The sequence below is a fragment of the Salvelinus alpinus genome, chromosome 25 (assembly GCF_045679555.1).
Source record: "Salvelinus alpinus chromosome 25, SLU_Salpinus.1, whole genome shotgun sequence".
NCBI lineage: Eukaryota > Metazoa > Chordata > Actinopteri > Salmoniformes > Salmonidae > Salvelinus > Salvelinus alpinus.
The window spans coordinates 33292923-33363713 of NC_092110.1; the positions used below are offsets into that span (position 1 = coordinate 33292923).

The 70791-nt window shown below is 42.4% G+C and overlaps 5 protein-coding genes and 1 long non-coding RNA gene across 11 annotated transcripts in view; 5 read left to right on the forward strand and 1 right to left on the reverse strand.

Moving 5' to 3' along the window:
- Window positions 1-6107: 6107 nt before the first annotated feature.
- On the reverse strand, window positions 6108-14760 carry LOC139553829 (heterogeneous nuclear ribonucleoprotein Q). Of its 6 annotated transcripts, none has more exons than XM_071366559.1 (12): window positions 14141-14760; window positions 12521-12680; window positions 11672-11790; window positions 11133-11240; window positions 10896-11009; window positions 10479-10655; window positions 10235-10370; window positions 9219-9424; window positions 8858-9007; window positions 8635-8756; window positions 8103-8440; window positions 6108-7407 (listed from the first exon to the last, which is right to left on the reverse strand). In XM_071366559.1, exons 2-12 carry the CDS (start codon window positions 12666-12668, stop codon window positions 7382-7384), a joined length of 1644 nt encoding a protein of 547 aa, XP_071222660.1. In that variant the 5' UTR covers window positions 12669-12680; window positions 14141-14760; the 3' UTR covers window positions 6108-7381. The 6 variants fall into 6 exon arrangements, with proteins under 6 accessions (XP_071222660.1, XP_071222656.1, XP_071222659.1 ...); XM_071366555.1 differs by having other exon boundaries at window positions 8076-8440; XM_071366558.1 differs by lacking the exon at window positions 14141-14760 and adding an exon at window positions 13923-14069.
- On the forward strand, window positions 11473-12890 carry LOC139553830 (uncharacterized). The gene is made up of 2 exons (XR_011670732.1): window positions 11473-11883; window positions 12022-12890. It is a non-coding gene; the product is annotated as an uncharacterized lncRNA (long non-coding RNA).
- Window positions 14761-37344: 22584 nt separating the features above from the next.
- LOC139553103 (5-hydroxytryptamine receptor 1E-like) lies at window positions 37345-38586 on the forward strand. The gene has a single exon (XM_071365057.1). It carries the CDS (start codon window positions 37492-37494, stop codon window positions 38584-38586), a length of 1095 nt encoding a protein of 364 aa, XP_071221158.1. The 5' UTR covers window positions 37345-37491.
- A 3392-nt stretch (window positions 38587-41978) lies between these two features.
- Window positions 41979-44256, forward strand: LOC139553831 (glycoprotein hormones alpha chain 1). Its single transcript, XM_071366561.1, has 4 exons — window positions 41979-42079; window positions 42207-42319; window positions 43322-43509; window positions 43722-44256. Exons 2-4 carry the CDS (start codon window positions 42226-42228, stop codon window positions 43794-43796), a joined length of 357 nt encoding a protein of 118 aa, XP_071222662.1. The 5' UTR covers window positions 41979-42079; window positions 42207-42225; the 3' UTR covers window positions 43797-44256.
- Window positions 44257-50768: 6512 nt separating this feature from the next.
- On the forward strand, window positions 50769-63050 carry LOC139553832 (zinc finger protein 292-like). The gene is made up of 8 exons (XM_071366562.1): window positions 50769-51057; window positions 54114-54268; window positions 54585-54663; window positions 54906-55041; window positions 55173-55375; window positions 55749-55885; window positions 56231-56372; window positions 56473-63050. The coding sequence occupies exons 1-8, from the start codon at window positions 50908-50910 to the stop codon at window positions 62596-62598; spliced, it is 7128 nt and encodes a 2375-aa protein (XP_071222663.1). The 5' UTR covers window positions 50769-50907; the 3' UTR covers window positions 62599-63050.
- A 697-nt stretch (window positions 63051-63747) lies between these two features.
- The window catches only part of orc3 (origin recognition complex, subunit 3), a 9111-nt gene continuing 2067 nt past the window's right edge, over window positions 63748-70791 (forward strand). Inside the window, exons 1-18 of the mRNA XM_071366563.1 lie at window positions 63748-63897; window positions 64109-64163; window positions 64304-64401; window positions 64669-64813; window positions 65071-65175; window positions 65292-65449; window positions 65604-65743; window positions 66083-66242; window positions 66498-66611; window positions 66805-66935; window positions 67048-67111; window positions 67215-67331; window positions 67449-67528; window positions 67697-67830; window positions 67923-68014; window positions 68162-68259; window positions 68413-68554; window positions 68801-68917. Coding sequence (XP_071222664.1) covers window positions 63877-63897; window positions 64109-64163; window positions 64304-64401; window positions 64669-64813; window positions 65071-65175; window positions 65292-65449; window positions 65604-65743; window positions 66083-66242; window positions 66498-66611; window positions 66805-66935; window positions 67048-67111; window positions 67215-67331; window positions 67449-67528; window positions 67697-67830; window positions 67923-68014; window positions 68162-68259; window positions 68413-68554; window positions 68801-68917 — 1971 coding nt within the window. The 5' untranslated portion in view covers window positions 63748-63876. The remainder of the gene's footprint in view (window positions 63898-64108; window positions 64164-64303; window positions 64402-64668; window positions 64814-65070; window positions 65176-65291; window positions 65450-65603; window positions 65744-66082; window positions 66243-66497; window positions 66612-66804; window positions 66936-67047; window positions 67112-67214; window positions 67332-67448; window positions 67529-67696; window positions 67831-67922; window positions 68015-68161; window positions 68260-68412; window positions 68555-68800; window positions 68918-70791) is intronic.

The following is a 70791-nucleotide window of genomic DNA, read 5'->3' on the forward strand; positions in this document are numbered from 1 at the left end:
TACACTCAATTAGTATTTGGTAGCATTGCCTTTAAATTGTTTAACTTGGGTCAAACATTTCGGGTAGACTTCCACAAGCTTCCCACAATAAGTTGGGTGAATTTTGACGCATTCCTCCTGACAGAGCTGGTGTAACTGGGTCAGGTTTGTAGACATCCTTGCTCGCACATGCTTTTTCAGTTCTGCGCACACATTTTCTATGGGATTGAGGTCAGGGCTTTGTGATGGCCACTCCAATACCTTGACTTTGTTGTCCTTAAGCCATTTTGCCACAACTTTGGAAGTATGCTTGGGGTCATTGTCCATTTGGAAGACCCATTTGCGACCAAGCTTTAACTTCCTGACTGATGTCTTGAGATGTTGCTTCAATATATCCACATAATTTTTCTTCCTCATGATGCCATCTATTTTATGAAATGCATCAGCCCCTCCTGCACCAATGCACCCCCACAACATGATGCTGCCACCCCTTGGCTTCACGGTGGGGATGGTGTTCTTCGGCTTGCAAGCCTCCCCCTTTTTCCTCCAAACATAACGATGGTCATTATGGCCAAACAGTTCTATTTTTGTTTTATCAGACCAGAGGATATTTCTCCAAAAAGTACAATATTTGTCCCCATGTGCAGTTGCAAACCGTAGTCTGGATTTTTTATGGCGGTTTTGGAGCAGTGGCTTCTTCCTTGCTGAGTGGCCTTTCAGGTTATGTTGATATAGGACTCGTTTTACTGTGGATATAGATACCTTTGTACCTGTTTCCTCCAGCATCTTCACAAGGTCCTTTGCTGTTGTTCTGGGATTGATTTGCACATTTCGTACCAAAGTACGTTCATCTCTAGGAGACATAACACGTCTCCATCCTGAGCAGTATGACGGCTGTGTGGTCCCATGGTATACTTGCGTACTATTTTTTGTACAGATGAACGTGGTACCTTCAGGCTTTGGTTTAGGTACTACCTTCAGGCGTTGGAAATAGACCTTGTGGAGGTCTACAATATTTTTCTGAGGTCTTGCTTGATTTCTTTTGATTTTCCCTTGATGTCAATCAAAGAGACACTGAGTTTGAAGGTAGGCCTTGAAATACATCCACAGGTACACCTCCAATTGACATCAAATCATATCAATTAGCCTATCAGAATCTTCCAAAGCCATGACATAATTTTCTGGAATTTTCCAAGCTGTTTGAAGGTGCAGTCAACTTAGTGTATGTAAACTTCTGACTCACTGGAATTGTGATATAGTGAATTATAATTGAAATAATCTGTCTGTAAACAACTGTTGGAAAAATTACTTGTGTCATGCACAAAGTGGATGTCCTAACCAACTTACCAGAACTATAGTTTGTTTACAAGAAATGTGTGGAGCGGTTGAAAAACAAGTTTTAATGCCTCCAACCTAAGTGTATGTAAACTTACGACTTCAACTGTAATACGAATTGTAATTTATAACATATGATACAAAATGGTTGATGGACATCGACAAATTATTACGTACCACACGAAACATAACATATCATACTAAATGGAGTGTCTCCGATTTACATACAGAATACGAATAAATGCTCTGAGACCAGGTTGCAGCCCAAGGCTAAGCAGGAAAAGGTGCAAATGGATCATTTGTTTTCTATACTCACCACAATCAAAGCTGCAGAATGAGTCAAGCTAGTTGATGGAGGAATACCTACTTATCATGATAGCCAAACGTCAACATCCCCTCATGGAAACACTATTTTCAAGCCATTCTTCGTAGCAGGTTAGGAAAACTTATGCAGCAGGTTCGGAGAATTAACGTAGCACGTTAGGATACTAAGGTTAAGGTTAGGGAAAGAGTTCGCAAAAATACTCTCCTAACCTGCGACAAAAGCGCAGCCATGGGTGGGCCTGAGAGGTCATAGGCGCACCCACTGGGTAGCCAGGCCCAGTCAATCAGAATGAGTTTTTCCCCACAAAAGGGCTTTATTACCGACATAAATAGTCCTGTTTCATCATCTGTCTGGGTGGTTGGTCTCAGACGATCCCACAGGTGAAGAAGCTGGATTTGGAGGTCCTGGGCTGGCATGGTCTGCGGTTGTGAGGCCTGTTGGACGTATCACTAAATTCTCTAAAACCACATTGGAGGCAGCTTATGGGAGAGAAATTAACAAATTCTCTGGCAACAGCTCTAGTGGACATTCTTGCAGTCAGCATGCCAATTACATGCTCCCTCAAAACTTTAGACATCTGTGGCATTGTGTTGTGTGACAAAACTGCACATTTTAGAATGGCATTTTACTGTCCCCAGCACAAGGTGCACCTGTGTAATGATTATGCTGTTTAATCAGCTTCTTGATATGCCACACCTGTCAGGTGGATGGTTTATCTTAGCAAAGAAGACTTGCTTACTAGCAGGGATGTAAACAAATGTGTGCACAACATTTTAGAGAAATAAGCTTTTTGTGCATATGGAACATTTCTGAGATCGTTTATTTCAGCACATGAAACATGGGACCAACACTTTACATGTTGCGTTTATGTTTTTGTTCAGTATACAATAACATAGATATTACAAAGAGGAAAAAAAGCTCAACCTCCAGATGAGTACGAGGTGGGAGTTTAAGTACTATTGTTACAAGCTGTTTGGCTGTTAGCTTATTCTTTAGATGTTTGGGGCTGCTGGTGAACCATGATGTGCAGGCATAATCAAAGTGACACTTGACTAGTGCACTTGCCAGAGTCTTTAGGGTGTCTTAAGTTCCCATCCAATTGACGACAGATTTTCATGTGAATATTCTGAAACGATATGCCATTTCAGTTCCTTTTAGAAAAATTTGGCACCGAACATGACAGGGAAGATTTTAATTTACCAGACATTTAAGAAATTTTACAGACATCCATATGCATTCAGAGTCAACCTGGCACAGCCAGCACCATCAATAAACGCAGGATGTTGGCCAAACGAGCCACATTTACATGTTCTTAAAAACAGCCTATAACAACTTACAAAAATACTCACTGTTTCTTGTGTTTCAGTGTAGCATATGTAAAACTTTATAGCCTATTTAGGAGGGGGGGGGCCTTTAGGCTACTTTTCTAATGACCTATAGGCTTAGGTGTCCACTGTATGATTGTCACAAACTGTCTCGTAGTCCGTAACAAAAAGGGAGACAACGCAGAGATCAAGGAATAACAAAAATATATTTATTAACTAAAGTAAACAATATACAATTAACAATGGTGTGTGTAGTCAGTAATCAGTAGGGTAGATGAGTGGTTGTGTGCATAGATGTGATAATGAGGGGTGTTGAGAGGGGCCAAAACAAACAAGCCACAACCAAAAATGCAGTGTGTCTGCGTGGAGAGTCTCCTCAATGAATGGGGGAAAGGTGTATTTATCCCCGGGACACACCCGAGCCCATGTATCCCATTTCGCTGACGACCCTCTTGGCTCCGCCCACCGACATCCTATTAAGGAAAAGAGCGAAGAGAAAGAATTCGGCAGTGTGGGAGGGTCGTCACCCCCCCCCCCCCCCAGAAAACTGGGGACCACCAAGGACACTACACTAACCTAACATAAACAAAATACTACCCTGGTTAATACTATCCCATGGCCCAGCCAACTTCGTCCTCCCCAGACCTCAGTAACCTTTGCGCACAGGAAGCAAACTTTTAAGAGGAAAGAAGAAAACGAGGACAGCGGCGAATAGAAAGCTATAGGACAAAACAAAATAAACAGTGGCCAGTCACGTGACTCTTTTAAGGCGGTGTCACAGTTGTGTATTGATTAGATCGGAGCGGGGCACAGATAACGGGATCACAGGAAAATACTGACAGATTTCTTTGTAACATCGTTAGCCGGTGCAGCGACAAGGTCGCCACAGCTCATGGAACGCCTCACCGCGCACGCAGAGAACACCTCTGGGAAAGTGCGCGCACTCATCCGTTCAAACGACGGCTAAGCGGAAACCACTAGAGGTGGAGACAATAGGCCAAACACGCTCACCGGCCAAGTTATTCCCCGAATCAGTCTCAGCAGAGAAGGGCAACACAGACTAACACAAACGACTCAGAGGCACCGGTGTCCCTCAGGATCGTCACTTCTTAACAGAGGCAGAACACCCTCTGTAACGAAAGGTATACGATCTGGGTCAGTTGGGAACTTCACTGCTGGTGAAATGGAGTGATAGGAGTGAACGGATGTGGGACCGGCGCTGCTAATGCTGTAGGCTTAGGTTTAACTTTAGCGCAAGTACTGAATTTACCCGTAGCCCTGAGAACAGGACATTCGTTTTTCCAATGACCTGAACAATGACAGTAGTGACACTTGACTTAAGTAAGCTTTACCATAGGAGCCAGGCTCAACCCTAGATGAATGAAGCGCTGCTCGTAAACCAGAGGGTCTCATTGGGCCAGGCTCAAATCTCTGAACGTCCACACTCACTCCGAATACTGTCAAAACATATTCATCCGCCAAAACCGCAACTTCGGAGACAGTCTACATTTTTCGATCTTTAATGTACGTGGCTATACGATCAGGGATTGTGTCCTTAAATTGCTCTCGCATAATCAGATCACACAGCCCCTGGAAAGTCGTAACCGCAGAGGCGGAACACAAGCATTTAAACTGAAGATAACTCTCGCGCAAACTCAACATGTCTGTTTATCAGCCTTTTTTATAGTTCTAAATCGTTGACGTAAACCTCAGGAACCAATTCATAAATCTGTAACAGCCATTTTAATCTTATCATAGCTGACACTGTCAGAGATCACGGAATAACAAAAATATATTTATTAACTAAAGTAAACTATATACAATTAACAATGGTGAGTGGTTGCATGCATATACGGTGCCAAAACAAACAAACCGCAAAATTCCACAAACAAAATACAATGTCTGCATGGAATCTCCTCAAAGAATGAGGGAAAGGTGTATTTATCCCCGGGACACGCCCGGGCCCAGGTGTGTCCCATTTCGCTGACGACCCTCCCGGCTCCGCCCACCGACATCCTATTATGAAAAACAAGAGCAAAGAGAAATAATTAGGCAGACAGAGTGGGAGGGTCGTCACAATGATATTATTTTAATTTATATAAGTAAGATAAACTTAATTAAGACTAACCCCAGACAGAAAGATGCCGGTGGCATGCTATGACACAGACATGCATTTCTTGTCAGATGGTTACTGGGTCTGCTATACAGATATAGGACTTACAGGAGGGTAATTTGTTAACTTTTAATCAAAATATTTGTATAGAGGTAACTCTGTCAAGTCTTAAAGAGTCTTCCTCACCTCAAGTTCAACTGTCAGAGTCAGTTGGAGAGCCAGGGCGCACTGCCTTCCTATCATAGGCCTGCAGTAACTAAAGCTTAATAATAGCCACGCCATACCAAACCTTCACAAATGTTTCTAAAATGTATTATGGTAATATCAAAAGTCAAGCTATTGTTTATAGGGAAAGTATGAGCAGAAGAGTGAATTTAAACCAGTGGGGAAAAAAACACTACCCTCCCCTGTGCCGCATCCAAAAAAGACCTTCCCCAAAGAAAAGAAATAAAGAAAACTCACCCCTATTTTGGAACACCCATCTCCCTTCATTAAATTTCGAGCTGTCCCTTAGCGGAAGACTTGCTTGTGTCAACAATGGCTTCCCCATGCATTCACTGTCTTTATATTTATGAATATCAATCATACACCCAACATGTGTTTTCGTCATCAAAATAACGGGAGTCGGTCTTCGCCATGCTTGTCACCTCCGGTTCATTATGGGATCACGCAACATTGTTGGCCGTTATTTTTATAGCCTATATGTAGATATCACCTGCCATCACAACGATGAAGATACACACTATTCTAAAAGCAAAGCATATATTAATCTCTACAACGCTCATTTCATGTTGCAGCAGGCTGACGACAAAACCGATGTGAGTCACTGCCAAGTACTGATCAACGTAATGGTTCAATTGAAATCACAGGACAGTACACATGTGCCTCTGGTTGAAGAATTCCTGGGATTGAGAAAATAGTGCTTACTGTGTGGTGTGAATCAGAAAGGATATGTTACAATTCTATGCTATAATCAGTGCATAACTTTGAGATGGTTCAACAGGAAGTCATACAGAGAGTAAGACACAGATAGAAATCAAAAACTTTATTACAAAAATAAGTTACTCACCTCCATTTTACAGTATAAAACAATTTATTTGCAGGAATGCAAAAAACGTTGTTGGCCACCAACAATGGTTTAAAACTGCTAACATCTTTTCAAAAGGTGGTTGTAATGATTTTATTGAGAGGGAGTTAACTGTGTACAAAACCGGATGAATAGTTCGGTATCCTTTTTGCTATACATGGAATACAAATCATAGCTGCAGTATCCCTTTGACCACTATGACAACGATCCCCCACCCCCCTGAAACAGCTACAGGCACACATGCTCACTTTCAGGGCATTATGGCAATTCATTTCAATCAAGTGGCTTGACTAAATAGTAGCTGGCTTAGAGTTAGAGGGGGACCGTTCAAGATTTCACATGATTGGGACATTTCTTTTAAACTAAATGGGGGGGGGGTACTGAACATAATTATGTTCCATTCTTTTTTTTATCCATTGGAGTGGCAAAGGGACACTGCAGGGCTTTTTCAAAGGCAGTTGATGCCTTCGTTGATGTTCAAGCCTTTACAAAAGTAACATTTTCCAAACTATACAACCAGTAACTACAATAATCTGAATAAGCAAGGCAGCTAATTCAGTTGAAAATAGGATAAAAGCAGGGCTTGTTCAGGCTCATCATATGCAATTATTTTGCATGGCCAGTTTGACTGTTTGCAGTGTCAGAACTGCAACAAAATTACTATATTACATTAAGTACTTTCGGTTGTTCTGCTGCTCTTGTGCATATTTTGTAGGAAACAAGCCCTGCTTTCATCAATATAGTTTCCCTATTTACAGTACAGGCAGGGTGGTTTAATCCTCTGTACTGAGGTAGTTAACCAACCCTTTAAAAGACAAGTTCTGAAAAGAACCACTTCCCTGGAATGCCTGACTTATCCATGCCTGGTGGTTACACCCAAAACCTGCAGATGTTCTCTTCAAACATCCAAATCAAACGATTAAGATTAACATGGATATTCCGACAATAAAAATTCCAATTAGCACAAAAATATACAATAGCATCAAGCTCCTTTGAGCCACTTCAAACTAAAACTTAAAAAGTGCAAATTCTTCAATAATTATCTAAAATGGCATTGGGGGGTGTATCTAAATAATCTGGTGATTGTTTAGGTGGCAGTTTGGGGGAGATGCTTCTGTAAGGCTGGAATATTGGACCATTTCGATGACTTATCCATCCGTATCCGTTGCCGCTTCTGGTGTAACCCAACACAGTAGATCAGTCTTCATAGTGACAGGTCAGGATCGGCCTCGAGTCCTTTTTCCTGTTGGCCAAGCAACAGAGACAGAATATAAACATCACTAATGACATTCAATCATTTAACATGATATAAAACTAGTTTTAGGGTAATCCTAATATATATATGCGGATCTAAATATATGCTAATCTAAATATGCAGAGGAACAGACCTTTCAGAGTTGGTGCTCTGAAAGGTGACATCAGTCAAGGCAGTTGTCTTCAAATGTTGAGAATAAGCATACTTGCCCATCAATGGACACAAATCTGAGGAAGTCTTCTAGTCATGTATATAATAACCTAAAATGTCCAATCAGATCTTAGCGGTAAACTATCAGCGTAACCAGAGTTACTCCAGGATAGAATATAAGTATTTCATCATTTGGACATAAAGCTAAACACATTTGCATACATAACATTTTTCCAATTCAATGTGAGGGACATCTAGCCCAGCTTTCAAAAGTAAAAATAAAAAACAGGCCCACCTGTATGACTGATTCCTTACTTTCTAGGCATAGGACTTGGGTCAATTTATGCCAAATAAGGAAGACAAATGCAGGTAAAAAATAATATTTGTTTAAAAAGGTAATTCAAGTTAAGGGGGAAAAATTCCTGTCCAAATAGTATGTTTGCATTTAACGTATAGCTGATGGCAAAGATTTGCTTTGACTATTAACACAGCTAGTCCACATTTACCCAGTGCCCCATTGGTCCCCTGCACACCTCTGCTTGATCCAGGGCCACTTCCTCCTCTCTGGGAGAAACCCCCTAGTCTGCCCCTGGGCGTGACAGCTCCACGGCCCCGGGAGGATAGGGCACCACCACCACGGGCTCCGCCTCGGGATCGTCCTCGGCTGGGAGATTGGAAGTCCTCATAGCCGTAGTAGGGGTCTTCATAGCCGCCCCGGTAGTTGTGGTAGTCGTAGCCATAGTAATCGTAGTAATCCTCATAGCCGTAGTAGTCAGGGGGGTAGGAATAGCCACCACGACCGCCGCCTCGTCCTCTGCCTCTTGTGGGAGGTGGCATCTGGGGTGGGCCATAGTAATAGTAATCGTCATACCTGTGAAGAATGGGTAGGGCGAGAGGATATGCACATGTTTAGTAACCATAAAGGACACAAGAGAATTTTATCTAGTTAGATCATGTTTTATACTTCTCTGTTCAATCACTCAAGAGAACTCAATGATGAAAGGCCGCCCAACAATGTAACTATAATGAAGGTCTCGAATAACTGCAAATCAATGGTTTGCTTACATTTGTGTTTTAGCCGCTTGCCTCTGGGCTTTGCGTTCTTTCCTCTTCTGATCAGGTGGCTTGGCGAAGACTATTTCAATGTGCTCTCCCTCCAGGTCTTTCCCATTCAGGTCGGCCAAGGCCTGTCAAGATACAAGTTTAATAACTATTCAAAAAAATGTGCAATTTTTACCACAATTTCGTGATACTCTCGTTAGAGAAATATAAAGACTCCAGCCTGTACCTTGACTGCTCCGTCTCTCTCCTCAAAGTGGATAAAGGCATAGTCTTTCAGCTTCTTCACCCGCTCCAACTTGCCAAACTGACTGAACGCCTTTTCAAGTATTTCCTCCGTTACAGTACTCGCAAGGTTCCGGACAAACAGCACTTTCACCTGGAAGGGGAAAAGTAGTGGTGGGTTATCAATCCCGTAAATCTGTTTCTGGCTCTCTCAGACATGGCTGGTTACCTCTATTCTTACTCCTTGGTCAACAGCCTCCAACACAAATCAGTGTTCTTCTACAAGTTTATGGATAGACAGAACAAAGATCAAATCACAATTTATTCACAGGCAAAATGAGCCATGTTATCTCTGCTCCCCATACCTTGGCCATGACTTCAGGATCAGGGTCTTCTATGGGGTCGGCCCACTCCACAGTCACCACATTCCCCCACACCTTGACCTTGCCACTCATCAGCCTGCGGCGGGCCTGAGCGGCAGTTTTGTGGTCTTCGTATTCCAAGAAGCAAAAGCCTCTGTTCTTTTTCTTGTCATCTGGCTGATGGTACAGTATGACATCATTAAGACCCTCTGTTGAAAGAGGGGTAGAAGGGGAAAGGCATAAAGGGTATCCTAGCTGAACAGTGACCAGTGCACCAGACAGCTCGCTCTAGCTCCATATGCAATGCCAAGTTAAAAATTGAACTCTGAGTACCTTACTGAAATGCATACAACAGTTGGCACCAGAAGAGAATATTTCACATTCAAGACTTTATGCAATCAAAGAATGTTCCCTTCAGTTTACTCAAAACATTTAGTGTCTCCTTTATTTGACACAGCTGTTCTCTTTGGACATCAGTCTCAAGAGACCGTTGATTTGTGCCCAGTTAAGTGTCCAGTCAGATCTTAGCGGTAAACTATCAGCGTAACCAGAGTTACTCCATGGTAGAATATATGCATTTCATCATTTGGACACAGAACCATCACATTGGGAATTAACTATTAAATGACAAAATATAGCCCAGCTTTACATAGCATACCTCACATAACCCTTAACTCAGACTAAAAACGCAATCTAACACACTAGTGCAGGCCTGCCAATCCTTGTCCTGGAGGGCCAAAGCACTGTTTTTCATCCTCCTCAAATCAGGGACAGATTCAGACCTGGGACACCAGGTGAGTGCAATTAACTGCCAGGTAGAAACAAAAATCAGAGTTGTTTTGGCCCCCCAGGACCAGGATTGGGCAGCCCTGCTCTAGTGCTTGATCATGATTGGTGCATTCAGTAAGGCAACGTCTACAGACGGTTGTCAAAGTTACTGCCAAGCCAAGGAAACGATCACTTTTGCCAAGACAACATGACTGGCCCTTCAAAATGTCCAGAGGATCATTCAACCTCACCTGTGACTTTAGCAAACTCTTCCACAATCTGATCTTTTGTTTTACTCTTGGGGATGGAACCAACGAACAGTCTATTATTGGCCACGGAGATGCACACGCCAATATGTTTGCCGGGCCGAATTTCATTGTTGTTACACTGTGGGGAGAGGATAAGAGAGTTCATGACATGTCATGGTTGGGCGGGCTTAAATTCTCCATTCCTACAGTTCTGTCAGGAGAGAAGTTTACCACAAGTGTTTCATACCAGCTTGACAGCCTCCTGTGCCGCCTCTTTAGTGCAGAAAGTGACAAAGGCGTAACCTCTGTTGAGGCCACTGAGTGGATCCATCATCAGACGCAGGTCCCAAATGGGCCCAGCTTTCTCAAACAGAGGTACCAGCTCATCCTCAAATAGATCTCTGGGGATCTTGCCAACAAAAATCTGAGATGATAGCAAAATGGAGGTTATCTTGGTGTGAAAGGAACATTGTTAAAATAAATCTCCAAAATACAGAATTAATGTGTCCAGTCAGATCTTAGCGGTAAACCATCAGTGCAACTCAAGTCACTCCAGGAAAAAGTACATGATTTCATCATTTGGACACAGAATGCAGAAACACCATCCACACGGAGGAAAACTTTTACACACTAATCAAACTATTTAATTATTGTAGAGACATACCTCTGTACCGATCGTGGGCTGTGTCCCTGAGTGATCCGACTCCGGAGGGGGGCCTCCATACTTCCGCTGACCTGTTGTCACGTCAAGTGTGTAGCCAGTTCTCTCCAGCAGGGCCTGTTCATTTAAATAACATAATTCAGGTCAAACACCTTCCAGAGAACTGCACATCATAAAATAACGATACCTTTATAAAATCTCTACGATCGCTTATATCAAGAATGTTTGTTAAAACCGTACTTTGATTTTGGCCTCATCTGGTCCTTTGCTGGAGTCTGAGACTTTGGTCCCCTGTTTCTCCCTCTGTCTGTATGTCTTCATAACTCCACAAAGAAAGGCACTTTTGTTCTGTTGAGTAAAAAAAATACAAAAATGTAACAAAATAAAAAAGAACAACCAATACATATACTTTATAGCAGTGTTTCCCAACCCTGGTCCTCAAGTACCCACAACAGTACACATTTTCATTGAACAAACACACCTCATTTAGCTCATTCAGGGCATGATGATTAGTTGAGAAGTTGAATCAGGTGTGCTACTTCAGGGTTACAATAAAAATGTGTACTGTTGGAAGTACTCAAGGACCAGGGTTGGGAAACACTGCTTTAGAGGGTGAAATGGTAGCATTTCATTTAAAGACGCACAGTGCAGTCTAATCATTTACATTTGAGTCATTTAGCAGACGCTCTTAAACAGAGTGACACAGTAGTGAGCATACATTGTCATACTAATCATGCAGCTGACCCAACTTCTACTACGCCGTCCCCCTCCAAACATACCTGGACATGTGAGAGGTCGCTGTCCTTGAACTGCAACAGAACTTGCAGAGCACCTTCTTCGTTGAACTCTTTCAGAGCCTCGATCGCTCTATCATCTAAGTCACTGTGAGATACTAAACCTGAGGAGAGACACCAGAAAACATCCGTTACTAGCAGGACTAGAACTACGGGATATCTTCTCAAACGGATCTAGCCACAACGCATGTTTGGAGGTATCAAAGTTCTTATTTTTGTGGCTATAACTTCGTTGGGGATCTCTGAAATTTGAATAATGCAGTCATGCTTCAGATAACAATGTCAGATTTTTTTTGACAAAGTGCATTGAGTAACAGCACCTTCAACCTTTGCAGAACTAATCACAACAGATGTGATGTAACAGTCCTCTGCACTCCTAATAAGCTTGTCCACATTCTGCTCTTGGAAGACCCATCACCTGTCCCAGCCACCGACAGCTGCTGCCATTGTTCCTGCATGCGCCCATCTGGCTGAATTCTCTGCCTGAGACTGTACAGAGAGACCTCCGCCGAACTGTGGCCTAACTCGCCGCTCATCTGTGCTGATATACTTGAATTCTTAAACACAACACTGGCCGTGTCGCCAGTGGTCTCTGCCCAGATGTACCTCTAAGACAATGGAAATGTAGACATGACATTTATTTTACCGATATTGGTGGTGTCCAAATTCTCTTTTTTCATAACACTGCAGTACCCATTTTGGTAGGAAACCACAAAAAGTTGCTTGAGGATCCCAATTCCCACATTCAAAATGTAATGCAATACATGACAGCACATGCAATAGCAAAAATTTAAATTATGTATACAAATATGCTGGGTATTCAGTGTGCCTTACCTGCTATGTAAATTTCATCTAGTTTTTCAGCAACTTTCTGTGGTAAACCAGCTTCTAATAAAGTCTGGAAGTGTTCAGAATGGGTAACTGCAGCAGTGGTATCCATTGGTTCTTCTGGACCATTTCCATTAATATGTTCTGTGGCCATGTCTCCAGAAATCTGTGCAAATGCAATGAGCCAAATTAATGCTGGGTCAAGTGCAAGGCTGTTGAGAGCTTTTGGGGGATGTCATGTGCAACAGGCACACGTGGGTCCATGTGGTCCCTTACAGTGGAATCAGGTCACATTGTAATTACAATATTTGATTTTGCATGTCTATCAAATTTGATAATGCTGACACTTATAAATACCAATGATTTTTAAAATGTTTAACTGCATACGTTAATTTCATTTCCATTTGTGAGGACAGTTAGCTAGGCTACATGGTAAAATGTGTGTACACGCTATTACATATTTCCCGCCTTTGACTGGGTTTGAAGAACACGCTAGCTAACATTTACAAGGGCTTGGCCTGATTGCTAACTGATAAATTAGTCTACTGATGGCGGACTTCAGCACTAGTTAACTAACATTAGAGTTGATACACGTGTTCCTTCGGCAGAGGTTAACAACCACCAGTTTCCGGTAGCTAGCAAGCCGGTCAACAAGCATGTGTACAGGAGTATACTACATGGTCGACTAACTATTAACAATGGTTATAACACATTTTTGATACGTTGTCTCAAGCCACTGACACTGTATTAACTAGTAAGCAAACTTAGCGAGCGTAAATGTAAGTCAAATTGAACTCCCGTTATTTCAGTTCATGCCAAGTCTTCATTGCAGCCAATATCTAACTAACGTTAATCCATTTAGCTGGGTTGCTAAGTAGTTACCTATATCAACCAAAAACCCATAGCTAGCATTGTGGCCTAACGTTAGCCAACGTCAACTAGCTAGCTGCGTTATCCAAATAATGTATATAGCCCAACAACTTAACGTTAGCTAGCTAACCAACGTTAGCTAAATAATAGCATGTGGTACTAGCTAGTTAATGATAGTACTCACGCTGTCAAGTCGCAATAACAAACCTTACTATCTATGCATGCCAGTTTGCTACGTTGGCGGGATGATATTAAATGTTTTATTATCCAACATTGGTTAACTAAAGAACTAGCTCACGAGTTGCATGACAAATGGCAGAAGGCAATCCTCGAAGTATGCACGCTCACGCGTTACTAATAGCTCCTTGGCTGGCTGGGTTAGCTAGCTAGCCCGTGACAATGAACATGTGTCATTCCTGATCTGTCAGAATTAGCTCACTTGGCTAAATTCGCTATCTAGCAACATTAAAACCATGATAGCTCATATGTAACTTGCTGGTTGACATAATTTGGCTCGAATTTCATAGGTTGATGTTACCAGCATCTTTGGTTTAACAGAGGCCTTCTTGTAGTATGCTAGCTAGCTTCGTGGTTTGTCAACGTGCCGCCACATAGGGAGAGTCCATTTTCAAAAAGCCGGTCTGTAGAACCCGTCCCAACCACCAGTTTCCACATTGTTTGAAACACCACAAGCTCACAGACTTTAGCTATACATTGTACTATGATCACGTGACCAGTTAGTAGTATTCATCATACCTGCCGATGGATCACCAACTTGTATGGTGTTGATTGTTTCGGAAGGAAAATGTGAGAATTAAAAGAGGAAAAAGTGTAAAACTCCCGGCACTGGTCCGGCTCCACTCATTCACTCTTGAGGATGTAAAATGGCTGCCACGTTCACGCGGTTTCCACTAGTTACCACAGCCACAAAGTCAAAAAAATGGCTTTCGTAAACATGAATTAAAACAAAAAAAAGATTTTGGGGCTTAATTTAAGTTTAGGGTTAGACATCCGGTTAGCACTGGGGTTAGGTTTAGGTTAAAAATAACAGTTAAGATAAATTATAGAACAAGGCGGGGTTTATGACTTTGTGGCAGTGGTAACTAGTGACGACCCGTTCACGCCGCGAGTTGTGTTTCATCGATGGGGTTTCTTAGACACCCATGCACGGGCTTGCCTAGTAGAGTGGCAGATGATCAAGGTTTTGTATGGAAGGACATTCCCGCCACGATTTTTAAAAACGTCGATAGCTACTGTCTAAACATTGACATACTAACTAAAAATGTCGAGATAGCTTCTTCATTTGTAGCATTATGTGGCGATTTCCATCTATCCAAGCTGCAGAGATCAACACAGCAGGGCTGCCAGCAAACGAGCTGGCATATGCCCCAACACTTTGGATTCAGTTTAATACAAAATATTGACAAGCGTTGATTAAAGGGACAAACGACCGTTGAGACTGATTTGCCACATGATTTGTCAACTCGTGCACAATTAATATGTGCTTCAGTCAATTAGCCTACTGAGAACAATCAAAGCTGCGGGTAGGCAAGAAAAGCCTTTTTGCTCCGATTGCCTCTGCCCAGGGTAAGCAAAGCAGTAACATGTATTTATAGCCCAAACATGTATTTACAGTCTAAAATCGGCCCATTTATTTGTGTTAAGAGAAAATGTGAATGTGAACAAATTTGGTTTTGTATTCAAATGTATCAATCCGGGGCCTAGTGTTTAGAGCGTTGGGCCAGTAACCGAAAGGTTGCTGGATCGAATTCCCCGAGCTGACGAGGTAAAAATCTGTCGTTCTGCCCCTGAACAAGGCAGTTAACCCACTGTTCCCCGATATGCAGTCATTGTAAATAATAATTTTTCTTAACTGACTTGCCTAGTTGAATAAAAGGTTCAATAAAAAATAAAATGATTGGGATTAAATAAACAATAGTGATGATATACTGTGTGAGCAATTTACAGCAACAAAGGCCTACAGGACTCTAACCTGCATAAAGCAAACTCGGCCATGTTAGGTCTATTTTCCAATCAGTTGTTGACAAAAATGTTTTAAACAATATGACCTGGTCAGAAATAATCTGGTCCCATCATAGCCCATATAAAGCTGTTCTACAGCTGATTTATTACTATGTCCAACTAGGGTCCAGAGTTTTACTTGGTTAGGTTAGCCCAGTGCTTTTCAAATCTCTTCTCGGGGACCCCCAGAAGTTTCACAATTTTGTGTTAGATGTTCACCTGATTCACCTTATCAAGGGTTAGCTGACAAGTTGAATCAGGTGTGCTAGTTCTGGAATAGATCAAATACATGAACTGGCTGAGGATGCCCGAGGAGAGGTTTGAGAACCACTGGGTTAGCCTACCAGATCAGGAAAAACTCTGGGCCCCAGGACCCTCGTGTCTGCACAACACATATGGCAGGAACTATAAAATGTGAGATGATGTATCCTGACTGTTTATTGAAATACCCTCCTCCCCCGCCATATCTTGGACCTGTGGTGCCACCTCTGAAATCACACAATGTTACAAATGAAGAAACATTCTATAAGTATGCTCTACCACCCTCAAATTCAACTCTGGACCTTGAAACCAGTTGTACCCCACTAATTAGGGACTGATTTAGACCTGGGACAACAGGTGGGTGCAATTCATTATCAGGTAAAACAGAAAACCAGCAGGCTTCGGCCCTGGTAGGGTAAGAGTTGAATACCCCTGCTTTATTCTCTCGAAATTTCAACTTAGTATCTCAACATTTTGAGATAGTATCCCGAAATGTTGACTCACTTATCTTAAAATTTCTACTTAGTATCTTGAAATGTTGAGATTGTATCGACCTAAAAAAACGACATTAAAAAAAAAAGTGCTGGGAATGGGCTTCCATAGTTCTGTCTAAAAGGGATGCAGCTTTTGTCAAAATTGACTTTTCATTGCAGGTTTAAGAGAACTTACACAGCAGGTTAGGAAAATTAACGTAGCAGATTTGGTTAGGAAAAGGGTTAGGGTTAGCTAAAAGCCCCCATAAATCTATTTAACGATGTCAATTTGACAAAATCTGTACCCCAAATCAAATACAAATCAAATTTTATTTGTCACATGGTGTAGACAAAAAGTGAAATGCTTACTTACAATTCCTTTTCCAACAATGCAGAGTTAAAGATAAATATAGAAAAACATTGAAATAGTGAGACTAAGAATAAATACACAGTGAATAACAAATAACAATAATGAGTAAAAATAACATGGCTACCGAGTCGATGTGCAGGGGTACGAGGTAATTGAGGTAACTATGTACGTATAGATATGGGTAAAGTGACTAGGCAACAGGATAGATAATACCCAGTAGCAGCAGCATATATAGTGAGTGTGAAAGTCTGTGTGTGTGTGTCATCTAGACATGACCGATTATCAACAGTAAATTGACCAATCCCATTACTGAAATGCATGAATTTAATAATCCCAATAGTTTGATACTATTGGGATGTGCTATTTTCAACTTAAATACACTTTTTTAGACATCATAGTAACTAGTGTGTGTCAGTCAGGTTTTTAAGTTACACAATTCAGATCCTATTGAATTTCACTCAATATTCTTTTGAAGAATAATCAGACACACTGATTTCTGCAAACCTCTGAGGTGTCGAGGCCGATATTGTTGTCTCAGTCTAACTGTCCTGGTAATGCAGGGTTATATTCACTAGTGCAAAACTTCAACAAAAAAAAGTTAAATAAAAACAATTGATTCTTATTGGACAAGTTCAGGTAAATACCTCCTGGTTTCAGTCTGTTTTCATCTATTTGGTGCCTAATGAATTACAATCTTGCTTCTAGGGAGGAGTTGAAATCCTCCTTGGTTGACAGGAGAGAGAACCGTAGTAAAACATCCTTGACAATTCCCTTTTCCACCAAAGCATGTCACCCTCTTCATTGGCTTGTTCTCACAAACATCCGATGTAAACAAAGAAGTTCAACCAAACAAGCGATCAGGCAAACAGTGTTCATTCTAGAGACCGCCACTCTTATCACGAAATCCTGTATAGTTTGACTGTTTAATTCGATTTGTTGATAAATAGCTGTGATAGTCGTTGGCCCTAAAAAAGTTGGAAACAAAAGTTGCTATTCTTCTGACAACAGTCAATCAAGACAACTTGTGGTTTGGTTTTTTAAAGATTGTGCTGCTAAACCGGCAATTGTGAGCACACTTATGCTTTTAAATCCTCTTACTGAGACCTTTTCTCAGTAGGCTAATGGCTGGCTGTATCACATTTGTATCATAGCCCCTATATACTGTCATGATCACATGACATCCTCCACCACAAGCTGATCACAAACCATGAGAAGTTGACTTGAATGCCCAGAGTTCCATATTTTGCCAGAGCCATTTGAGCATGCCCTTTGCTTATTCATAAGGTGTGGAGCCTGAGCAAAGGGCATGACCAATGTCATTGTGCAGGGCCCTTGTCATTTATGAGCTCTAGGCTCACCATAAGACAGGACCCTAAGAATGATGGGTTTGTAACTAATTCATTCACTTGGCAGACGGAAGCCGGACATGCTGCATTAATTAAGCAAGCCATCTTTGTAAAATATGCTATTCTTTCTGCATATATCACCCATGGATGACTCATAATCAATTTGCGTAGCTTGAAGGGGTGGTTGGAAGAAGTTTCTGAACTTCCTAAATATGCACATAGGGCCACTGTATGTCTCCACATCTCAGTGGTAAATTTATAGGCAGGTAAAGCTGACCTTGACAGTGACCTGACTCTACAACACACGTATCTACTCAATCTCCCATTCAAGGGTCTGATTTCCACTGTCCCTCGGGAATAGGGATCCTTGCACGAATGGAGCTAAACATATGTTTGTACTACTTTAGTTATGTTTAATACTCTAGTTATTATAAAGCATTGGTACCTATGACCTAGTCATCTGTGTAGAGAAAGTGAGAGATTAACTATTTTAAAGTATTGTAGGATAAGTAGATTTGATTAATATGTTTCCCTCCAAAAATCATGACATTCTGTGTTATTAACTAGCTAGTTCATTACTCTCCTTAACTTACAGTTTAGGCTGTGTTATTAACTAGCTAGTTCATTACTCTCCTTAACTTACAGTTTAGGCTGTGTTATTAACTAGCTAGTTCATTACTCTCCTTAACTTACAGTTTAGGCTGTGCATTTGTCATTTAAATGAAGATTTGGAAGAAGGGCTCTCGCTAGTTCTTTTGGTTTCTTTTCAAGTGCCCTTCGATCTTTTACATTACATTCAAAAACATAGTAGCCTGAAAGTCAAAGAGCTCAGCTCTATTACATTGAATGAATGTGTTAGCTCTGATCAGTGGTGGAAAAAGTTCCCAAACGTCATACTTGAGTAAAGGTAAATATACCTTAATAGAAAATGACTCAAGTAAAACACAGTAAAATATTTTACCCAGTAAAATACTAATTGAGTAAAAGTCTAAAAGTATTTGGTTTTAAATATACTTAAGTATCAAAGGTAAATGTAATTGCAAAAATATACTTAAGCATCAAAATTTAAAGTATAAATAATTTGAAATTGCTTATATTTAGCCAACCAGACAGCACACTTTTTAATGTATTTTTATTTACAGATAGCCAGGGCCACACTCCAACACTCAGACATAATTAACAAACTAAACATTTGTGTTTAGTGAGCCCGCCAGATAAGAGGCAGTAGGGAAGACCAGGGATATTCTCTTGATAAGTGTGTTAATTGGACCATTTTCCTGTTGTAATGTCAAGGTAATCCACAGAAATTGTATCCATGTGCATATTACTCAAAAAAGCTGTCTCCTGCAGAGAGGAACTATGATGTTGGCGATCGGGAGCTCCTGGCGGTGAAGTTGGCATTAGAGGGGAGACACTGGCTGGAGGGCGCCCAGGACCCATTTCCTGGGATGTAGATATGGACATTCACCAGGCCCTGGAGAGGGAATCCACCCCTGCCACTTGTCCTCCTGAGCGCACCTATGTTCCCACAGGGATAAGTGATCGGCCATTGACCTGGGCACACACAGCTATCATCGCTGGACATCTAGGTATTACCCGCACCATTCAGGCCATCTCTGGAAAGTACCGGTGGCCCACCTTGGTACAGGACATCACTTGATATGTCAACTCCTGTTCTGTTCTCCCAATCCCCCCGGAACGCTCCAGCAGGGAAACTCCTTCCCCTTCCTGTGCCTCAGCATCCCTGGTCTCATCTGTCCATTGACTTTGTCACTGATCTCCCCTCTTCTGATGGTTTTACCACCATTTTGGTGATAGTGGACAGATTCTCTAAATCATTTTGTTTCATCCTTCTCTCTGGTCTCCCTACCGCTCTCCAGATCGCTGAGGCACTGTTCCAGCAGGTCTTCCGGCACTATGGCCTTCCCGAGGATATCGTCTCTGATCGTGGCCCCCAATTCACATCACGTGTATGGAAGGCTTTCATGGAGAAGCTGAGGGTCATGGTCAGCCTCACTTCCGGGCACCGGCCCCAGTTTAACGGGCAAGTGGAGAGGATAAACCAGGAGATGGGGAGGTTCCTGAGGGCCCGATTCCTTCCTTGGGCTGAATACACCCAGAATTCATTGCAACACTCCTCTACCGGGCTGACTCCCGTGCAGTGTGTTCTGGGTTATCAGCCAGCTCTGGCTCCGTGGACTCCGAGCCAAACCGAAGCTCCTGCGGTGGATGATTGGTTCAGGCGCACAGAAGAGGTATGGAACGATACCCACGTGAGACTCCAGCGCGCCGTCCGCCATCAGAAAGAGCAGGCGGATTGCCACTGCAGTGAGGCTCCCATGTTTCATCCTGGTGATTGCGTCTGGCTCTCCACCAGGAACCTTCCTCTCTTCTCCTGCCCTGTAAGAAGCTGAGTCCCCGGGTTTGTGGGGCCGTTCAAAGTCCTCTGGAGGGTCAGCGAGGTAATTTACAGATTACAACTCCCCACTAACTACCGGATCTTTCATGTTTCCCTCCTCAGGCCGGTGGTTCCTCATCCCCGACGACACCCCCGCACCTCCCTTGGACATCAAGGGGAGTCCCACCTATGCCATCAGATCACTCCTGGACTCCCGACCTCGTGGGGATCGGCTCCAGTACCTGGTGGAATGGGAGGGGTACAGTCCAGAGGAGCGGTGTTGGGTTCTGGTGGACGATATTCTAGATCCCAACATCAGCCGAGATTTCCACCTTTGTCGTCCGGACCGGCCCGCTCCTCGCTCTCTGGCCCGTCCTCCTGGCCGGTGTCGTCCTGCGCCTGGAGCCGCGTGTCGGGGGGGTACTGTCACGTCCACTCCTCCGCTCCGGCGCTCGCTGTCACCGGTCTACTAACCACCGGTCCTGGCAAGCCATCTTTACACACACCTGGCAACCGTCATTATGCACACCTGCGTCACATCATCAGTCACACATCTTCATTACTCCCATGTTTACCTACCCTTTATATTGCACTCTTTTGGTATCAATCATCACCTAGTATTGTTTGTTTCCATGTCAGATGCAATCGGCCAATATTGAGAAGTTAAAAGCCTGGCTGATAAAACATAATTGAGTCATGACTTAATTTGGCTAGGGAAGGGGAACCCATTTTGGGAGTGTAAGATTATAATATGGAACATATTTGGAATAGAAATTGACCAACCAGTCCGAAAAAAAATAATGTCTGGAGCAAAATAATAATCACATGCAATTATGGGGAGAGTGCAGCTAGGATTTTGCATAATGACAACATAGCCAGGGGGAAGCTGTAATCTGTAACACACCTCGTTCACCCTCCTCGGGAATTTGAATGGTCCCACAAACCGCGGACCCAGCTTCCGGCAGGGCAGGTTTCGGGTCGAGAGCCAGACCCGGTCCACCGGGGTCTCACTACGGTGACGGTCTGACTATGGGCGGCCTCCCATGTCTCCTCCGCGCGTCTGCGCGTCTGACCCTGATGAAAGAGGTAGATCGGTTAAAAAAATCTAGACAGGTGTGACCAAGGTTGTTGTGGAACGGGTATGGGGTGTAGCTTAACTACAGCCTTACACTGGGCACACACCGAGCAGGAGGAAACATAAACCCTCACGTCCTGAGCCAAGGTGGGCCACCTGTACTTCCCAGTCAGACAGCGCACCGTTCGACCGATCCCCGGATGACCAGAGGAGGGTGACGTGTGGGCCCAATAGATCAACTGGTCACGGACAGCAAACGGAACGTACATACGCCCGACAGGACACTGGAGGGGAGCAGGCTCTGTACGCAACGCCTGCTCAATGTCTGCGTCCAGCTCCCACACGACCGGCGCTACCAGGCAAGAGGCCGGGAGTATGGGAGTCTGATGGCGTACCCGAGCGCTGTGAGAGCACGGCTCCTATCCCAGCCTCGGACGCGTCCACCTCCACTATGAACTTCAAAGAGGGATCCGGATGGGCCAGCACGGGAGCCGAAGTAAACAGAGCTCTTAGCTGCCCAAAAGCTCTGTCCGCCTCAGCTGACCACTGTAACCGTACGGGACCCCCCTTCAGCAGTGAGGTAATGGGAGCAGCCACCTGGCCAAAACCCCAGATAAATCTCCGGTAGTAATTGGCAAACCCTAAAAATCGCTGCACCTCCTTTACCGTGGTGGGAGTCAGCCAATTTCGCACGGCTGCAATGCGGTCACTCTCCATCTCCACCCCTGATGTGGGAATGCGATACCCTAGGAAGGAGACGACCTGCTGAAAGAACAGGCATTTCTCAGCCTTGACGTACAGGTCATGCTCCAACAGTCGTCCAAGTACCTTGCGTACCAAGGACACATGCTCGGCGCGTGTAGCGGAGTATATCAGAATGTCATCGATATAAACCACCACACCCTGCCCGTGCAGGTAACTGAAAATCTCATCTACAAAGGATTGGAAAACTGATGGAGCATTCATCAACCCGTACGGCATGACTAAGTACTCATAATGCCCTGAGGTGGTACTAAACGCTGTCTTCCACTCGTCCCCCTCCCGGATACGCACCAGGTTATACGCACTCCTGATATCCAGTTTCGTGAAGAAGCGTGCCCCATGCATTGACTCAATCGCCGTGGCGATAAGAGGTAGCGGGTAACTGTACCTCACTGTGATTTGATTGAGACCTCTATAATCAATGCACAGGCGTAGACCTCCATCCTTCTTCTATACAAAAATAAACTTGGAGGCGGGTGAAGTGGAGGACCGAATGTACCACTGATGCAGGGTTTCAGAAACATATGTCTCCATAGCCACCGCCTCCGCTTGCGACAGGGAATACACGTGACTCCTGGGAAGCGCAGCGTCTGCCAGGAGATTTATCGCACAATCCCCCTGTTGATGAGGTGGTAAATGAGTCACCTTCTTTTTACAGAAGGCGAGAGCCAAATCTGCATATTCTGGGGGGATGCGCACGGTGGAGATCTGGTCTGGACTTTCCACCATGGTAGCACCAACGGAAACCCCTACACACCTCCCGGAGCACTCTCGCGACCACCCCGTGAGAGCCCTCTGTTGCCAGGAGATAGTGCAGTTATGCTGAGCTAACCAGGGAAGGCCTAGGACCACGGGAAACGCAGGAGAGTCAATGAGGAAGAGACTGATTCTCTCCTTGTGACCCCCCTGCGTTACCATGCCCAAGGAGATGGTGGCTTCCCTGATTAGCCCGGACCCTAATGGTCGACTATCCAGAGCGTGAACCGGGAATGGTCTAACTACAGGAATAATGGGGATCCCTAAACTAAGGGCTAACGCTCTGTCGATAAAATTCCCAGCTGCGCCTGAATCGACGAGCGCCTTATGCTGGGAATGCGGGGGGAAATCAGGGAAACAAACAGGTACAAACAGGTGGTTAACAGAGGACTCTGGATGAGTGTGGTGCAGACTCACCTGGGGTGACGCCAGAGTGCCCTGCCTGTTGCCTCTACTCCCAGAGGAACCGACACGGCCCCGACCAGCAGTGTGCCCTCTGCGGCCACAGATGCTGCACGTGATGGCTCCTCCTCCAGTCTCCCTACTTGCAGCCCCTACCAACTCCATGGGCACCGGAGCAGGGTTGCTAGAAGATGGCACAGACAGAGCCCCCTCTGGACTTCCGCGGTTGACCTGATGGACAAATCCACCAGTTGGTCAAAGGAGATGGTCGTCCTCGCGCAGGCTGTACCGATAGTGGTCGATGAGGGCCCTGTCGTTCCAGCCTGCTCCGGCGGCCAAGGAATTCCATGGCGCTCCACGTCCCCTGCCTCAAATGAAAAAGCGGTTCCCCCACCGCTCTACCTTCAGGCGGATGGTCAAAGCCCGGAAGCGATGGGTGAACTCCCCGAGAGGCATGAGACGAGGGCAGACACTCTCTCCCTCTCCGAGGGAGCTGGGTGCACAGTGGCCAGGTAGAGGTTCAGTTGTAACAGGAATCCCTGGCACTGTGCTGCCGTCCCATCATACTCCCTGGAAAGAGAGGGACGCATCCCACTGGGACTGGTTCCGGACGAGACGGGTAGAGGTAACCCCGGTTGCGCTGGTCGAGGCACTGGGGAGACTTCCTGTCTCTCCCAGCGGTCCATAGTCTGGTCAACACGATCCATCATGGCACCAAGATGATGTAACATAGCCGAATGTTCCTGGACGCGCTCCTGGACTCCTCTAACCGGGGTCCCTGCTCCTGCTGACTCCATGGTTCGGTGTGTAATTCTGTGTAATAAACAAGCGCACTTTAATTCCGGTCCAAAAATGACAGCACATAACAATAACGTGCCAAAAACACGGAACATAGCAAAAGTATAGCGCCTGACAAAATCCACATAACAATAAACAATTACACACAAAGACATGGTGGGGAACATAGGACTAAATACATGCAGTAATTATGGAATGAAAACCAGGTGTGTAATGGAACAAGACAAAACAAATGGATATATGAGAAATGGAGTGGCGATGGCTAGAAAGCCGGTGACATTGATCGCCGAACGCCCCCCGAACAAGAAGAGAAGCCGACTTCGGTGGAAGTCGTGACACCCTGGTCCATGATGCAAAGAACACCTCTTAAAAGAAGAGCTCTAACAGCGATCGAAGACATCAGGGTTTAGTTCCAGCAATTCCAAAAGCTCTGTCTACTGCTGGGCATATTAAGTTGAGGGATGACAGAGCCTGTCCTGCTTCATACTGGCAGTACCTCACTGATCAAAGAAAGTCTTTGGAAGTCTGGGAGCCAGAGGCAGTGCTGTTGTCTCCATGTCAGGACCAGACGTTTACCCTTGCTAATGGCCAGTCCCAGGGGGGGGCACTTGTGTAATCACAGGTGACCTTAGAATTTCATCCCAGGTGACCTTCGAATGAAATCTCCTGGTACTTTGATGTCGATGTAAAGGCCAACTGCCATCCACTATTAAATGGCACCTGGCTTTACAGGTATGAACACAACTCAAACTAGATTTCATCAGGAACAGGCTGTTCCTGGCAAGGGAAGCATATTCTCTTCTTTATCTAAAGAGGCTCTCCATGTGCTGGCAGAAAGATAGGCCACTTCATAACTCTATACTGTGTCTCCTCCACCAGTACTCAGACTCACTGGATAACATTTGGGATGTAGGGAACCATGTGTTCAACAGAACGAAGCCAAACCAGATCCATTCATCTAGCATTACTTTCACACCTCTGATGATGTCCCTGTGTGTTGGGCTGTCTTTGTATCCTTCTCCAAGCACAACATTAGCAAGCAACAAAGTTGAAGCATACCTTGTTTAGGCGATTAAAGCCTTTTTAAGATACAAGATGCGTGGTCGTGCTAATGTCCACTTCACAGTTATAGGATAAAGAGAATTTGTTCTCCATGACTTTGGCAAATATACCAATAATCCATACATGTAATTACTAATTTCATTCAGACCCAATGAGGTGAAACATGAGTAGACACTATCATTGAGCTTAGTGAAAGCTGTGATGTAGGGGACAAAAGCCTCCCTTAATTGAATTAATCACAACTCTACTTATCATCTGAAAGGACGTATGGAATTTGAGGCAAAGGCTGTTAAAACAGTTTGATGTATGAGATTTTGCATTTGAGTCCTCTACTCTCTGGCTGGAGGTGATGTAAAATTAGAGAGGTTAGCTATTTTCCCCTAACACTGACAGCCTCAATCAAGCATGGTCAAGTACATGGACACGCTATGCAGCCAAAGCCTTGGAGACCTACAGATATAGGATCTTAATTTGATTACTATTTTGTTTCTGAGAAATTTCCTGTACAGCAGGAAATGGAGACTTGTAGTGTATTTGAGCTTTAAAACATTTTCTAAAGTTTGTCATTTCCACTTTGAAATTTCAAACATGATTTGCCCTAATGAAAAATGGATCAACCCCTACAAAAATGTCCGTTAATTATAATCCACATAATCATTCAAATTTCCTGTTGCTGCAGGATTATTTTCCTACTGTCACAAAATATCTCAAATTAAGATCCTACATATGAAGCCAATGAATGAGACCTTGGGAGAAAATCTTCGGGAGGGGCAGGAGTAATCACAACATGATGATGCAGAGAGACAGGGTTTTGTAATGTTCATCATCACAATTAGCCTCATAGTAGGTGTTTATGACATGAAAGCAGACCGCGTTGAAAGTTCTCCATTTAGTCTGTTTGTTGATACTATTTATTTTCATTGAGAGGTTTATAGAACTGGGTCATTCTACAAATAGAGTGCCTTTTTGGTAGCAAAGTGTAAAAAAAAATCTATATCATAATACCGTAAGCCTCTCACCTGCGGCAGTTTGAACGTCTAATTTTAAAAATGTACCTCTCCAGAAATAAGTCTCACTGTTGCCGCCTGCTATCGACCCCCCTCCGCTCCCAGCTGTGCCCTGGACACCAATTGTGAATGGATCGCCCCCCATCTAGCTTCATAGTTCGTTCTGTTAGGTGACCTAAACTGGGATATGCTTAACACCCCGGCAGTCCTACAATCTAAGCTAGATGCCCTCAATCTCACACAAATCATCAAGGAACCCACCAGGTACAACCCTAAATCCAACATGGGCACCCTCATAGACATTATCCTGACCAACTCGTCCTCCAAATACACCTCCGCTGTTTTCAATCAGGATCTCAGCGATCACTGCCTCATTGCCTGTATCCGCTATGGGTCCGCGGTCAAACGACCAACCCTCATCACTGTCAAACGCTCCCTAAAACACTTCTGCGAGAAGGCCTTTCTAATCGACCTGGCCCGGGTATCCTGGAAGGATATTGACCTCATCCCGTCAGTCAAGGATGCCTGGTCATTCTTTAAAAGTAATTTCCTCACCATCTTAGATAAGCATGCCCTGTTCAAAAAATGCCGAACTAAGAACAGATATAGCCCTTGGTTCACTCCAGACCTGACTGCCCTTGACCAGCACAAAAACATCCTGTGGCAGACTGCAATAGCATCGAATAGTCCCCGCGATATGCAACTGTTCAGGGAAGTCAGGAACCAATACACGCAGTCAGTCAGGAAAGCAAAGGCTAGCTTTTTCAAGCAGAAATTCGCATCCTGTAGCTCTAACTCCAAATAGTTTTGGGACACTGTAAAGTCCATAGAGAACAAGAGCACCTCCTCCCAGCTGCCCATTGCACTGAGGCTAGGTAACACGGTCACCACTGATAAATCCAGAATAATCGACAATTTCAATAAGCATTTCTCAACGGCTGGCCATGCCTTCCTCCTGGCTACTCCAACCCCGGCCAACAGATTCGCCCTCCCCGCAGCTACTCGCCCAAGCCTCCCCAGCTTCTCCTTCACCAAAATCCAGACAGCAGATGTTCTGAAAGAGCTGCAAAACCTGGACCCGTACAAATCAGCTGGGCTAGACAATCTGGACCCTCTCTTTCTAAAGCTATCCGCCGCCATTGTTGCAACCCCTATTACCAGCCTGTTCAACCTCTCTTTCGTATCGTCCGAGATCCCTAAAGATTGGAAAGCTGCCGCGGTCATCCCCCTCTTCAAAAGGGGTGACACCCTAGACCCAAACTGTTACAGACCTATATCCATCCTGCCCTGCCTATCTAAAGTCTTCGAAAGCCAAGTTAATAAACAGATCACTGACCATTTCGAATCCCACCGTACCTTCTCCCCTGTGCAATCCGGTTTCCGAGCCAGTCACGGGTGCACCTCAGCCGCGCTCAAGGTACTAAACGATATCATAACCGCCATCGATAAAAGACAGTACTGTGCAGCTGTCTTCATCGACCTGGCCAAGGCTTTCGACCCTGTCAATCACCGTATTCTTATCGGCAGACTCAATAGCCTTGGCTTTTCTAATGACTGCCTCGGCTGGTTCACTAACTACTTTGCAGACAGAGTTCAGTGTGTCAAATCGGAGGGCATGTTGTCTGGACCTCTGGCACTCTATGGGGTTACCACAGGGTTCAATTCTCGGGCCGACTCTTTTCTCTGTATATATCAATGATGTCGCTCTTGCTGCGGGCGATTCCCTGATCCACCTCTACGCAGATGACACCATTCTGTATACTTCTGGCCCTTCCTTGGACACTGTGCTAACTAACCTCCAAACGAGCTTCAATGCCATACAACACTCCTTCCGTGGCCTCCAACTGCTCTTAAACGCTAGTAAAACCAAATGCATGCTTTTCAACCGTTCGCTGCCCGCACCCGCCCGCCCGACTAGCATCACCACCCTGGACGGTTCCGACCTAGAATATGTGGACAACTATAAATACCTAGGTGTCTGGCTAGACTGTAAACTCTCCTTCCAGACTCATATTAAACATCTCCAATCCAAAATCAAATCTAGAATCGTCTTTCTATTTCGCAACAAAGCCTCTTTCACTGGCAGCGTGAGTGAATAATTATTTATCACTCACGCTGCCAGCTAATTATTAGCTCCTATGGCCTATTTCTTGCCTACCTCCTCATGCCTTTTTGCACACACTGTATATAGACTTTCTTTTTTCTAATGTGTCATTGACTTGTTAATTGTGTTATTGGCTTGTTTATTGTTTACTCCATATGTAACTCTGTGTTGTTGTCTGTGTCACACTGCTTTGCTTTATCTTGGCCAGGTCGCAGTTGCAAATGAGAACTTGTTCTCAACTAGCCTACCTGGTTAAATAAAGGTGAAATATATATATTTTTTTTAAAGGATCGATTTTCTTCATTTTAGGTTCAAAAGAAGCGAGTCGTCCTCTCACATGGTACTGGCAACTTTACATTCCACTGTGTTTTGTATAATTCTTGTTGTTGTTGTTTTTGTGTTTTGGAATGTCCGGTATCCCTGGTATACCATGCTGTCACAAAGTAAGTGATGTAAAACACATCTGTAGAATGACTTCATTACACCCATAATGCTCATTGACTGGACCTTCCAAGTAACCTTAGGAATTATGCATCACAATCAGTGGAGGCTGCTGAGGGGAGGACGGCTCACAATAATGGCTACCGCACGGCAAGCGTTACCAGAGCGCCAAGTCTAGGACCAAAAGGCTCCTCAACAGCTTCTACCCCCAAGCCATGAGACTGCTGAACAACAACATAAAATCGCCACCGGACAATTTACATTGACCCCCCCCCTTTTGTACACTGCTGCTACTCGCTGTTTGTTTGTTACCTATGCATAGTCACTTCGCCCCCACCTACATGTACAGATTACCTCAACTAGCCTGTACCCCCGCACACTGACTCTGTACCAGTGCCCCCTGTATATAGCCTCGTTATTCTTATTGTGTTACTTTTTATTTTAGTAAATATTTTCTTCTTCTTGAATTGCACTGTTGGTTAAGGGCTTGTAAGTAAGCATTTCATGGTAATGTCTACACTTGTTGTATTCGGCGCATGTGACAAATAAAGTTTGATTTGATTTGATGTAGAAGCACGGTGGCTAAGAAAAACCTCTTCTGGCTGTGCAGGATGGAGATTATAACAGTACATGGCCAAGATGTTCAAATGTTCATAGATGACCAGCAGGGTCAAATAATAATAATCCCTCCAGCCATTACCACAAACCCATCCTCCCCAATTAAGGTGTCACCAACCTCCTGTGATCAGAATATATAAAATTGCAACATGCAGCAATCCACGGTATCCAAGGCACAGTCATAGAAATATAATGATTATATTTCTATGGGCAGAGTAATATCCTCTCATCTGCCTTATAGCAGCCTATAGGCAGATCTCACGATCCGCTGCCGTGTTAACCCCAACTCTTAAACTAACCCTTACATCCTTTCAAATAATGCTCTCTGCATCACAATAGTAATTATATTTCTATTGTAGGCTATTTTTTTTTTTGAGATATGGAAAAGATGGGTTCATGGTAGGTCTATCAAAACATGCACCACCAATACAGGCTGCAGCAAGCGGGCATATCGCACATATCGATTAAGTTCTGGGTCCATATATGTTAAGAGAAGAGATCAGAACCGGAACGAAGAGCTCCACTCTCTCTCTTTGCAAGTTACGGGCAAGTCTATGGGTCAAATGTCTCCTCCCCTTTCGAAATATGCTAACACCTGAGAAATTGTGATTTGTCCAATGCACCGGAACTAATGCTGCTTGTTATTTCACGCATCCTGATGTATCATGACAGATCTACGGTACCATTTATGTTTATGTAGTCTGTCCATGAGATATTACACATCTCGCTAACCTTAGTAGCGGTCCAGAAAGTCCCATGATCCCACGGGAAATATGGAATTTAAAAAAAAATGCTGCAGAGTTTAAGTTAAGAATGTTGGTAGCCTATCCAGAGACCAAAAAGCTGAACAGATAAACACATATTTGATTCGCAGGAGGGTTACATTTAAGAATTACATTTAATCAAATAATACATTTCCAACGATTTACACACGTAAGGGTGAGGTGCAGCTAGTAATGATTTATTTCACTTAATTAACATTCTGTCATAAAGAGCACATGTTCAACATAACAACAAACATATTTTCCAATCTCAAGAGGTTAAATTACGAAAAATGACTATAAAAGTGACAATAAAGTGACAGGGTTGACCGTAACAGGGTTGACTGTAACAGGGTTGATGATTCATCTTATATCAGCCGTTACTCCCCTTGTGACAAGGGGACTGGAATCTTGTTGTGTGCAACAGGTAGGGGAAGTTGAATGCAAGCTTAACAACAATATTTGAACCATATTAAAATGAGAGTTCAGTTCCGGTAACAGGGTTGACCTTAAACCTGAGGGGACAAATGTAAATAAATCACTGATCACATTAAACCAATATGAATCTTCAGAAATAACTTTTTCAAAGCAACAACATTTCTAGGGCTTTACAATGATGGTGAAAACTTAAACTAGGTTAAGTGTGGGTTAAAATCATCCAATAAGTTTACATGTCAAAATGGGGATCTTCTGAGAAAACAACTAATTTATTTGAATGAAAACACATTACTTTTGGAATTGTATCATGGTTTAGTTAGATCGTAGATGTATGTGATCTAACTGTTAAATGTAACGTTTTATCAAAATGTACATAATGTCAGAGGGACATGAAAGTCACTCTATTTCTGGAACAACCCAACTGTAAGCTTACAACAGGATTTTCACTGACAATCAAATCAAATCTTATTTGTTACATGCGACGAATACAACAAGTGTAGACCTTACAGTGTAATGCTAACTTACAAGCCCTTAAACAACAATGCAGTTAAGAAAAACAAGTTAAGTAAAAAATAGATATCTAAAAAATAGAAAAGAAAAGTAACAAATAATTAAACAGCAGCAGTAAAATAAGATAATTGTGGTAATATGTACATGTAGGTAGAGTTAAAGTGACTATGCAAAGATAAACAGAGTAGCAGCAGTGTAAAAGAGGGGTCTGGGTAGCCCTTTGATTACCTGATCAGGAGTCTTATGGGTTGGGGGTAGAAGATGTTAAGCCTTTTGGACCTAGACTTGGCGCTCCGGTACTGCTTGCCATGCGGTAGCAGAGAAAACAGTCTATGACACCGCCTGGTATAGAGGTCCAGGATGGTAGGACGCTTGGCCCCAGTGGTGTACTGGGCCGTACGCACTACCCTCTGTAGTGCCTTGCGGTCGCAGGCCGAGCAGTTGCCATACCAGGCGGTGATGCAACCAGTCAGGATGCTCTCGATGGTGAAGCTGAAGAACCTTTTGAGGATCCGAGGACCGATGCCAAATCTTTTCCGTCTCCTGAGGGGGAATAGGCTTTGTCGTGCCCTCTTCACGACTGTCTTAGTGTGTTTGGACCATGATAGTTTGTTGGTGATGTGAACACCAAGGAACTTGAAGCTCTCAACCTGCTCCACTACAGCCCCGTCGATGAGACCATATGTACCAAAGTGTGAAAGACCGGGAGCTGTAGACTGGCACAGTAAACAAGTACATTTTAGTACAATAGTTGTGTTGTTCCACCAATTAGGTCCCTTTTGAGTAGGGGGAAAACAACATTTGAACATTCTGTCATAAAGAGCACATGTTCAATTTAATAAAACATTTATAAAATAAAACCTTTTTCCACATCTCAAGAGGTTAAATAAAAAAAGGACTCTAGTAAGTGCCTATTAAGTGCCAAATAAAGTAACAGAGTTGACCCTAACACTTTATCTTAAATCAGCCATAAATCCCCTCATGACAGAGGGAATGGAAGCTGGTCGTGTGCAAGAGGGAGGGACAATTGAATGCTAGCTTCATAAACAAGTTTTTTATTGTTAAAACAATTCTAGCCTGTTGATCTATAGGTAATAGGGTTGACGTGTTATGCTCGACCTGCTCAATTTTCCACAACAAAACCTGCTCACCTGCTTTTACACTATGATTTGACTATTAGATGTTCAATGTCTCTTTTGAAAAAATATTTAAAAGGAATAGTTTCACCATATTAAAATAAGAGTTCAGTTGACATTTTTTTTAACCTTAAAATGAATCACTAACAACATGAAATAAATAAGAATCTTCAGAAATTACTTTGTCAAAGCAACAAAATAACTAGGACTTTACAATGATGGTGAAAACATGGAGAAATGTTAGGGTTAAGTGGGTTAAAATCTGAATGTCAAAATGAATGTTAAATGTCAAAATGCTGAATTGTGGCACTTTATAAGTCTTTATTCATATTAAAATCTGATTTATTGAATTTTCCATGATTATATTAAAGGGAACTTAATTTAATATAACATGCTTTTATAATTCAATATTTGTGCACAATTTCTACAAACAATATCAAAGGGACGCTAAAGGCACTCATTTTGTGGAATGATCCATAAATAAGATTGATTAATGCGACAGACACTTAAAGCGTCCAATCAAAATGGACAATGTTCAAAAAGGCCCCACATTTAACTACTGTATCCTCCTGACCACCAATGAGACAAGAGACAAAGATGTAAATAGATTGTATCATGTAAGGGGATGGATGTAATTATTTATCATCCTAGAGCATCTGATCGAAAACCAAGTAAAGGCTTTCAGACCCAGTGCTTATTTATGAAACACAAAAATTGATTTATTTTCGACCATATCAACATGTTTACTATTGCATTCTCTGTGACCTGACCACACACAAATCTCCCAGTGTTCATAAAAACCACAACTCTGGTCCTGTCCGTGGAAGTAAACTGGCATTCATCTGGCAAGGGAAAGTAACTACATGTAGAGGAATGATTGGGCATGCAAGACAAAAATGGCACCCTATCATGTTAGAGTGATGAATCACTAATCTCACTTGCCCTCTGGCTGTTCATGCTAATCAAGTTTTGAGTTTCAATGTCACATGCACAAGCTCTAACCCCAACAATGACAGAATGTTAAAACATTGTTTTCAATAACAATGTAACACTAAAAATAACAAGGTAGAACAAAAACACACAAGATATAAAAATAAGAAATAAGAAGAACACGATAAAGTAAGTAAGCATACTATATACAGGGTCAGTCAGTTTCAGTACCATATTTACAATGTTCAGGAATACCGGAGTGATAAAGATAGATACACTATATATACAAAAGTATGTGGACACCCCTTCAAATGAGTGGATTTGCCTATTTCAGCCACACCCGTTGCTGACAGGTGTATAAAATTGAGCAATGACATTCTAGACGATTCTGTGCTTCCAACTTTGTGGCAACAGTTTGGTGAAGGCCCTTTCCTGTTTTAACATGGCAATGCCACCGTGCACAAAGCGAGGTCCATACAGAAATGGTTTGTCGACATCGGTGTGGAAGAACTTGACTGGCCTGCACAGAGCCCTGACCTCAACCCCATCAAATACATTTGGCATGAATTGGAACGCAGACTGCAAGCCAGGCCTAATCGCCCAACATCAGTGCCAGACCTCACTAATGCTCGTGGCTGATTGGAAGCAAGTCCGCCCACCAATGTTCCAACATTAGGTGGAGGCTGTTATAGCAGCAAAGGGGGGACCAACTCCATATTAATACCCAATACCCACATACATTTGGTCATGAAGTGTATGTCACTTTATATTTTATGATGACTTTTTTGGGTGGCGGTACCCCCTAAACCCACTGGGCTCTGTACAGGGCACAAAACAACCACTCAGAGTTTAACAGGTTAAGAAGAGATGCTGGACTGTTCTGGAGTGGCCATCGAAGAGTCTAGGTCTGAATCACATCCATAACCTATGGCGAGATCTGAAAACAGCATTTGGGGTAGGGAACCCCTCAAATATTGAAGAGCAGTTTGTGGCTGAAAAGTGGGTCAAATTGTCAGTAGAAAGACGCAGCAAGCTCATTGGTGGCTGTTTGTCTGCAGTTCTCTTGGCTAAAGGCTGTGCAACCAAGTACTAGCTCTGGGGTGCCAATCATTTCGTCCATGCAATTTGTCTTAAAAATGTAAACTCAGTTTAGACATTTATTGGTTCTGAAATTTTGAAAAATCCAGTAACAAGGTGTGGTGCCCAAAATATATATTTTTTAAATTTCAACTTATTTTAGAAGAAATGGGGAAACTCTATTCATCAAATATCCTCAGAAAACCCACATTGCAAAGAATCCCACACAAATAGGCTACTCATCCAGGGACAATTTATATCTCATTAGTGGTCGCCATATTCATTTATACAGTAGGATGCTTACTCAGGCAATTCAGACTAAGTACCTTAGCTCAAGGAACACTCCGATGTTCTGCTGACTAAGGTGGAAATGTTTTGGAAACGGACTTTCCAGGGATAGGAAAATGTATCCAATCATGTCTCCTAGCTATTAGGGAACATTAAGCATCCAGAAAGAGCCTGAATGATGGCAAGCATGAGTTCAGTGATGGCATTTATGTCATACAGAGGCAGAGGTCAAAAAAGCTAAATGTTTTGTTGCTTACTGGACTCAGATATAGCGACCTCACACAGCAACATTATTTGGGGCATTGCAAAAGTACGATAATGTAGGCACTCACTATGGTAAGTGGCTCTGGATAAGATCATCTGGTAAATTACTAAAATGTAAAAATGTAAATGACGGTGACCTGAAGGGAGAAGTGTGCAATTGTGGCCTGCAATTTGGGGTGTTCCCGCATGTGGGCATTACTGCATATGCAGGAACCCCTTTTTAATACTTCGTGCCTGCCTGTCCAGCACTGTTAAGGACGGTAAGGGCAGGTGTTCATGGAAGAACCAATGGGATGCTCGAGGGGGGGGGGGGTTCTGCAGATGTAGGAATGCCCACATGCAGGAACACCCCAAATTTCAGGCTGCAGTTGACTGAAGAGGTTGAATCTCTTTTCTACTGCTGGGCAATAGCCAATGTGTGTTTTCATCTGAATTAGCCTGTGGGGAGTCTTTGTATGGTCATTTATAGTAATTCCATGCATGTGCGTGCACTGCGCAAAGGAACACATAGGTTACTGTATTATGCATATACTTGTATGGCAAGGCGGGAAAGTTCCGTCTGTCCCCAATGCGCAAACGTGCCCATGTTGCTAACCTCCCACGCTATGGAGGAATGTCACCTTTAATTCTCCAGGAGAGAGAGAGAGAGAAAGCCTACTGTCACTCCAATCAATAAATTGCCTCCCTTATTGGCGTGCGGGCAGCAATTGGACTGTGCCAAACTCCCGCGCCGTGCGCACTCGTGCATTCCTCTGAAGCGATGGAGGTCCATCTGACCTGTCCTTAGACGATATTGCCGACTTCAGACACATTTGAGAGTTCCATCACAAAAAAAACAAACATTTATTTGGATACTTTCAAAGGATGAGACGAAATGTGTTGTGATGGATAAATGATGATTGAACCATTCAGAAGGTATGTGCCCACATTTATAGCCTGATATATGTTGGTTGCCCTTTCATTATTTTTGGTAGCATACCATAGGCTATAACCTATTTTATATGTGTTTTTTTAAAGGATAGTTTCATTTTATCATACCGAGGCTATGATAGGCTATCATATTACCAAATAACATGTTGGTCATTAATAGGGACCAGCTTCCATTTTAATGCCTTTGTTTTGCTTCTTCATCTTCTTCATCTAATCTTTGAATGCATTATGGCATTGCAAGAGGAAAATTGTAACAAATAACCTCTACAAAATTAGTTTCTTGAGAGATATCAGGACACCAGGTACAGGTGCTGCAGGTGTTGCAAAGTCTATAATTGAAAAACAAGGGATGCATGCCCCAAACGTAAACTTTAAGACTATAACAAGTCAAAACAACTGTATGTTCAATATGTGCAAATGACAAATAGTTGAGGAAAGGTCAAATAACACCCAGCACAAATATTTCCTATTTATCAATGGGAGTGGGTGAGCAGTGGAATAATGGACAACAGGATGAAGGGTGATGGCCTTGTATGACTGATCCCTTTAGCACAGGAATGGCTGAGTCACATGCCAGTCACTTATGGACACAATGCTCCACAGAGTATGTGGCACAGTATTACCATTATTGTTATCCCACAGACAGGTTTTGATTGATTTCCAAACTGAAACTATTTTGGTGTATAACTCAGCTCAGCCGCTACCTTGACAAAGTGAAAGTTTAAGCCACAGTATGTGATGACAGCACAGGTAGGCTATTTCTAGTCAGCTGGCTGGTTAAACTTGAAGAGCCACTAGTTGAAATGACAAAGTTATAGAAAGACACCATTAAATGATTTGAAGAACCACTGGTTGCATGTGACAGATATAAATACTTAATTTGAAAAGGAAATTGCTGAACATGAAACTATTTGAATATTGTTCATATTAGGCTTCCTTCTCTCAATGGATGCACACACATCACACTAGACATTTACATTAGAGATATTTACATTTAGAAATGCTTATAATTGCCTTTCCAATGAAAAACTGTGACAGACCCGTCCCTGTGTTGTGGTTTGAGCAGGGATGGCCATGGAAGTAATGAAAATAATGCTTTTTGTATTTCATCCCACATACATTGTATGTCCGTTGTTCAAGCATGACAAAGCCATAATACCATTTGCATAAGTAATGTAATCTGCAGCCATTTAAATAAGCCAGATTCTAGATATGTTTGTCAATTGAATTTTCTTTTCATCATTTTTTTTGTATCAACAGCTGTTTGAAAGTGTCACTGACTGAAATGGGTCCTTTTTAACATGGCCTTCATGAAAAACCAATTTTCCCCTGTATGCAAAACATCCAGCTACTCCCTAGTAGGCAATAATAAAGTATTGAGTGTTCCCTGTGCTCCTAAATTGAATTTAGGGGCAAAAGGATTACATTCAGGATTACATTTAGAGCTTCATGCTGAGTATTGACTTGATATTGATGTCATGGGGCTGCAATGACACAGTTAGAATACTATGCTGAGCATAACAGCCTCCAATATGACCGTGAATCACTGATTCCCTGATCGCTTCTGCCACCGTGTGGAGAAGTTATCTACTCATCGAGAAAATTTGTCATTTTGAATACAAATAACGAAAACCTGTATCATGTTATAATATTCTCTAATCAATGTTTTGTCACACAAAAATAATAAACCAGAAATTATGTTTTTTTCCCCCTTCGCAGTGTCTCCAAATATAAGGGAAAGCACAGTAGGGGTAGCATGGTAGGGAAAGTATGGTAGTAAGAGAGAGAAAAGGATCTGGATTAGGGACACAGACAACTGTAATGGAGAACGAGGAGTATGGTAGATAGTTCTGGAGCCTAAGAGTTTAAATAAACTGCATGTCAGAACCAGAAGGCTCCTTCAAAATGGAACCAGAGACTGATATGGTGTTGGTAGTGATCTTTCTCAGCATTGTGACCCTGATCACTGCCTTAATGAACAGTGCAGTCATATTGACGATCATTAACACAAAAAAACTCCACCTGCCCGCCAACTACCTGATCTGCTCTCTGGCTGTCACTGACTTCCTGGTGGCCATCTTGGTGATGCCCCTTAGCGTCCTCTACATCGCCACAAAGAAGTGGCTGCTGGGATGTGTCGTCTGTGAGGCATGGCTGAGCGTGGACATGACCTGCTGCACCTGCTCCATCCTGCATCTGTGTGCCATCGCACTGGACCGCCACTGGGCCATCACCAACGCCCTGGAGTACGCCTGCAAGAGAACCCCGTGCCACGTCGCCATCATGGTTACCATCGCGTGGACCATCTCTGTCCTCATTTCAGTGCCGCCTCTGTTACGGAGGCACAGCGGGGATGACAACTTCGGCAATTACACCAAGTGTCTCATCGAGCATGACCACATCGGCTACACCATCTACTCCACCTTTGGGGCCTTCTACATCCCAATGGCCATCATCCTCATCCTCTACTACCGGATCTTCATCGCAGCCCGGACCTTGTACCACAAACGGAGCTCCTCGGGAGCCCAGTGTAAGAGGAGAGCCAGCAGCCACAACTGCCTCAGTAGCTGCCGTGTCACACCAACGCCTCTCTGTGCGTCTGAGCAGTCTGCCTCGGACCCCGCGCTAAACACAGAGCTAAATATACTCAATGGCCCCAACCTGCATAAGTCAGACAGTGGGGGACCGGGGGGGACCTGTGATGAGAGGACCCAGATCTGTGCCTCCAGAGAGAGGAAGGCTGCCCGCACACTGGGCCTCATCCTGGGGGCTTTTATCCTATGCTGGCTGCCTTTCTTTGTTAAGGAGTTACTGGTGGGCCTCCGGGTGTTTCATGCATCAGCACAGGTGTCAGACTTTCTCACGTGGCTGGGATACGTTAACTCACTCATCAACCCCCTGCTCTACACTAGCTTCAATGAGGACTTCAAGCAGGCCTTTAAGAAACTGCTCCGATGTAAAGAGTGCAAATAGGACTGCTTTCTTGGATATGTCTGGGCTGATTGTTGATTGGCTGTAAACAATATATTAAAGAAGCCATATGTTTTTATACATGAAGAATAAATTTTCTTTTGGAATAAAAGCTGGTTTCATTCTAACTGAGATAATTGTATTGTTCCTTTATCCAGAAGAGTTCTAAACAGATAATTTACAACAAGTACATACAGTGCATTTAGTTGACAATATGTTAATAAAAACATAAGTAATAAAATACTAAAAGCAATTAGTCTTAATGCTTTACAGTAGCTTATAGAATTAACATTTTGAACCCAATAATACAATTACTGATTGGAGTACAGTTATGACTCATGACATTGTTGCTGAGCTAAAAAGAGCCTTTAATGCTCAGAGATTTCATGTGCCATCCTCCATGCTTATTGAGTTACATCTGCCAGGGCCTAGTGTCCAACGCAACCAAGGCTGGGAGACTTAAAAACACAGGTAAACGGAAAGATGAAGAGATACTACTGCAACTTAAAGGGGCAATCTGCAATTTAAACAATAACAAAGCCTCACCCCACCACTGTTTCAGTAAACAGCTAAAGCTAAAGGATGGTGCTGGAGAAATGTAACCACTCAAATTCATAAACAGCAATAGATGCAAGGACTGACCATACATGATAAACATTATAGTTTTATCTATGTTTTTAGGCCATAAAGTGTTTGTTTACAATTACATTGTTAACAAACAATGGAGTATAACAAGCTTATATTTTGGGTTCTGAGGGGGTACGAAAAGTTGAGCTAAGCTCATGAGGCATGTATAAGTTATAGTCTTCAAGAATCAATGGGTATATATAATTCATTTAAAAGTCCACAATTATTTTAGCAATCATAGATTGCTCCTTTGATAATCATCCTTGACATTTCCAACGTTCAGAGGTGGATAGATTGATATATTCCTGATTGTTCTTCAAGCATTCATGCATTGTCATTACCTATTGTAGTTACAGTTGAAGTCGGAAGTTTACATACACTTAGTTTTTCAACCACTCCACAAATTTCTTGTTAACAAACTATAGTTTTGGCAAGTCGGTTAGGACATCTACTTTGTGCATGACACAAGTAATTTTTCCAACGATTGTTCACAGACAGATTATTTCACTGTATCACAATTCCAGTGGGTCAGAAGTTTACATACACTAAGTTGACTGTGCCTTTCAACAGCTTGGAAAATTCCAGAAAATGATGTCATGGCTTTAGAAGCTTCTGATAGGCTAATTGACATCATTTGAGTCAAGTGCAGGTGTACCTGTGAATGTATTTCAAGGCCTACCTTCAAACTCAGTGCCTCTTTGCTTGGCATCATGGGAAAATCAAAAGAAATCAGCCAAGAACTCAGAAAAAAATTGTAGACCTCCACAAGTCTGGTTCATCCTTGGGAGCAATTTCCAAACGCCTGAAGGTACCACGTTCATCTGTACAAACAATACTACGCAAGTATAAACACCATGGGACCACGCAGCCGTCATACCGCTCAGGAAGGAGACACGTTCTGTCTCCTAGAGATGAACGTACTTTTGTGCGAAAAGTGCAAATCAATCCCAGAACAACAGCAAAGGACCGTGTGAAGATGCTGGAGGAAACGGGTACAAAAGTATCTATATCCACAGTAAAACAAGTCCTATATCGACATAACCTGAAAGGCCGCTCAGCAAGGAAGATGCCACTGCTCCAAAACCGCCATAAAATATCCAGACTACGATTTGCAACTGCACATGGGGACAAAGATCGTACTTTTTGGAGAACTGTCCTATGGTCTGATTAAACAAAAATAGAACTGTTTGGCCATAATGACCATTGTTATGTTTGGAGGAAAAAGGGGGAGGCTTGCAAGCCGAAGAACACCTTCCCAACCGTGAAGCACAGGAGTGGCAGCATCATGTTGTGGGGGTGCTATGCTGCAGGAGGGGCTGGTGCACTTCACAACATAGATGGCATCATGAGGATGGAAAATTATGTGGATATATTGAAGCAACATCTCAAGACATCAGTCAGGAAGTTAAAGCTTGGTCGCAAATGGGTCTTCCAAATGGACAATGACCCCAAGCATACTTCCAAAGTTGTGGCAAAATGGCTTAAGGACAACAAAGTCAAGGTATTGGAGTGGCCATCACAAAGACCTGACCTCAATCCCATAGAAAATTTGTGGACAGAACTGAAAAAGCGTGTGCGAGCAAGGAGGCCTTACAAACCTAACTCAGTTACATCAGCTCTGTCAGGAGGAATGGGCCAAATTTCACCCAACTTATTGTGGGAAGGTTGTGGAAGGCTACCCGAAACGTTTGACCCAAGTTAAACAATTTAAAGGCAATGCTACCAAATACTAATTGAGGGTATGTAAACTTCTGACTCACTGGGAATGTGATGAAAGAAATAAAAGCTGAAATAAATCATTCTCTCTAATATTATTCTGACATTTCACATTCTTAAAATAAAATGGTGATCCTAACTGACCTAAAACAGGGAATTTTTACTAGGATTAAATGTCAGGAATTGTGAAAAATTTTGTTTAAATTTATTTGGCTAAGGTGTATGTAAACTTCCGACTTCAACTGTACCTATTTGGAAGGAAATGAAAGGTTTGTTGTTGACAAGTCAACCTGGGACAATTTGGAAGAATTACATGCATTTAGCTTTGCTTTACGTTGCCTTGAATTGAGTTCATAGAAAGTTCTAAGCAGTAACCACAATATAACCTTAATGTAGAGCACAGATGCATTAGCATACATCTAATTTAATTGAGGATACACTGAACTATATGATTCTTCACTGAATAATTAATGTAATTACATGAATATAAGCATGTAACAATAAACTGAGTTTCTGATGTAAATATCTATTTGGCTCTCTGGGAGGGTAAAATTATTTCACATACAGTATTCATTGCTTGCACACATGTTAGCACTGCCGCAGAGGATTATAGATCAGGGCCAGGGTCTAGCCCTCATGGTTTATTTTAGAAACCCTGTTTATTTCATGAGAAATCTTTCACTTTTGTGTGTACATATTTACACATTTTGGGGGTTATAATCCAGCATCGAAAGATTAATCAGATATTCAAAGTATTAAAAATGACCTTAGATGTAATGATTTACAAAGCAAAAGACCATGAACATAAGGTAAACTAATGAACCAATGATCCCGCCTCGCCCCCAATTGCATAACAACAGTTACCTAGTAACATCCCATCTGTTTAAGGGATTAGAAGCTCCCATCCATAGTCAGGATGGAAGTTTGTTTTGTCTTGTCTTTCGACGGCAGTGCAGTTTCTTTTTTCATTTCAAGGATTATGAGGCATGTAGCTAAGTGGACAATGACTCGCACAAAGAGATCACTGATAAGGTTGGAGGGGTTTACTTAATCCCAGTTGAGCACATGGACAGCAGTATAAAAGTTCATGCTGGGAGCAGTAGGCTCTTCACTGAGCACTGAACAGGCTTCCACCAAGAGACACATACAACAGGTAATGCTTTTTCCATTCAGTATGTTGTGTTTCCAATGTATATTTCACAGTTTTTTTGTGTTTATCAGTTATTAACTTCTGATATTAATATGTTGGTTTTGAATGATTTGTTAATTTTTCTTGTCAGATAATTGCCACCCGCCACTATGATGTACTTGTTGAAATCAATTGGAGTATCCCTCATCCTGTCCATACTTCTGTACATGGCAGATTCTTATCCAAACAGTGACATGACAAACGGTAAACTTTACGTTACATTACTATGAAAGTACTGTTTTTGTCCAAATGACCAGTGAGTTGTTCTTGGAGATGGCCTACTGTTGTCATTAGAGAATACACATCGGTACATAACCTCCTTTTTGCCAAAGTGTGTGTTTACAAGGATGAGAGACACACATTGGCGGTACAAGGTGCATAAATGCTGTCGTTCTCAACTAACATCAAGGCGGTGACCCGTTCCTGTAGGTTCATGCTCTACAACATTCGCAGAGTACGACCCTGCCTCACGCAGGAAGCGGCGCAGGTCCTAATCCAGGCACTTGTCATCTCCCGTCTGGATTACTGCAACTCGCTGTTGGCTGGGCTCCCTGCCTGTGCCATTAAACCCCTACAACTCATCCAGAACGCCGCAGCCCGTCTGGTGTTCAACTTTCCCAAGTTCTCTCACGTCACCCCGCTCCTCCGCTCTCTCCACTGGCTTCCAGTTGAAGCTCGCATCCGCTACAAGACCATGGTGCTTGCCTACGGAGCTGTGAGGGGAACGGCACCTCCGTACCTTCAGGCTCTGATCAGGCCCTACACCCAAACAAGGGCACTGCGTTCATCCACCTCTGGCCTGCTCGCCTCCCTACCTCTGAGGAAGTACAGTTCCCGCTCAGCCCAGTCAAAACTGTTCGCTGCTCTGGCACCCCAATGGTGGAACAAACTCCCTCACGACGCCAGGTCAGCGGAGTCAATCACCACCTTCCGGAGACACCTGAAACCCCACCTCTTTAAGGAATACCTAGGATAGGATAAAGTAATCCTTCTAACCCCCCCCCCCCTTAAAAGAGTTAGATGCACTATTGTAAAGTGGTTGTTCCACTGGATATCATAAGGTGAATGCACCAATTTGTAAGTCGCTCTGGATAAGAGCGTCTGCTAAATGACTTAAATGTAAATGTAATGTAAATGTAAATAAAGTTTACAGATCAGATTGTTCATTCGATTTTCAATTAATTTATGTCTTCACTATCTTCACAGTGGGCTGTGAGGAATGCAAACTGAAGGAGAACAAAGTATTCTCAAACCCGGGCGCCCCTGTCTACCAGTGTACAGGCTGCTGCTTTTCCAGAGCTTATCCAACCCCACTGCAGTCTAAGAAAACCATGTTGGTCCCAAAGAACATCACCTCTGAAGCCACATGCTGCGTTGCAAAAGAAGGGAAAAGGGTAAGACAATATATTTAGCTAATTAAGTGTAGGAGTTGGAATTGATATCCTCAGCTCCAGAAAGTTTGATCATCTGACATGACGACATTCCTAGTGTCATGCACATAACGTGTAAATGTAACATTTATAAAGAACTAGAATGAACCCGAATGTGGTTTTTCAAACCATCTCTCTTTCTCTTGATTCTTCTTCTCCTTCTCCTCCTCTCTCAGGTGGTGGTGGACAACATCAAGCTGACGAACCACACAGAGTGTTGGTGCAACACCTGTTATCACCATAAGTCATAAACTGTCTGTGAGGCCAGAAATATCCTTATCGCAGAAGTTAAAGCTTAGCAACAGATACTAGGCATTTTGCACAACTTATTCCTTAAGTGTTTTAAGAGAAATCACATATTAAGAGATCATTGGCTGCGTTTAAACAAGCAGCCCAATTCTGATATTTTTTCCATTAATTGGTCTTTTGACCAAACACGTCAACTCTTTTCACATCAGATATTTTTCCAGAGTTGATCTGATTAATCAAAAGACCAATTAGTGAAAAAAATATCAGAATTGGGCTGCCTGCGTAAACCCAGCCAATGTCATCCACAAAAGGTGATAGTCTGCTGAGAATATTTATAGTGCTCTTAATATATTACTGTCACAATTATGAAGTTGTATTCCTGTAGCTTACTGTGTTGATCAAATGTAGACTTTACTATATGAATTGAATACTGATTAAAATGTTTTTCAGTATTTTACCACATGTTGTGCCCTCTGCTTCTTTTTTTGAGCAACTGATGCCCTGAAGTAAAACCAATGTTTATGGGTTACGATAAATAAAAATTGTTTCTCTCCCAAGCCACTCAGGATTTTATCTTCACACAGCTGCCTCAGGTAGGCTTAGAAGGCTGTGTTTCACAGGCAGCCCAATTCTGATATTATTTTTTATTATTAATTTGTCTTTTGACCAATCAGATCAGCCCTGAAAAAGATATGATGTGAAAAGATCTGATGTGATTGGTCAAAAGATAAATTAGTGGGGGGAAAAAATAACAGAATTCGACTTTAACTGCTGTCTGTTCTTCTTCCGTGGCTTAACCCAACAAGAGAAGGTCACAAGTGTTTCCTTAAAAGCTGTCTGGGTTTAAACACCTTCTATTGTACAGAAAGTGAATAGCTTAATCAATTGATAGAGACAGAATTAGATTACTTCGCAAGCAAAGTACATTTTTTGTCTCCTCAGCTATGAAAGGTTGTAGCTCAGCTTCTGAATGTCAAAGAAACTAAACAATGATATATATCCTTGTTTCTAGCATAAAGCATAGTGGATCAAAGCGCTGTTATAGGTCCCTTTATATAATCAGATCCGTTTAATTTACTTCAAAATCTTAAGCTAACAAGGGGTGAGTCTGTGTTTTCTGCCATTTTCTTTAATAAAATGTAGGCCAATGGCATACCATCTCATACCCCCTCAATTCGAGTCTTGGTTTTAATTTAACAGCCCTGACACAGAGGTAGGTTATTTAAAGAGTGCATGGTGGGTGGAGGAATTGACCGCCAAATTTATGGATATAACAGCCTATAGCCTAATTTTGTCTGTCAAACAGGTAGGCCTACCTCTTATTTCTTAAATAGGAAGAGAATGGCTCCAACACAAAGACCTCTTTTTGTTAGTAAAAACTAATTAAAATGGAGATGGTTGAAATGAATAATGCCTACTGGAATTTGACAAGTTTCAGCAGCATGAACTGGCCATTTCTGATTGATTTTACGGCGGCTCCTGCTTCAAGATTGACCACCACCAGTGGCAGACCGTCATTCAGGGACGGTGGGGCGGAGCCCCACCTGTTGTGAGCCCCACATTTTTAGCAATTGTTTTTACAAAAAAAATTATAATATTTTTTTTTAAATGGGGGGGGGGGCTCTGGCCCACCTTCCCTGAATGACAGTCTGCCATTGGTGGTGGTCAATCTTGAAGCAGGAGCCGCAGCAAAATCAATCAGAAATGGGCAGTTCATGGTGCTGAAACTTGCCTGTTTTGCATGTTATTTTGACACAAATAAGTGCCATATATCAGTTGATTGGCCACAGATAAAATGACGTCAAATCACATTATATCTTCAGTAGCTTTCAAAATCTTAGCTAGCGGTCATCATCATGAATCAAGTCGACAATCTACTGGCAAATCCCTTTTAATCCTTGTCATATGAAGAGAAATAATTAAGAGAAATTATAGATAAAAAAATATGCTCATCAGCCATTGGACATAAACATTGCACAAGTTGGAAATCTCAAATTCAACAATGAGTGGTTTGGAAGGGATCAGTGGCCAACTGCAAGCATTGCAAAGCAATCACTAGCCTGCTATTCAGTGGAGTGGCTGTGTGGTCCCAAATCTTAGATTAAGGATCTGTTTTCCTAGTTTAAAATGATAAACATTCAACATTGGCCATGCTGTCACTGAAGAATGATTTGTGCTGTGCTCAAAACAACTGTTAACTCGGAACTGCAAAATCTGACTTTAGTGAGTTCAAGACATCTGGGAACTTAGGAAAAACGAGCTACGACTGGGAAAATAGGTTTTGAACTTTCATCCAACTCGGATTGTAAATCAGGAACTCGGGCCTCTTTCTCAAGCTACGACCTGAAGATCCCTGACGTCATCATGATCCAACCTTTTTTTCCCTGAGTTCCCAGTTGTCTTGAAAGCACCATAAATCCAGAGAATGACAGACTTTGATGACAAAATTTTCCCACGAAGGACCGCCACGCCACCTGCTGCTGCATTAATGACCTAATATGCATACTGTTGCTAAGAAAGTAATATTAAGTGTAGTAAGCTGTTAGCAGCCCATGTGCCTCACCCTAATAATTGGGTCTATTTTCACCTCTTAATTTCACCTACTGTTCTGACTTTTTTATTTAACTAGGCAAGTCAGTTAAGAACAAATTATTATTTATAATGACAGCCTACCAGGGAACAGTAGGTTAACTTGTTCAGGGGCAGAACAACATATTTTTTTACCTTGACAGCTCAGGGATTCGATCCAGCAACCTTTCATTTACTGGTCCAACACTCTAACCACTAGGCTACCTGCTGCCCCAAACTTGGTGGTGCACATGTAGCCTATAACCTGCTTTTGAGAAACGTAATCATTGAATATTGTAAGAGCTTTCATTGTCTGCTTATATGCCGCCCTTTATTTATCCTACGTCCGTCCTAGCTCGCTCATTAATGTCTTAATTGAAATTACAGATAGCCTCTTATCCGCTTGTCGTCCCCTTATGCCAGGACTGGGCAATTATTTTCTATGGAGAGCCACATTAGAATATATATTTGCCTTCGCGGGCCAGAATCATATTACAGGATTATACATCATGTGTATGACTGTGTTGACAGATATATATACTGTAAATCACATCCAGATATGCTACTTAATTTTACTTTTTTAACATGGCAAGAAATGAACCACATCCATGTTCTCCTTTTGGTAGGTATTTTCATTAAACATTCAATGAACTACACGGAGGGAAAATTACACTGTGCATTCAGCACCACGGACAGAACTCTTGTTTTAACGGGTATGCACAAAAACCCAAGAAAGAGAGAGAGCTCAACATCACATTTAATCTATGCCATCAGTGTGAGGAGTGAATTCTCTGATGGGCATTGACTAGAGCAGTGAAGTCAGGTAAAGTTTCTGAGGACACTATGCGCAGGAAATCTGAGAGGTGAGTCAGTAAGAGATGATCTGTGCCTTGACTTGTTATATTTCATCACTGAAAATGTCTGTTCACATACATAGGTTGACCCAAACAGTACAGACATCTTCTGAGCATGACTCCTAATCTTTGGAAAGTTTTGTTCATCGAGAGATGCATAGAACCTCGTCAGTGACATTGTTTTGAATAGTTCTCCAATCACTGCATCAGACTGAAGATCAATAAGCTCAATTTGCAGGTCAGTGGGAGTGTTATCCACATTGAAGGTGAAAGGAGAGGAAACCAACAGTGTGTAATTTTCCAACACTTTGAAATCCTCAAAACGACAATAAAACTCACCGTTCAAAGCACACAGCAGCGATGTATACTTCTCCCGCTGGTCATCTGATAGGGAACAGACTAGTAGTGTGGGAAGGAAGTTGGGTGAGATTGTTGGCTTGTACTTGGCGGGTCAGGAGGAGTAATTTTGCCTTGAAGGCTTTGACAAGGCTGTACATCTGATGTGCAAAAAGGCCCTTCCCTTGTAGTTTGGAATTCAGTTCATTCATGAAGGCCATGATGTCCACGGTGAAGGCAAAATCAGCCAACCATTCTTTATCTTGCAGTTGAGGGAAATCCACATATTTTCCTTTCATTTGCAAAAACTCAGCAATCTCCAACTTCAGGTCCCACACCCTTTGAAGTACCTTCCCCAAACTCAGCCATCTCACCACGTTTGTGTGGTAGGGGAGATCTGCATGACCCGACTCTGTCTCTTCCAACAGTGAGACAAACTGCCTGTGGTGTAAAGATTTTGCTCTTCTGAAGTTTACCACTTTAGTGACTGTATTCACAATATGGTTCATTTTCAGAACACATTAACAGAGCACCTCCTGATGAATAATGCAATCCAGGAAAATAATTTTCTGATCTGGGTTCAGCTCAGCTACTTGATCTTGTATCCTTTTCAAAAGGCCAACGTTTTTTACTGTTAAGTTTGGGCACCCATCAGTGGTCACACTGGATAACTTTTCAAAACTCAGTACCAGCTTTACCACACACTTATTAACCTCCTCCAATAAATATTTCCCTGTGGTTGTGCTCTTCATTGACTGCACTGAAGCTCCTCTCTAATTTCAAAGTCTGGGGTTATGTCTCGTCAGAATATCAACAACTGTGCCGTTTCACGGGCATCACTGCTCTCATCCAGGGCCAAGGAGAAATGGGTGAAATCCTTTACCTTGTCTCTCAATTGCTGTTCCATATTCTCTGCGATGTCCCCAACATGCCGTGTCACTGTTCGTCTTGACGGAACATTTTTCAAACAGCTCTTTCTTGTCGGGGCAAAGTATTGCTGCAGAGTCAATTAAACATGATTTAATGAATTCGCCCTCTCAGCGAATGGCTTGCTATGTTTAGCAATTTTGTGGGACAGTACATAGCTAGCTCTCACAATTCCGTTGTTTGCTGAATGCAGTTTTGTGAAAAGTCCTTGCTGCTTTTGCAACTGAGAAAGCAACTCTTTCGATGCACTTGCCCTCTGCTCAGAAGACATATTCCTATATTTCTCTGCATGCTTCGTCTGTAAATGTCTTCGTCTGGAAATGTCTGGACAATTTGTAGTCTTTCAAGACAGCGATGCTCTCTTTGCACACTAAGCACACAGCTTTCCCTGATACCTTAATAAATAAATATTTCGATGTCCACTCTTGCTGTCACTTTCCTTTTCTTTAAAATCTTCGAAAAACATTTTTTTGCGCAATTTCGAGCTAGCTACTATTTATAACTGTGACTGTGTCAGCCTGTCAGTCACTATCTGTCCTCGTGCAGTTGTTATTTATACGTGCCTTCAAAATAAATGTCCCCCAGGCGGTGGGAGTTAAATCATTGCATAAAGGCGAGTATTCATTGTGATTTTAATTTAAATTACAAATACATTTTTCAAAAATGTTATATCTCAAATTCCTTATGTGATCTGAGCATAATTCCACAGGCCGCATTGAATCAAGTCGCGGGCCGCGTATCGCCCCCGGACCGGCCTTTGCCCAGGCCTGCCTTATGCCATAGTTTGTACATCTCAATTGTCAGTAGAAACCACATTTGTTTAAGCAAGTCAGCCATCTCAGCTATGTTTTTTTGAAAGGTAGTAAATGAGACTGAATGAACTGTTTCGCTGCCAGACAAGGCTCGGCTGATAGCCAGGTGTAGCAGTGGTAAGGTGTTGGGACTGCTGTTGGGACAGCTTTATGTAGGCCCTAACAGTTTGTGGGCACCGTTTGTCACCGTTATAGTGTAATTAATGTAGTGTTTAGTGTTGTGTTGTGTGTAGTGGCTTTGCTGGCATGCATCTAACATATATATATTTTTTGCCTCACCAAGATTTACATGCTAAAATTGCAACTGACCACCACAATTACAGTTACTTGAATCTGGCTTATTGTGAGGTCAATAACTGATAAATACATCATAGGCAATACACATATTGTTTTTAATAAAATAAATTATAGTAGTAGCAAGCTATCAAAGTTGACATCCAGTCTTCAGCAGCATACCACCCTGCATCCCACTGCTAGCTTGCTTCTAAAGCTAAGCAGAGTTGGTCCTGGTCAGTCCCTGGATGGGAGACCAGATGCTGCTGGATGTGGTGTTGAAGGGATGGTAAAGAAGCACTCTTTCATAGACTAAAAAAATATCCCAACACCCTAGGGCAGTGATTGGGGATATTGCCCTGTGTAGGCAGCTGTCTTTTGGATGGGATGATAAACGGGTGTCCTGACTCTCTGTGGTCACTAAAGATCCCATGGCATTTATTGTAAGAGTTAACCCCAGTGTCCTGGCTAAATTCCCAGTCTGGCCTTCATGGCCAGCTAACCATCCCCAGTTTACAAGTAGCTCATTCATCCTCCTGTAACTATTCCCCAGGTTGTTGCTGTTAATGAGAATGTGTTCTCAGTCAATTTACCTGGTAAAATAAGTGTTATATAAAAAATTGCTTCATGCTCTCCTCAAATTTAACAGAATATAGGCTATTTTGGGTATTAGGCCGAATCAACAACAAACAATTCTGAAGAAGCATTTGAACTGCCACCGTAGACTACACAGCCAATGGTTAGGCAGAATACAACGTTTTTGATCAGCAAGAGCAGAGCAGGCAGGGGCTCAGGGTTGGAACATCCATTGCAGTGTGTAATACAGCACAGTTGTATTTACCAGCCTCTATCTTGGAAATATAACTTTTCACTGTACTTCTCCAAGCATGCACTTCGTAGCTTTTGGCTATGAATCATTTGATTGAGACCACACCAATCAATAGCCTATAGGCGCAATGATATTGCGGCCCAGTGCAGAATCAGAGGGGCAGCACCAGGCACACATCCATAAATAGCCTAATAAGCAACTCATTGTAAAACGCTGAGAAAAATCGACATTTCATCAATTACAAATGACATGACCCTCCCTTGGACTAGATTTAAAAAATAATAATACTAAACCCTCCCCTTGACTGAAAAGGAAAAAGTATGACCCTCCCCCATTTCCCTAACGGTAACCATTCGGTAAATTTCGATCCATCTCTTAGGGTTGGCGAAAAGTCACTTCGAAGTGGCGTGTTTTTAGGCAGTCTCTCGTCTCTCCCTTCCCCCCCTTTGCGTGTGCGTGTGCGATTCTGGCAGCGTAACATCTGTGCGTACGCGGTCGTGATTGTGTTGTGAAGATGGCGGAGGGAGAGACAGAGAAGGAATATGCCACAAGAAAAGCTATCGAGCGGCTCCGAGAACGGTTCCAGGAATTGACTACAACACTTAAAGAAAGCCCAGAATCACCGTCGGACGCCTCTTTGCGTTTCTGCCAGGAATTCTGCCAGGTCCGCATGTTTTTCCAACTACCCATCCTAGCTAGTTTGCAGCCTTCCATCCAGCTTCCTGGCTGATGATGCGCGTGTACGTTAGCTACAACAATGTAGCTAGCTAGCTAGGTCGCGCTAGCCACATCAGAACATATATATAAACACACACCATTACTCCCTGTTTTACCGTTTGATTATTGTAGTTAGTTTAATATATACGTTAGTTTTTTCCGATATGTAGTTTAATCTATTACTTTGGCATGATATCTTATCATCACTCATTTTCCCCTGCTAGTTGACGTTAGCTAGCTGCTAGATGAATGTTGGCTAGTTAGCTAGTTGATCAGGCTCCTTCATGCTGAGAAGAGCTAGCTTGGTTTTTGTGCGGATTTGCATTCAAATGCACCGGTGTTTTAGGTTTGCACGACACGAAACGTCTTTCATCCGTGTAAATGTGCATATTTAAACTAGAAATTAAGGCCAATTAACGTTTTTCCATTCGTCCATTGTGTTAGTGGATCAATATTGAGTGTGCCTGTAAAAGTCTAATGTATAGGCCTGGCCTACCAAATAGCTAGGTAGTATTTATTTTCATGCAACTCATAGGTTAACTACGTGTGTATGGTTTTAATTGTTAGAAAAGCAATATTAACTCATCAGCCTGTCAGTGGGTAGGTTTATTCGGTTCTGTGTATTGTATGACAAACCTGCTGGGCCTAGTTTGAAACCCCTCCTGTGCGAAGTGATGAATTTATTGATTTATTTTACCAGGTAAGTTGACTGAGAACTCATTCTTATTTACAGCAACGACCTGGGGAATAGTTACGGGGGGACGATTGAGCCAATTGGAAGCTGGGGATGATTATGTTAGTGATGATGCATGAAGCCCAATCTCATACTATCAGGTCAAATTTGGAGATAAAACTGCAATGGTGATTAATCATCTGACACAGATTAGTAACAATATACAACTAAGATAGCCTTGTACCATATGTTTTCTTACTAAGAAATTTTAGACAGTTGCAGAGAAAATACTTAGTCACTTCAAGATTGTTTGTTATCAAGTGTTTATTTTTTACATGTGTTGTGCAATGCATTGAAATACCATGTTAAGTTACATTTAGCCTACATTTAGCAATAGCCACACGTTGATGGCCTAGCTACAATTTGAAAGGACGGTTATATGTGAATGCTTCCATACAGCTGTTATAGGTAGTGTTAAGCAGGGTTTCCCAAACTCGGTCCAGGGTTCTCACCTGGGTGCACGTTTTTGTTTTTTTACCCTATCACTACACAGCTGATTCAAATAACCAACTCATTGTCAAGCTTTGATTATTTGAATCAGTTGTATAGTGCTAGGGTGATAACTAAAAAGTGCAGCACAGAGTTGGTGAAACCCTGATGTTAAGCATGGTACAGAGAATTTTGGACCAACCGTGGCGATACTTTCTCAATTCCCGACATGTAAGACAATACATCTTCTAAAGTTCTATATTTTGTTTTAAATTTAGAAAATTATTAAATTAAATAGATTTTTTTGCTCCATGAAGTAATCCAACTGCAATGTGTATGCCGCCATCGTGTCTATTTCAAATCTTCTCACATTGATTGAGACAGGTGGGTGTCCACCCCGAAGTGCTTCATGTCATGATTACATTCGTCTGTCTCAATCAATGTGAGAAGATTTGAAATAGACACGATGGCGGCATACACATTACATTCATTTAATTTAATAACGGAGCCTCTTCTAAATTCAAATGAACCCACTGCAACTAGACATGGACGTTTAGAAGATGTGTTGTCTTCCAAGTCAGGAAGTTAGAAAGAATCGCCACGCAAAGGTTGGTCAAATTCTCTGTGCTATGCTTTAAACTATCTACCTTGTAACAACTGTATGGAAGCGGTCACATATCGCCAACTTTTCAAAGAGTAGCTATAGAAGAGCCACACTCATTTGCGCAGAGATTAGGCTTCCCCTTGACTGGGAGAAGGGATGACAGACAAGGAAAATATTGTCAGTACTTGTAGTATTCAAGCTTGTCTCACTCAACTGTGAATATTAGGCCTGCATCCTACATGGGTAGCCTACTCACTACTCGGTGTGGTTTAGCCTATTATAGGCTACTGCATGGCTTCCAATTGGCACTCACTATAGCCTTGATTCAGCAGCCCGACTTATAGAATTTAAAGCAGCGTCCCGTATACTGCTCGTCTAGCAGTGGTGAAAAAAGTACCCAATTGTCATACTTGAGTAAAAGTAAAGAAACCTTTAATAGAAAATGACTCAAGTAAAGGTCACCCAGTAAAATTTTACTTGAGTAAAAGTATTTGGTTTTAAATATACTTAGGTATCAAAAGTAAAATTATTAATAATTTCATATTCCTTCTATTAAGCAAACCAGACTGCACCATTTTCTAGTTTTTTAAATTTATGGATAGCCAGGGGCACACTCCAACATTCAGACGTCATTTACAAACAAAGCATGTGTGTTTAGTGAGTCCGCCAGATCAGAGGCACTAGGGATGACCAGGGATGTTCTGTTGCTAAGTGCGTGAATTGGACCATTTTCCTGTCCTGCTAAGCATTCAACATTTTATGAGTACCTTTGGGTGTCAAGGAAAACGTATGGAGTAAAAAGTACAATATTTTCTTAATGAATGTAGTCAAATATAAATAGTAAACTACAGATACCCCCCAAAAATAACTTAAGTAGTACTTTAAAGTATTTTTTACTTACGTACTTTACACCAGTGTCGTCTAGCTATGTTGGTTCATCTGACTTTTTTTGGAAAAATCACAGATATAAAGAGGTTGTTAGCAGTCTAACAGTCTTCATTACATTGGTGATTGACATAAATATTCCTACCAGGAGACTGCACTAGGATTTGTATTATTAGCTGTTCTCAATTTGATATTTTAATGGAATGTAGCGTAATTTACCTAGAAGGACTAATAATTAATGCAATTTTGCAATTACACTATTTGTATGGTAATTGTTAAGGAGTTAGTTAGTTGAAAAAATAGATTCATTTAACAGCAGGCACTAATCAGCTTGCCATGCTTTTGTTTGCAGATCCTTGTGGAACATGCAGGTCGATGGAAGGCTGAGGAGGAGCCACTGCCTTTACTCGAGGTGTACACAGTGGCCATACTCAGTTATGCAAAGGCCATCACCTGTCTCTCCTCCGAATGTGAAAATGTGCCACTCGTACTTGAAAACCTAGGACTGTGAGTACTCAAAGATAAAACGGCAATATCTGATTTATATGCATGAATGCTTCATGGAACCAGCTGTGCAGTTTTTCAGATGGTACTAGGCCTATGTTATTAAATGACAGTGAGCATTCCAGTTTGATTAGCGCTAGTGACCAATACAACTGTACCTTGCCCCACTAATTTGACAAGATAAATAAATTAGGCTTCCCGTGTATGAGCTGCGGCAGAAGGGGGTAGTGCTTCTTTAATTTTAGTAATCTGCTCACAACTGTAGCATCATTAGCATTAACCAAAACAAACTCATTGAATGACCCTGTTTTACTTGCAGGAGCTGTGTGGAGCTCCTGCTCTCATTGCCTGAGAGTGTCCCTGGTGCCTTATGGGAGGAGTTCCAATCCTGTGTCAAGGTTAGTCTCCAGTGCTGCTCTTTTTTTCTTTTGCTCTTAGAACAGCAATGTTTGTAATGAGCCTATTATGCCAATTATCTTTTGAAAAATAATGACTAGGTGACCCAATCAAAGTAAAAATATATGATATGCACATATCACAAACCCTGTTTGACATAATTAGTTAATCTAGGCCTATGTTTTGAAAATTTTTTTTGTTTTGTATAGCTCTAAAGTATTAAGTTATATGCTCTCCTTTACAGTCGGCACACAGCCTTCTGCAAGGACATGGGAACACACAGCTTCACATGCTATCAGCTATGGCACAGGAGCCTGGCGTGTGGACCAACACCACTCTGTGCAGCATTCTGTCTAATGAGATACCTGAAATTGACAGAGGTTAGTTTTAGCCTACCTGTGTAGTTTTTTGTTGTAAGAACATTGTACACATGAGATGACTGATTTTTAAATGTTGTGGTGACTGCTCAGTAGTGTTATCTGTAATCGTGTTCCCTTTTTCTACTCCCCAGTTCATGAGTTCCTGCAAATGGAAGGTCCCACACTCCTTAATATGCGAATAAAGCACCTTATCAAACAGAATCGAGCAGAGAAAGCAGCTGTCTTAGCAAAGATGTGCTCAGAGTATCCAGAGTACGAAGGAAAGGGGAACTTCAAGCAGACGTACCTTGTTTGCCTGTGTATGACAAAAACACAAGAACAACTCATGCAAGAGGTGAGTGGATAGCATTTACATCAAGTCGTTTAACAGACTAGTGCCTTCAAAAAAGGGGGTTGAGCAAAGGCTTGTCTTTTTTTTTTTTAAACAACAACATTTGAGTCATTTAGCAGACGCTCTTATCCAGAGCGACTTACAGTAGTGAGTGCATACATTTTCGTGCTGGTCCCCAGTGGGAATCGAACCCTCTACCCTGGTGTTGCGAGCGCCATGCTCTACCAACTGAGCCAAACTGATGGAGATTTGATGAAGAAATGAAATGACGAACTCCAGTTGGATAATGATGAATGAAAATAACCCTGATGGAAAATCATCAACTGTGGGTGACCGTAGAATACCATAATTATGACACATGTTATCTCTGGGCCAGATCGTGCAGGTAGACTGTAAGGATGGATTGGAGATGATTTGTAACCTGGAGTCGGATGGGGATGAAAAAGGAGCCCTTTGTTTGTGCTCTGCATTCCTCGAGCGGCAGCTTCTCCAGGGAGATGTGTATTGTGCCTGGTGAGTACTGCCCTCTAATTTCCATTTTCCACTTGCTCTGTTTAATGTGGGTGTGACGTAATTTGTATTTAGTTATTTTTTCTGGGGGGGGGGGCGTTACAGGTACAATATACATTTCTCTAAATATTTTTCTTGAAATTATATGAAAGGTACATAAATACTAAGTATTGATCATTATGATCATATTACAGAGTTAGAAAAGTAACAATACATTTAGTATGTAAAGGAGATAAAAAGAAGTGAGCCAACCTCCTAATGGATGTCGTATGTTGACGACAAACTGTTATCTCTTGTAAAGCCCTTCATGTGTGACAGACCAATGATGATATACTTTTCTTTTTACAGGGAGCTCACACTATTCTGGAGCAAGCTTTTAATGCGGTCAGAGTCTTCAGCTGATGCATTTCTTGGTCAATGCAGAAAGTTGGTCCTGCTTTCCAGGAGCGTCTGTCATATCCTCTTCCTCATCAAGGTTATCCAATCGGAGGTGAAATTCTTGAATGTGTAAAATTGTATAGGTTACTGCTTGGATATACCATGTAGCGATTTATATTCTCATGACTGACTTTGGCTTTATTTTTTCTCAGGTTGGAGAAGTGGGACTGCCAGTGTGCATTGAAATGTGCATTCAAGCTCTACAAATGGCATCCAGTGACAACACGGACAGCAGGACCACCATCTGCAAAACTATTTCCTGCCTTTTGCCCACTGATTTTGAGGTGAAACGGGCATGCCAACTAACAGAGTTCCTCTTTCAGCCGACTGTGGACTCATATTATGCTGTTGAAGCACTCTATAATGAACCTGATGAAAAGCTTGAGGACGAGAATCTTCCAGTACCCAACTCACTACGCTGTGAGTTACTGTTGGCCTTGAAGACACAGTGGCCTTTTGATCCAGAGTTCTGGGACTGGAGAACCTTGAAGCGCAATTGTTTGGCATTGATGGGTGAGGAGGGATCCATTGTGTCATCTATCGACACTCTCAATGACACAGATGAGGGACTTGAGGATGATGCAGCGGAAAAAGGTCCAGAATTCAAAGACCTTGAGGACTTTATTTTGAATACTACAAATGAATTGAATGAAATTGCAGATGAAAAAGAGAAAAATAGGGAAGCTAAGAAATTAAGGGAGAAAGGGTTTGTATCTGCAAGATTTAGGAATTGGCGAGCCTATATGCAGTATTGTGTTCTATGTGATAAAGAGTTCCTTGGCCACAGGATAGTCCGCCATGCACAGAAGCATTTTAAAGATGGGGTCTACACCTGTCCAATTTGTGCTGACAGCTTTGACACTAAGGAGATTCTTGAGCCACATGTAGCATCCCACGTGAAGCAGTCTTGCAAAGAGCGACTTGCTGCTATGAAAGCAACAAGGAAATTGCCCAAGCCAACGCAATCTACCAGTAGTCATTGTAATAATTTTAAAGACGGAGCTGTGGTGAAGCTTGAGGCAGAGACCATTGTCAGTCCAAATGATGCTTATTCTTTGGATGGAAATTGCAACAGTGCTGAAACAGTCAAAGTCAGTCCTCCAAAGCCTGTACAAACTAAGGTCAGTCCTCAAAAGCCTGTACCAGCTAGATATGAAGCAGAATTTACTGAGGATTGTGTCTGCCCTGTTACATACTGTCAGAAGGTATTCAAGTTTTTTCGGAGTCTTGTAACGCATGTAAAAGCCCACAAAAATGACGAGGAAGCAACACGTTTTCTGGAGATACAACGACAGAAGGTTGTGTGTCAGTATTGCCGTCGGCAGTTTGTGAATGCCAGACATCTCAATGATCATTTGCAAATGCACTGTGGCGCTAAGCCATACTATTGCATACAGCTGAATTGCACAGCCAGCTTTCACTGCAATTCGGAACTTCTCATGCACAAAAAACAACACACTGACTTTAAGTCACAGTGTATGTTTCCTAATTGTGGAAGGATTTTCAACGAGGCCTACCTGTTGTATGATCATGAGGCACAACATTACCTTACATTCACTTGCAAAATAGCTAATTGTGGGAATATTTTCTATTCACAGTCCCAGCTAAATTTGCATCAGCAGAACCATGACACTAATGAAATGCCCGTCGCAAGTGAGAACAATCCTATACCTGAAATGGAACCTTCCACCCAGTGCTCCGTTAAGCAAGAGGAAACCTGCTCTGCCTCTGTCAATCTAGATCAGGAGACGGCACAGGATTATGTGACAGAGGAAGTGGTAAAATCAGGTTCGTCAACAGTTCCTGAGAACCCAAAAGGCCCAATGAAAATAAAACATTCAGTCGAGAGCATGTTGAGCAGTTCTGTTGTCAATCCCAGAAAGGAGTTTCGGAAGTGTTATGTTCCACTGATCAAAACTAAGCTGGGATTGGAGAATGCAAAACTATGTCCTGTCGTCCCATGCCAAGAAATGATAGCAAATCATGTGGATCCCCAATATCACTGTGGAACAAATCCTTTGAAAGGGTGCCCAAAAGAGGAGCAGAATAACAGACCAACTGAAGCTGTTCAGAAAGTGTTACCACAGGCCTTTCCTCCACCAGAAATTAAGAGTGAACCCCCATTTATTCTACATCCATATCAAAACATTCCTGCAATAACTGGTAGAGATGAGGATGAGTATAGTTGTCCACTTGAAGCATGTGACCGCAAATACAGTACCTCCAAAAGTCTCTCCCGACATGTAAAGAAAAACCATCCAGACATTTTTGAAGACTGGAAACTGGCTAAGAAGTACAAGAAAGTTGTCAAAATAACTTCGAGAAAGGTTCCATCAGTGAACAAGACTTCACAGGACCCAGAGGACAAAACATTACTTCATCAAGCACCACTATGCAGAAATAGTGGATTACAGCAGTTTGAATATCCGGTGGCATGTTCAAATTTACCTGCAATTTGCCCCGTTTGGGAAACCCCCCCAAACCAGACTGGTCTAATGCAGTCCGAGATGGGTGACTCATGGACATCTACATTGAACGATTGCTATGCAGAGGTCTTCCATCTGAATGAATACCCCAATAAGAGCATAACTCCTTGGCAATCAGAACCGTATCAACTGTTAGAAAGGGGCAGAGAACATACACCAGCAAATATGCATGATAGTGCCATCCAACCCATTAAATCAGAGTCAAGTCTGATGAATCAGATGTCGGAATATGTGTCAAGCTCTCTTATGCTGGATAATGGAGGACAACACTATGGGATAACTAATTCTGGGGATAATGTTGATGTTTCCCTAATGGGGAAAAACTATTCCAGTATGTCTGCCCCAGAAAGTAACAATTTGTCAGCTGGGGGTTCCCATGCTTCATATGTTCCAAATGAATATGTCCTTAATTCAAGGGCATCAATAGACATTCCAAGCAATGCAGTGAGCCATGATGGCCAAGTAGCACCAAGAAACACAGTGGAGATGACCAACATGGAGGACGTAACTCATCTTACATCACCCAATTATGAGAATCAGATGAGCAGCTCTGTAGATGAAATGCTTCTTAGTCCGCATGCTTCTATCCAAAAAGGTTTCTCGCACAATGAGGACACTCATGCAGAATCTGAAGCTCTCCCTGCAGACGAGAAGATTGCTGATCATGAGACACAGAAAGTAAAACGCTGCAGACTCAGCAAGAGAACGAAATGGCCTGCTATCATAAAGGATGGCAAAGTCATCTGCCGAAGATGCTTTAGAGAATTCTCAAGCACAAAGTCTCTCGGAGGTCATCTTTCAAAACGCTCCCAGTGCAAGCCATTAGTTGAAATGGACTTAACGGCTGATTTGCCTACGTCATTTCTCGACTTTCTCAATGACCCAAATGTTCCTGAAACTGGATCAATATACAACATACTAAATGGTGAATTCCCACAGGAAGTTGTTGGTAATCTCTCCACACCAAATCCTTCCAGTTTGTCACAAAAGGAAACCCAAAAACCACTGGATTCTCAATCATCAAACACCTTTCCTTCAGTTTCGGCCGGTAGACAATCCAAACTCAGCCCAAATAAAACAGTGTGGATAGAATTGAAAGAGTCCAAGAATTATGCTGGCAGTCAGCCGGATGGGGAGTCAAAAGGCAGTCTTGCTGAAAAAATGTCAGGTGCAACTTCCTTTGCGGCATGTCAAGATGACAAGGTTATAGAAATTCAAAATGCCCTACAAATGTTGGATTTAGTTGAAGCTGCACATGAGAAAAGTTTGCAGGAAAATTGTTCCTCAAAGTACAGTGGCAGCCAAAGCAATGCAATCTCAAGCTATAATGTCATGCAAAAAGATAATGTTCAAAGCACGACAACAAAAACGATTGTCAAGAAGGAAGACCAGATTCGTGACAATGGCCCCAAGCCGTTCAAGTGTGAAATGGATTATTGTGAATATGGGTTCATGACAAAAGAGGCATTATTCAGACACCTTGGTAGAGTTCATGATTACACCATTGAGATGATTGAGGAACTCAAGAAAACCCCAGTCAAATTCTCTCCATATCCTTGTTACATTTGCCCAAAAACATTTACCAGAACCACAGGCCTAAGAATTCATTATGAAAAAGTCCACCACCTGACGCAGGCAGAGATGAACAAGTTAAAGGTCGGAAATCGCAAAAAAAGGTCAAGCAACCCCAATATTGAAACAGAGGTAGAGAGTAGTCATGGAACTGAATCTTCAGTTGTGTCAACTTTCATCAAACAAGAGCCACTTGATATTGACACTAGCTGTCCAATTCAAAGCACAAATCAAGACGGTCATGCACAATCCTCTGAGATCATTACAGCTGGAGATGCAGTTCAAGAGGATTCCATGCATCAATTAACAGTTGAGAGAGTGCAATCACCACAAGATGACTTGGACAAGTCATTTTATGAATTAGAATCACCATCAAAGACCAGATATACCAAGAATGAGACATTAATGACAGCCCCACAAATTAACCACACTCCAGTGTTGAAGCAAAAATTAGGTCAAGGTGACACTGCGGAAAGGCCAGAAGCACGTTCCGACGCCAGATCTTTTAGCCATGCAACAGAGGCGGCATCCAGTCAGGCTGTGAAACCCACACCAGAAAAAGCAAGTTGTTCAAAAAACACAATATCCAAAGATGAGGTTCATTTCCAAAGGAAAGAAAAAGTTCAGAAAAGGTTGGGGCTTCAACTTTGTGACGCTGACAATTCTTTCAGCCCATATAGGCCCTACCGTTGTGTTCATGAAGGATGCGCTGCAGCCTTTACCATCCAGCAAAATCTGATCCTTCACTCTAGGGCTATGCATCAGTCATCCCTTCCCCTGTCTTCAGGAGACCTTGATACCGAAAAGGCTGTCACTGGTGAACAAGCTGCTGAAGTTGAGAATAATGAAATCCGATGTCAAGTGAAAGACTGTTCAAGGATATTTCCAGAGATTACAACCTTGGTGCAGCATTACCTCTTGCTTCATAAATTCACCCGAGATAAAACCACTGCAATGATGTCCAGCCTCAATATAGGGACATTCCTGTGTGACCGGTCAGAATGTACACTCTCCTTCACCTCTGTGGAGAAATACATTGACCACATCAAAAACTTTCACAAGGAAATAAACATCTCTGAGAGAGGCAGTGTGGATCAGACTTTTAAGTGTGGGTATGATGGCTGTGACCGGGTCTACACTACAAAGTCAAACCTTCTTCGTCATGAGATGAAAAAGCATGATTTAATTTATATTCCCAGAACACAGCAACAGAGAACAACATGCGTCAAGCCCAACAATGGCAAAGAGAACATTGAAAACGCAGTCAAATTGAACAAGAAAAACACTAAGAAAGATGACGGATCACTCGATCACTGGACTAACTTTGGAAAACCCTCTCTGAAATCTATGGATGAGGCATCTGCCATCTGCACCCAAAAATTATCTTTGCAATATCCATGCATGATAAAAGGCTGCGACACAGTTGAACGGACTGAACGGAATATATTCAAACATTACACCACACATGGCCTCACCGAGAAATATATAGAGGATCAGAGAAGCCAGTTTATATTCTGTAAAAAGTACCCACGATCAAGAGTCAAAGATGCAAACAAATCCGAGGGTATGTCAACAGACTCCTCTGAGGAGACGGACGCTGACGAGTGTGAGCCTGAGACTTCAGAGACCAACTGTCAGAGGCAAGAAGTGTTGGATGGTGATATTCAAGCAGAGGCTAAACTTTCAACTGATGAGATTTCTGAATCCCAGTATTTAACTTCAGAGGTCAAAAAGAGGGGTTGCCCCCGAAAATCAGAGCGGAGAGTATTAGCTTGTCCTGACAGAAGGTTGACTCTGAGAAATCGTCCGGCAGATAAAGTTCACCAGTTGACAGAGGCATTGGACCAGGGCTCCACTGCTTCTCAAGAGGAAGAAAGCAAGGGTGGTGTTGCACTGGACAGTTTCCTGAAGTTCCTGGATACTTCACCATCGACCCACACTCCCAAAAGAAAAATGAGTGGAGGTTCAAGGAGTGAGTTGCCATTAAAACGGCAGCGTACCCTTAAGCAGAAGACTGCTAATATTATGTCCGCAACACCTGATGAAGTTATTGGAGCCTGTCAAAACCTTGTAGACTTCAGAAATCCTCAAAATCTTCAATCCGTGAACAATGTGAAGATTGTAATGGACAAAACCTTTTCCGATGGTGCTGATCTTTTGCTAAAGCAACTTCAAGATATGCGACCCATGGTTATAATACAAAAGTGGCTTTATAGTTGATGGATTGCTCACAGCCTGATGCTTTTATTTTCGACTAACTCAGGATTAGAAAAGTAACATGCTGCAAACAGATCTGTTAATATTGTATCAGATATCCAATGGTAAACAGTTTTGACCATTAGACAATTGAAGATGGAGTATTTTCTACTTATGACATGTTATTGTTGATTTTAAGTTTGGATAATGTATGTTACTCATATAAGAACCAGGTAATCTGTAGGGAACATAGACTTTAGAACATGTTTGTATTTATTAGGCTTCTAGTACTAAAATTGTTTTTTGCTAAATTGATAATTTTAAGGAAAAACAAAGGTTTTTATATATCCCTATGGGATTTTATTTTTTGTTTGTATTTATTTTATTTTTAAACACTATCTGTAATATTTACATGTCTTCCACAAAGTGTTCAATAAAATGTAACTGTTTGCTTTTATAAAAGTTGATGTACAGAACTTTGTTTTGCAAGTTTATTTATTTACATTCATTCATTATTATAAAGCAACTCTGTGGAGAGCCTATTTGGTGTTAAATGTAGCAGGTGGTTTTAAGACACATCAAGTTGAAGACAGCCATAACCCTTACTGAATCCGTAAGAGCTGACTTTTAATTTGTCATTGATGTATTTATTCAGTCACACCTGTTTTAGTTTGAACCCTGACGCATTTTGGTGTAATTCTGTTATTTTACTATCCCCTCTTGTCTCATAAACTAGCAGCCTCTACATGTTTTTCAGCGTCTTATTGTTATAAATTGTGGGCCAAATTGGGCGATCCTCTCCCCCTATCGGTCTCCTTGCAACCTGTTCAAGTTCCGCAATATATTGCAACTCACTGTTGGAAAATTGTGAGCAACATATCCCAACCGGCCGGCAGATGGCGATATCATTCATTTTACGTCTCGTCAACAATGGCAAACGATGTAAAATGAATAACAGCGCCATCTGCCGGCCGGTTGGGATATGTTGCTCACAATTTACGCAGTTCATTTGTTTGGTTTTTAATACAAAATAACTCTTAGACAGTACACCCTTGTTTGTTGGCTTGTTTTACTGATGTCCCGTCACATGAATCTTTAAACACTCAGCCAAGAATACAATTATAATTGAATGAACTCGGTCTGTACACAAATTAATAAACGTCACAATGGCGGGAAAATAAAGGAAGTGTGGAATGGTTACATCCGGCTAACAAAGTTTTTGTTACTCTCAATCGTTTGGTCAAAGAAGAAATATATTTTACTGAAGAAAGTTTATATGGGATTGTCACATTTCTGCTGGAAATGACTTCATCGGTGTCAAAGGTAGGCTAACGACTGTAAATTGTTGAAATGCGATTTCCTTAGCGTCTTTGGAGTGAGTACTGCATTTATAATATTACCACGATGGAAGCTAGCTGGGGAGGGGCGTTCCAAGGATGCCTAATAGCAAATAACATAGTTTAAGTAATTGCTGGCATGTTCATTTAAGTGTTCCAATGATCGCGTCATTATAATCTGTATATTTCCCGTTTAGGGTTGCTTTGTGTTCAAGCCCAGTGCCAAAAGGAGAAGGAATACTCCAACAGTGGGTGAGTGATCTTATAGATAACTATCTGGGTCGCTGGTCATATTTAAACAGTAATCATTAATCATATCTATACTTTGAATATTCAGTTTCAAGAAATAAAGTATCGGGTAGCATTGACTATCAGTATCGTGTGTTCTCCAGAGGATTATTTCATTCATGGCAGTGAGGACACGGAGAACAGCAAACTACGTTTCAGAAACTGTCAGACATTGTGGGAGAAAATGAAGGCAGACACCGAGGTGAGAGCCTATCTGCACCCTGTTCATCATCCTCCCAACTTTGGGCATTGCAATCATTGTGCTTATGTTAGGATGCTACGGAATGTTCAGACAGACCACTGTATCGGTTTAATAATATTCTGTTTGTCATGCAGAATAGGGGATTGTGCTAGTTTTACTTGCAACATTTATCTAACGTTGTGAACATTTCACTTCAACGAATACACCCCAGATCAAAGTTACGAGCTTTTGTCAGGCATGACAGTTTACATTGTTTACTTTCTACAGCTTCTGCAGGATGAGCTGAACAGGAAAATCTTAGACAGCCTCTTGGCGTTTATCAGAAAGAGTGTCTCCACTTTTCAGCGTGGCACGGGTGACTGGGCGTCGAGTATGAGAGCCCACGAGATTCCGACAGCAGCCCTAGTGCTTGGTATGTGGCTCAAAAGACGATGCACATGCAAAAATATTTTGGTATGACCTGGGCCCATGATATAGGCCTAAATGAGTGTATTTTCATAAATGCCACAGTACAGACTGAGAGATGCCACTAGTATATAGCGTTTTGGCTGGAGGGGAAAAAAGTATAAGGCATATTTGTAACATTCTCTTTTTTTATTTAACTAGGCAAGTCAGTTAAGAACAAATTCTTATTTACAATGACGGCCTTAACTAACTCTACCTGTGTAGGAGTGAATGTGCCAGATCATGATATGACCTTCCAGTGCCTCGCTGACCAGTTACAGCAGTCGGTGACTCCCTTTGTGGTCTCTGTACAAGCCACAGAGTGTGCAGGTCAGTCCTGTGTGTGTGGTACTCGAGAAATTTCCCTAATTGCTATTAGCCTTTTTGTTTTATGACACGTGGATACCCAACTCGAATCATAATATTTTAATTTGTTCTGTCCTCAGCCCTGAATCACATGATGCAGAGGGTTCTAGAGAGACTGATAGGTACTAGTGTGTCTGTGGATAATGAAGAGCCTGAGCAGCGCAGTACCAATGTAAACCAGAAGAGGGTGCACTGCTCCCTCATCACACTCTGTAACTGGTACAAGACTGTAACAAAGGTATGTAGCTACAACAGAGAAGTAAGGACTATTATGATGCTTTTATGTACAACTGTCAAATGTATAGATGTTGACCTTACAATTTCTGCATTCTGTAAATCCTCATTACAAATCATGAATCCTGTGTAAAAAATAATTTGTTTGTACCTCTCAGAAAGCTGCCTCCGGCACCCCAAGGAAAAAGCGTACTTCCGTTGGCAAAGACATGCAACAACATCCTCCTATTGTAGTGATCTTCAAAGACCTAGAGGCTTTCAACCCTAAAGTGCTGCAAGATTTCATCCTCATCTGCAGGTAAGAGTTCTGACCTCCATCTCTGTTAGGGGCGGCAGGTAGCCTTGTAGTTAGAGCGTTGGGCCAGTAACTGAAAGGTTGCTGGATTGAATCCCCAAGCTGACAAGGTCAAAATCTATCTTTCTGACCCTGAAAAAGGCAGTTGACCCACTGTTCCCTGGTAGGCCGTCATTGTAAATAAGAATTTGTTCTTAACGGACTTGCCTAGTTAAATTAAAAAATATATATTGATTGAATATATACATCATCTGAAAGTACACTTGTAGTTGTGTGATGGCACCTCACATGAAAACTTTTCATGCATTACATGCTGCATAATCTCCCCGTTCTCTTCAACAGTCGGTACGTTGAACAGCTTCCGCTGATGTTCGTCTTTGGCATTGCCACATCTCCCAGCACCATTCAACACATGCTGCCCCACTCTGTGTCCTCTCTGCTGGGCATCGAGCTCTTCCAGTCCCTGTCCTGCACCCAGCACCTGGCTTCTGTCATAGACAAGGTAGGTACTTAAAAACGAGTCTGTAGCCACCATTGATCCATCCATTCAGTTGTATTGGACACATAGTGAGTATGCTTGGCTGTGCCCTTTTCCTAAAACCCAATAGGGTTCTGAAGTTGCCGTTTGCAACTTGAGATAAATGGACATTTTCACTCAAGACCCCCATTGATGATGACATGTCTTGAGTTACTGATGTTTATTTCAAGTTAGGATTCAGACTTTAGTTTGAGTGTTGCTTTCCCTCTCTTTCTCCAGGTGATCCTAACTTCCCAGTTTCCCTTCAAGCCCAGTGGCAAGGTGCTGCAAGTGCTGGTCAGCATCTTCCTCTACCACGACTTCTCTGTACGCAACTTCATCAAAGGCCTGCAGGTGAGGACTGCCCTCTGATTGTTGGGGTGACTGTGTCAAATGTGTTGAAAGGGCATTCTCCTTTTAACTGATGTTTAACCCACAATGTTGGTTGTGCTCTGTACCTGCTTTCAAAGACTAACTGAGATACGCTTGCTGGATGTATTATGTTGGACTGTGAATTTGTGTGTTGATCTTGGTGGGCCCCCCTCAGTTGGCTCTGCTGGAGCACTTCCACAGCCAGCCTCTGAGCGTGCTGTGCTGTAAGAAGGAGGCCCTGGTACACGCCACTGAGCTCAGCCACAGGGATGTAGAGCGGCTCCAACAGCTGCCCTCCTTCATGAGGTGACTGTCACTCACACTCTTCTACCCATAGGATGGTGGAGAATGTTATCAGAATGTTGTGTGATTTTGTCTGTATAAAAACTTGTTGGTGTTTACCTCACCTTTCACCCAGGTACGTAGAGGAGCAGGGTCCCCAGGAGCAAGTGGAGCTGTTGACCAGTGATGACCATGTGAAGGTAAATATTGAGTGCTGTTGAGAGGTTCTGAACAGTATATTGACATGAGTTATGAGCTTACCAAAAATGGTCGAGTGATTGCGTGTCCTGCCCATTATTTTAGGAAGTGTGTCAGAAACTACTGAAAGATCTTCGCAAATACCACAAGAACTACTACCCCATTCTGAGGTGTCTCCACATTCTGACGGCTTCTCTACCCAAATACCCTCTGGGAAAACAGGTTGGAACATTTTGTTCGTCAAGGTTGCCATTGAAATAATACATCATACGTTAAGAATGGAATTGTAGAGCATGGCACGGACTGTCTCACCTGTTCCACATATGCCTCTATTTTTAGATAAGAGAGCTGCACATATCCTGTCTGGAGAAGAATGTGTGGGAGAATGAAGAGTATGCGTCTGCCATGCAGCTTCTGAGGTGATAAAGGAGATTATGAATTTATTAGTTCCAAAATTGTTGATATAAAGGATAAACATTGCTTAGCAAAACAAAGTTTTATATTCAAGCTGTCATACTCTTTTACCTGCTAAGATGAAGTTCAGTTTGTTTGCTCTCCTTTTGTCAACACTCAACTTTTCACCCCAGGATGATGGCTAAAGACGAGCTCACCTCAGCGCTGCAAAAGTGTGCTGAGATCCTGAAATCTGTCAAGACAAAGAAAATGAGGGCTGCACTGCTCCAACTGGACAATTTACTCGCCAAATTTGACCAGCCAGGCGGTAAGTAGCGATGATGGCTGTAACAGTTTCCCATTTCACCAAATGCTTTTCAGACCCATTGAAATGTGCTTCTCTTGCTTCTGCACAATCAGATCTTGCTGCTGATGAGAATGCAGCAGGGGAGGACCTCACTTCTCCAGGGAAAGGCCTCCAGAAGAAAACAGACTTGTTCCAACTGCAAAAGGTAACAACTTTCTGCTATAACGGGAAGTTATTTTACTCAAACTGTTTCATACACTTCTGATGTATAATGGATCTACGACTCTCTAAAAAAGGATATGTAGTGCTTATGATATGAAGGGCCTCAGCATTTACTGTCCTCTCTGTTTAGACTCTACTGGAGATGAAGAAATCTCGAAGAACCAAGACAATGAGCCCGTTTGAGATACTCCGAGACCAAGCCCTGGAGTTCATTGACAGCCTTGTGAGGTGAGAGGTGAAGTAGTATACAGTAATGATACAACCCAATCAATTGACTGACTCAACAGTGGCTGGATAGATTACGTTCATTCTTTTAGATGAGCTCGGTGTAAATGGATGGCACAGTATTTGACGGTGCTGCTCACCTTTGTGTGTTCTCAGATCCCACCTGGCCCCACCCGAATCCCAACCACTGTACGAGGTATGCTACTACAGCTCCTCTGCTGTCCTGAGACGCCACCTCAACGCCACGCCACGCACCTCCATCCAGACCGCCCTCAGCAACCCCTACCACTACCTGAAAGTAAATAGCTACCACAGAGGCTGTCTCAATAGTGTCTAGTGAGCGCTGTTCTTTGTATCCTAATCTGGAAAGATTTGATGGGTGTAAACAATATGGTGGACTGCCATTATTGGCCTTTTACCTGTTCACAATTGTTTCAGATCAGTGCAGATGAAAGAAAGGGAATGCGATAAGTCTGTCTTTAGACAACTCAGCCAAAGTTTATAGTGTTAAACAGTAGCTCATACTAATGCTAATCTGGTTCAGAATGAAAATCTGCGGGCTGAGGACGGGACAGTCTCCAATGCTGCTCCTGACATCTGCATTGTGTACAAGCTACATCTGGAGTGTGGGAGACTCATCAACCTGTATGACTGGCTGGAGGTAGGTTTAATAAAGAATTAATTGAAATACTATTATTGGTATCATATTCACTGCGTGTACAAAACATTACGAACACACCTGCTCTTTCCATGAGACTGGCCAGGTGAAAGTTATGATCCTGTATAGATGTCACTTATTAAATCCTCTTCAGTCAGTGTAGATGAAGGGGAAAAGACAGGTTAAATAATACTTTTTAAGCCTTGAGACACTTGAGACATGGATTGTGCATGTGTGCCATTGAGGGTAAATGGGCAAGACAAAAGATTTCTTTGAACGAGGTAAGGTGCACCTGCTACCAGGCTGCTGGGTTTTTCATGCTAAACAGTTTCTCGTGTGTACCAAGAATGGTCCACCACCCAAAGGACATCCAGTCAACTTGACACAACTGTGGGAAGCATTGGAGTCAACATGGGCCAGCATCCCTATAGAATGCTTTCGACACCTTGTAGAGTCCATGCCCCGACAAATTGAGGCTGTTCTGAGGGCAAAAGGGGATGTAACTCAATATTAGGAAGGTGTTCCTAATGTTTTGAACACTCAGTTTATATACAGAGTAAGTCGGAAGTTTACATACACCTCAGCCAAATGCATTTAAACTCAGTTTTTCACAATTTCTGACATTTAATCCTAGTAAAAATTCCCTGTCTTAGGTCAGTTAGGATCACCACTTTATTTTAAGAATATGAAATGTCAGGATAATAGTAGTGATTTTATTTCAGCTTTTATTTCTTTCATCACATTCCCAGTGGGTCCCAGAAGTTTACGAACACTCAATTATATTTGGTAGAATTGCCTTTTTTAAATTGTTTAACTTGGGTCAAATGTTTTGGGTAGCCTTCCACAAGCTTCCCACAATAAGTTGGGTGAATTTTGGCCCATTCCTCCTGACAGAGCTGGTGTAACTGAGTCAGGTTTGTAGGCCTCCTTACTCGCACACGCTTTTTCAGTTCTGCCCACAAATGTTCTATAGGATTGAGGTCAGGGCTTTGTGATGGCCGCTCCAATACCTTGACTTTGTTGTTTTTGCCACAACCACAGCCATTTTGCCACAACTTTGGAAGTATGCTTGGGGTCATTGTCCATTTGGAAGACCCATTTGCGACCAAGCTTTAACTTCCTGACTGATGTCTTGAGATGTTGCTTCAATATATCCACATAATTTTCCGTCCTCATGAAGCCATCTATTTTGTGAAGTGCACCAGCCCCTCCTGCAGCAAAGCAGCCCCACAACATGATGCTGCCACCCCTGTTCGCCACGGTTGGGGGGATATTCTTCGGCTTGCAAGCCTCTTCCTTTTTACTTCAAATATAACGATGGTCATTATGGCCAAACAGTTCTATTTTTGTTTCATCAGACCAGAGGACATTTTGCCAAAAAGTACGATCTTTGTCCCCATGTGCAGTTGCAAACCGTAGTCTGGCTTTTTAATGGCGGTTTTGGAGCAGTGGCTTCTTCCTTCCTGAGTGGCCTTTCAGGTTATGTCGATATAGGACTCGTTTTACTGTGGATATAGATACTTTTGTACCTGTTTCCTCCAGCATCTTCACAAGGTCATTTGCTGCTGTTCTGGGATTGATTTGCACTTTTCGCACAAAAGTATGTTTATCTCTAGGAGACGGAGCGCGTCTCCTTCCTGAGCGGTATGACGGCTGCGTGGTCCCATGGTGTTTATACTTGCATACTATTGTTTGTACAGATGAACATAGTACCTTCAGGCGTTTGGAAATTGCTCCCAAGGATGAACCAGACTTGTGGAGGTCTACATTTTGTTTTTCTGAGGTCTTGGCTGATTTCTTTTGATTTTCCCATGATGCACTGAGTTTGAAGGTAGGCCTTGAAATACATGCACAGGTACACCTCCAATAGACTCAAA

Coding starts and splice junctions, on each gene's coding strand:
- LOC139553103 (XM_071365057.1), top strand. CDS start 37,492: ATGTCAGAACCAGAAGGCTCCTTCAAAATGGAACCAGAGACTGATATG.
- LOC139553832 (XM_071366562.1), top strand. CDS start 50,908: ATGGCGGAGGGAGAGACAGAGAAGGAATATGCCACAAGAAAAGCTATC. Junction 51,058..54,113: donor TCTGCCAGGAATTCTGCCAG/GTCCGCATGTTT, acceptor TTTTGTTTGCAG/ATCCTTGTGGAACATGCAGG. Junction 55,042..55,172: donor GATACCTGAAATTGACAGAG/GTTAGTTTTAGC, acceptor TCTACTCCCCAG/TTCATGAGTTCCTGCAAATG.
- LOC139553831 (XM_071366561.1), top strand. CDS start 42,226: ATGATGTACTTGTTGAAATCAATTGGAGTATCCCTCATCCTGTCCATA. Junction 42,320..43,321: donor AAACAGTGACATGACAAACG/GTAAACTTTACG, acceptor CTATCTTCACAG/TGGGCTGTGAGGAATGCAAA. Junction 43,510..43,721: donor TTGCAAAAGAAGGGAAAAGG/GTAAGACAATAT, acceptor CTCCTCTCTCAG/GTGGTGGTGGACAACATCAA.
- LOC139553829 (XM_071366554.1), bottom strand. Junction 9,425..10,234: donor AGAGTTTGCTAAAGTCACAG/GTGAGGTTGAAT, acceptor CTCTTTCAACAG/AGGGTCTTAATGATGTCATA. Junction 9,008..9,218: donor ATCCTGAAGTCATGGCCAAG/GTATGGGGAGCA, acceptor TTCCCCTTCCAG/GTGAAAGTGCTGTTTGTCCG.